The 72,089-nt window shown below is 43.9% G+C and overlaps 1 protein-coding gene across 3 annotated transcripts; it reads right to left on the reverse strand.

The window, feature by feature from the left end:
• Positions 1–1,233: 1,233 nt before the first annotated feature.
• On the reverse strand, positions 1,234–38,350 carry abhd11 (abhydrolase domain containing 11). 3 transcript variants are annotated; one of them, XM_073053617.1, is made up of 7 exons: positions 38,252–38,350; positions 32,596–32,690; positions 10,276–10,411; positions 9,911–10,084; positions 6,449–6,619; positions 5,155–5,336; positions 1,234–1,933 (listed from the first exon to the last, which is right to left on the reverse strand). In XM_073053617.1, exons 2-7 carry the CDS (start codon positions 32,688–32,690, stop codon positions 1,795–1,797), a joined length of 897 nt encoding a protein of 298 aa, XP_072909718.1. In that variant the 5' UTR covers positions 38,252–38,350; the 3' UTR covers positions 1,234–1,794. The 3 variants fall into 3 exon arrangements, with proteins under 3 accessions (XP_072909718.1, XP_072909719.1, XP_072909721.1); XM_073053618.1 differs by lacking the exons at positions 32,596–32,690; positions 38,252–38,350 and adding an exon at positions 11,541–11,691; XM_073053620.1 differs by lacking the exons at positions 32,596–32,690; positions 38,252–38,350 and adding an exon at positions 11,371–11,393.
• Between the last annotated feature and the right edge of the window lie 33,739 nt (positions 38,351–72,089).

Here is a 72,089-nt window from a genome sequence, read left to right on the forward strand (position 1 = left end):
AACCAACAGCACACTTGCTATCCCATTTCCCTTTATAAAATTCTCTCCAGATTGGTTACATTCAACTCAACTTCAGCTCCTCTGCCTTCCCTCAGTGTATTCACACCTTTCCACTCTCCTAACTTCATTTCTGCCCTCTGCACTGTCACCATCTCAGTTCATCACAACTTCCACTTTCCTGTATTCATTTGCTGACCTCCATCACCCAGATTTGCACAATCACTGGATTCCCCATAGCCATTTCACCATCTCTCCTCCTGATCTCTAAAAATCACCATTCCCGTAGTCTTCATCTGTGACTCAAAACCTCCGATTCCAGCAATCCCCGGTCTTTCTGTGAAAACCTTTGTCCCACTTTTCAATGCCTCAACTCCCTGTTATGTACCCCTTTCCAGAGTCCAACCTTCAGAATTTGCAGTATATCTCCCTTGATCTCACACAGGAGTTCCCAACCTGGGGTCTACAGACATTTTGCTTAATGGTATTAGTCCATGGCATAAAAAAAAGTTGGAAAGCCCTGAATCCAAGGCACATCTGAACATGGATACTCTAATCCTGCTACTCTTTTATTGGCATTCCACTTTACCTGCAGGCACAGCCTCCTTTCCCATAATTTGTTCAGCTTTCCAATCTTTACCATTGGGCCCTTTCTCACCTTCAAGTCCCCCTTACACTTTTTCTCTGACTATGCCCAAGACCCACTTTTCACTTTACACACTTCCTTTCTGATCATCCCCAGGCATGCCTCTCTCTAACCACTCATATCCTTCAGCAATGCCTCATTCAATCACGGCTTCCCTAATGTCTCCACACAAGATTTAATTCAGAGCTTGCTGTGTGAAAACTGACTGTTCTTTCCAATAATAATCACTGCAGTTCACAAACAAGATTTCCAGTACGCAGAATCTCATGTTTATGATTTGCACTCCATAGTTTACAAGTCTTATAATGTATTAAGAATCCTAAAAGTTACAAAAGGCATTTCACAAGTGTGTGACTTTCTTGCTCTTTTCCCTGAAACTCCAGGCTCCAGTCATCCCCAAGATCACCATTTCCAATCTCAAAAATATCATCAGCCCATTCTTCAAATCAGAAAGGTGAGGCCAAACCTGTGTTAACTCACTGGACAGGTTTCTCCAAGATTTAGTGATGAGCACTGCTCCTTCAATACTCATCAGAAGACTTGGCTTAAGGCCCAGATTTTCCCGAAAGCCTTTGTAATTAATACTTAAGAATTTTTGAATCTTTATTAACATTTGTAAATGACACATTGAGATAGTTCACAGTCTGGGGCAATGGCTTCACCAAAATCAGGACTGCAGAGAGCTTGTTCAGGTCTTTCTGCTGGATGTTACTTACAAGTGGAAGAACTTACATTGTGTGTTACCTGGCTAAGTACAATTGAGCTAGAATCTATCACTCCAGACAAGTGTACACTGAGTGGTGGGGAAGCAGCAATTTCATTGCCAGGAAATTCCAATCTGATATGTTTAAAGTACCATGGCCACTCAATGATCTTTAATGCCAAGAACCACTTCTTCAAAGGTTTTTGTGTTTAAACCTTTTAAAAAAAATATACACATACTCCTTCATGTTTAAACACATAACTTACACATAACTTATAATTACATTCACAGTATGGTCATGCAGTGATCATTTTGTTCCAAGTTAACTTATAACCAGCTTTATAGCCCGCAAAACAGACTTGACTAACATTGTCTAACAGCACAGTTGAAAGAAGTCAATCTGGTGAAGATCTCCATAGGGAGTTTTCCTTTCGTCCATTATTGTTTGCTAGCTGGTCCCCAGAAATGCACAGATGGCATTTATAAAGTCATATGGTTTTTCAGAATGGACCCAATGGCCAGCTTCAGGAACATGTTGGATAATAGAATTAGGAAACAGTCGCTTGATCTCAGGATACTCCTTGGAGCTTTGAAAAGAATATAAAGACATAATTAGTAATTAATATAGAAGCCAAAGTTAGCAATGACTATGTTCTTGCTGTGTTTTACTCAAAGTCCACCATTAACATTCTCCAAGGTACAAGAAACGCTGATTTAATGTTAGCAATTTGATTCTTATTTTAGATAGATAGATAGATAGATAGATAGATACTTTATTCATCCCCAAGGGGAAATTCAATGTTCCTCCAGTATGATATCACATAAGCACAAGACAGACCAAGACTAACTGACCAAAAAAACCACATAATTATAACATACAGTTACAACAGTGCAAAGCAATACCATAATTTGATAAGAGCAGACCATGGGCACGGTAAAAAAAAAGTCTCAAAGTCCCAGATAGCCCATCATCTCACGCAGATGGCAGAAGGAAGAAACCTCCAACGTGGCAAAACTTCCCGATGCAGCCTCTGGAAGCACCCGAGCACAGCCCAACTGTGAGTCCGTCCGAAAACTTCCGACAACTTCGTGCCTCCGACCAGCCCTCCGACACCGAGCACCGAGCACCATCTCTGCCGAGTGCTTCAACCCCGGCTCCGGCCACCAAGCAACAGGCAAAGCCGAGGATTCGGGGCCTTCCTCTCTGGAGATCTCTCCGATCGCTCAGTAGCAGCGTCAGCAGCACAGGCATGTCAGAAGTTTCGCCAGATGTTCCTCCGTGCTTCACACATCCGTCTCAATCAAATCAGGATTGTGCACGGCCCCTACTTACAGATAACGGATATTCCTTACTGGAGTGGCCGCTGCGCCCTGCGTCGTCGCGCCGCCATCTTGGTGCTGATTCAGTGTACCAACTTTTGTTCAACTGTGTTTAATACTACAGGAAATAGAAACCCAAGCAGGCCATTGACCCCACGAGCCAGCTCTGCCATTCAATCAGATATTGGTTGATCCAAATTTATCAAGTAAACTTCGAGGTGGGAAAGTAGTGACTTCCTCACTAATTAAAATCCTCTTAGATTTTAATACATACAAGTATTAAGCATTCAGAGATTTCTGGGTAAATAATTCCAAACACCCACTCCTTTGAATGAAAAAATTCTTCCCCAATCTTAAATACATGTGCTCTTGTTCTGATACTATATTCACTGACTCTAGTTTTTCTCTCACGAAGGCAAATATCCTTCCATTAAGCTGTCAAAACCCTCCAAGATCTATACATTTCAGTAAGATCGCCTTTTATTTTTCAAAATTCCTATGAATACAGACCAACTTGCTCAACCTCCCTCAAAAGAACTTCTCCACTCTCAGGATTATCCCTGTGAACCTTTCTGAATTTCTTCCAATGGCTAAGTGTTTTTCATTAAATAAGTGACCAACTAAACAGTACTTCAGATGTAGTCCCAATAGCACCATGCATATTTGTACAAGACTCTCCTAGTTTTACATTCCAATTGCCTGAAGATACAAGTCAGCATTTCAAGTTACCTAATTACCTCCTCCAAGCATGCCAGCAACCAGTATTTTGTGAAATTTTCCAAAACAACTCATTGGGCTGTAGCTTACGGCAATGCTGCTCCTTTTAAATGAGACTGCTTTACAATCATCTCTCCAAAGAGAAACGCTTCATATTTTCCCAACAGGTTCGCTATTTTTCAACTTTTTAAACCCATTCATTCACTCAATCTATCAATCTCTCTTTAAGAGTTTGTATCATCCTTACAGCTTGCTTCACAGCATATCTGATTCCTTTATCTAAAGCAGTGGTCCCCAACCACTGACTCATATCGCTTCATACCGCCAAATCATATTGTTTCCTCGCGGCCCGGTAGCACATGCTTTCCAGTAGTTGGAGACCACTGAACTAAAGTATTAACATGTACCGTAAACAATGACACTCAACACCGATGCCCTGGATATCCCATTACAGGCTGCCAACCTAGAAACAGCCCCCTAACCCTACTCACTGCAAATCAGCCATCTTTTATCCATACTAATAGATTATCTCCAACACCATGAGTTTTTATAAACAAAACGCTGCAACTTCTCTGAATGACTGGACAATTCAATAGCTCAATCTTTACTAGTATGTGCCGGCTGGTGATAAATCAAAATGTAGGTCATTGTTAAAAAGTCAAATTTTCATGATGTGAGAACATTAGAAATAAATTAGGTTCCCTGTTTATTCACATTTCATCTTACCAGTTTGTTCTTTTACAACTGGCCTCACCTCACTAAACACTGAACAGTCTCAACTTCCTAAGAATCCAGGAGAGAGATGCACTCAGAGGCCACAGGACTGGAACCCAGTGTGATCTTCTGCTGCTGTAGCCCATCCACTTCAAGGTTCAGAGATGCTCTTCTGCACACCGGTGTTGTAATGCGTGGTTATTTGAGTTACAGTAGCCTTCCTGTCAGCGAAACAGTCTGGCCATTCTCCTCTGACCGCTCTCATTAACAAGGCATTCTTGCCCACAGAAGTGCCACTCACTGGACGCTTCTTCGTTTTTCACACTGTTCTCTGTAAATCTAGATACCGTTGTGTGTGAAAATGCCAGGAGATACTCAAACCTCCCCTTCTGACACCAACAATCATGGCATGGTCAAAGTCACTTGGATTACATTCCTTCCCCATTCTGATGTTTGGTCTGAACAACAAATTGACCTCTTGATCATGACAGCATGCTTTTATGAACCGAGCTGCTGCCAACGATTGGCTGATTGAATTAATGAGCATGTCTACAGGTATACCTAATAAAGTGGCCACTGAGTATCCATGCAAACAACATGCGCATCTCCCTGGGATTCATGGAAGACTTCTCAGCACAGTGAGGCGAGAACAATTATACCATCACATTATATCAAGCAATAAAGTGTACTCCTTGCAAAGACATTGGGGAGGTAGTAACTTTTGAAAGTAAATGGAAAGAACTCATCTGACAGAACAAAACCTCAAATTCAGAGATTATAGTACTCTCTCATGTTTCTACATGAGGAAAGGTAAGAGTGTCCTGCTGTTCTTGTTTCAATTAACTGGATGGCAAATTAAAAGAAACTTAATGAGTGCTTCCTTCCTTCATTGTGAAGTGCCTTAAGTGGTGTCATACATTAAGACCACACAAAGCTTATTACTTTAACAGGCTTTATAATCCTATCTATAAAATTAGCACAGAGTACACCAGCAAGGCACTCACATAATGAAATTAACTTGGTCATTTATAAATTGTTAAGCAATTAAGATTCTTACCTAATATAGGAAGAGTTATCCCCACCCAAAAAGATGGTAGGGGCAGTAAAAGGAGTGTTGAAATCTGGGAAGCCCAGGAGGTAATCGAAACTGTTGGCTATAGCTTCCAGATTAACCCTCCAAATGTATCGACCATTGCGTTCCACCAGATTAGTCAAGATAAACTGCCGGGTACGGGCATCCTATCAACGAAAGAATAAAGTTGACAAACATGACTGAATTAGTAATCTACCCACCGTCATAGCTCTGACTACACTGAAGGATTCCAGAGCAAGTAAGATCATAAATAAAAAGCCGGTAAAGGCACCACCCAAAGTTTAATTTATAACAGTTCATAGCTTGTCTGGGATAATAAATGGTACCAGCCACCAATATGAAGCATCTTTTCCTCTTCCCATTCACATCAGAATATGATTTCTATTCTGACATGTACAACAGCCCAACCATTCAGGCATTCTTTATACACAAACATAGCAACTACTAACAAGCCATGCAAATGATCCAAAGTAAAGCCTGACTCAGTGTTAACACTAGATTTGTTAATTTTTAGATGACATATCAACTGTAACCTAGCAGGAACAAGATCAAGTCAATGCCAGTGGAATTAAAGACAATCGGCTTGTATCAATGAAGAAGACGTAGAAAAGAAAAGCAACGCCATAGGCACAAAGGCTACTGTGGTGGAAGAATGACCAGCACTGATTCAGGAAAACATAGCTGGCCAAGAAGAAACAGCCACAGAATGTCTTAATCAGTTAAAATAGCATAATAGGTCAGTACAGTGATACATCCAGTATAGAGATGGTGTCTCACATAGCTCCAACAACCCGGGTTCAAACCTGACCTTCAGCACTGCCTAGGTGAAATTTCCATGTTCTCCTATGACCATGCGAGTTTCTCCCAAAGTCCAGGCTGACAGATTAAATTGACCAGTGTAAATCGCTCCTAGTGCATAGGTAGGTGATTGGGGGTGGGGGAATTGATGGGAATGTGGGGAGAATAAAATAGGATGAGGATTACTGTAGATGACTGCTTAATTGGCTGTTACAGAACCTGTGAACTGAAGGGCCTGTTTCTGAGCTATCTAATTCTATGGCTAATCAATCTCGGGCACTGGAATAACACAATTGGTTAGTGCAAAAATTATCCAGGTCAAGGAGATACAAGAGGGTGAGAATACAGAGCACAGTGACTACATTGCTATGCTTTGAAGTATTTTCAATTCTTCTACTGTTTTATTGGTTCTCACTTAAACGTTATTTTTAATAAGTAAATGCTGGGAGGAAAGTTTTACCTCAATGCAAAGTTGCAGCTGTTTGTCAGCTTGAGTGCGTGCAGAGGATCTTGACAAAGTCTCATCCACAGTTACTGCCTTCATTGCAGCAATATAATCCGGAAAAGGTGTTTGCGAGATGGTTCGAACCGGACTGATGTCCACGACAACAAGCTTTCTCACCAGCCTCGGCTGTGCAAAGATAATAAAATATTGTTACCATCTGCGGCTTGTACCATAAAGATGAGCCACCTCTCCAATGGGTTAGTGGACTGGGGTGGTGTCACACTGAACTATACGCTACAAAATAAATTTGAAGTTTATGTTCCAGTTTAAGAACCTCAGTAGCAAAAGTGTCCTCGTGCTGATGTTACTCAGTCCTGATAGTTCAGCGATATCTGCCATGGATGTGTGCAGATATCAGGCAGGTACATCATCATACACGAGGAAGTCTGCAGATGCTGAAAATCCAGACAGACAGACACACACACACACAATGCTGGAGGAACTCCGTAGGTCAGGCAGCAACTATGAAAATGAATAGACAGTCTGACGTTTCAGGCCGAGAGCCTTCTTCAGGAGGCTAGCTGGAAGGTGATAGGTGAAGCTAGGTTGGTGGGAAAGGTAAAGAAGGAAGAATCTGATAGGAGAGAGGGAGGACCATAGCAGAAAGGGAAGGAGGGGACCCAGGGGAAGTACTAAGCAAGTGAGAAGAGGCAAAAGGTGAGAGTGGGGAATGGGGGGGGGGGGGGGGGGGGGGGTTAAATTTGTTTACCAGAAGGATAAATCAATGTCTTCTGGTTGGAGGCTATCCAGACAGAATACAAGGTGTTGCTTCTCCACCTGGACGGTGACTTCTTCTTGGCTCAAGAGGTGGCCATGGACCAACATGTCAGAACTGGGAAGTCCTGCTTATGGTGGATGGTGCAGAGGTGCTTGATGAAGTGGTCCCCCAATTTACGATGGGTACTTTATCCCCATTAAGGCAGCAGGAAGATGAGGTGAGTGCGGATGTATAGGAAACTAAGGAGATGCAGGTGAGGGCATCATCAAAAGTGAAGAGAGGAAAATCCGCTCTTTAAAGGAGGAGGATGTGACAGAGGTGAAGAAACTGAGAAAAGGGAATAGCATTTTTACAGGAGATAGGGTGGGAAGAGGTAACTGTGGGAATCAGTAGGTTTATAAAAGACATCGATCAAGAAAGGCAAGGTATGTGTCAGAAATTGACCAAGTGAATTACGGCCCAAGTGGAAGTTAGAGGCAATGTTGATAAAATTGACAAGCTCAGCATGGGTGCATGAAGCAGCACCAATGCAGTCTTCTATATAGTGAAGGCGAGTTGTGGAGAATAACTGGCTTCGAACATAGACTGATCTACATAACCAAAGAAGAGGAAGGCACAGCTGCGGCCCATGGCTACTCCTCGAGTTGGAAGAAAGTGAGAGGAACTAAAGGAAAACTTGTTCAGTGCGAGGACCAGTTCTGCCAGACAGAGGAGGGGGATGGTGGTGGTGGAGGAAGACTGGTTGGTTCTTTTGTCAAGAAAGAAGCAGAGAGTTTTGAGGTTTTCCTGATGAGGGATGGAAATGTATAGGGACTGAACATCCATGGTGAAGATGGACTGGTCAGGACTAGGGAATTGAATGTTACTAAGGAGACAGAGGTAGTGTGGCGTGTTGTCAAGTGGTTAAGGCATTGGACTAGCGATCTGAAGGTCATGAGTTCGAGCCCCAGCCGAGACAGCATGTTGTGTCCTTGAGCAAGGCATTTAACCACACTTTGCTCCAGTCCACCCAGCTGAAAATGGGTACCGGCAAAATGCCGGGGGTTAACCTCACGATAGACTGGCGTCCTATCCTGGGGGGGGGAGGGGGAGGTGTGGAAAGAGTCTCGTACTCTCAGTTGCTTCTTCACGCCACGGAAACTGGCATAAACACCAGCCTGATGTGCCTATAAGACTCGGGACAGACTAACTTTAACTAAGGAGATTGAGGGCATGAGAAGTGTTGCGGATGTAGGTGGGAAGGAACTGAACCAAGCAGGATAGAACGGAATCAAGATACGAGGACACGAGTTCAGTGGGGCAGCAGCAAGCAGGAGCGATAGACCTACCTGGACAGTCCATTTAGTGGGTCTTGGGTAGAAGCGAGCAGTATGGGTTAAGAGAACTATGAATTTGGTGGCAATGAATGGGAGTTCTCCAGAGTGGATGAGGTCAGTGATGGTGTCAGAGACGGTTTTCTGATGGTCTGGAATGGTGTCCTCTTTGAGTGGTAGGTATGAGGAAATTGTCTGAGAGTTGCACAGTGCGCCACACTACAGCACTCCCATCGTCTGCGAGTTTGATGGTCAGGTTGGGATCAGTGCAGAGACTGGAGGGCAATGTGTACAGAGCGAGTAAGGCTCAAGGTGGAGAGGGGAATGCTGCATTCGTCCAAGTTGATGTCTCATTTAATTAGAGGTGAAAAGATCCAGAGCAGATAGAGAACCAGAGCAGGGTGTCCAAGAGGAGGAGAAGAGTGGAAGACAGGAGAAGAGGCCATCAGCACAGTGTGTGGAATCCTTGTCAAAGAAGTGGACTCGGAGAGGGAGGCGATGGAAGAAGAACTCAAACTACTGACAGGTGCAGAATTCACTGATATCATCAACATCTTTCTTGATAATAAAAGTGGGCTGATTTTTCTTGTTGACCTCCTAATCTAAAGGTCAAGTATCCAACAGAAACACCCAAATACAGGTTCCCCTGCTATCCAAAGGTAGAGCGTTCCTATGAAACCGTTTGTAAGCCGAAATGTCGTAAAGCGAAGCAATTACAATTAATTTATATAGGAAAAATTTTTTGAGCGCTCCCAGACCCAAAAAATAACCTACCAAATCAAACCAAATAACACATAAAACCTAAAATAACACTAACATATAGTAAAAGTAGGAATGATTTGATAAATATACAGCTTATATAAAGTAGAAATATTGTATGTACGGTTTAGTTTCACTTATCAGATTGGGAAGACATCGAGCCAAAATTGATTTGGAGAGAGAAAAAAAAAATTGGCATGTACATGCCTACGCACATTCACACATATGTACATTCATACGTACACACATAGACGCATACACACGTACACGCATGTGCGCACAACTGCCCGCACAAGGCTTCACGGTCAGGTAATCTTTCTCGGGGTAAACACACGTTTAAAGCAGGCGTCTTTTTTTCATAAAAGCGAAAATCCTCTTTGGTTAGAGAAAACAGGTATTAATGTAGGTCTTTCGTAACAGTGAGCTGTCATAAAGCAAATGTTCGAAAAACGGGGGCCACCTGTACTAACCAAGCTCAGATCAGCTAACTCGGTAGAGATCCTTACAACGCAATGTTGCATTGATCAGTCAGCAGACAATAAACCACTGGAACAACTTGAACTCTCACCATCAAAACTAAAGATTAACAGCTCATTAATCACATTCTCTACTGATAATTAAACTTACGTTCTGCAGTGCTGTTGTCATTGCAATCTTGCCACCCATGCTGTGTCCTATCAGAATACACTCAGGTAGCTCCAACTTGCTCAGCATGTTTTGAAGATCAAGGCTCATTGCTTCATAGGTCATCACTGGACTGTGTCCACTATCACCATGGTTACGGCTATCCACCGTCACCACCTGCTTGGATAACAGAAAATGGTCAGAGTTTGACCGGATGGAATGATCCTGTTCTACAACTTTAATAGCAAACCAAAAATAAAAATCACCCAGACTACTACAAGGTCTCCATGAAGGACTGAACTATACGAGTTAACTACAGTGGAAAAATAAACTTCATGTACAAGATTCAATACTTTTGCACCACTCACCGTCCGGCCTGTTCGCTGAAATAATGCTTTAGAAATTGAATGAAAGTTTGATTTACTGCCCAAGAGTCCATGGAGAAAGACAAGGGGAGTTTCTGAGTTTCTGCCATCTATTAGGCTATAGGCGAGGTCCACAGGTCTATGAACAAGGTCAGAAGAAATAATTATACAGATAACTTGCAAGCAAATGGCTCTCAACATCAATTAATTGAGAGGACCTACAGAATGAAACAGTAATACTGCAGAAAATAGAATTCTAGTGTTAGAAAACTTCAGAAGCAAAAGAAAAAACACATTCCGCAAAAACACACCTTCAAACCCACATCAACGCCCAAGACCCTGTAACTCAACCGTCCCAACATCTTTTCATCTTAACACCACTCTCCAAATCTATCATAAATATCCCATTCAAATAGATTCTCCAAAGTTATCTTGCTAGTCAATGCAAGAACTTACGAATCATGACAAAAACAAGGTCATTCAGGTCAACAAGCCCATGCCTGCTACCAGAAGAGCCACCCCATTTATGTTTTCCCTTATTTTCCTGTATTTTCTTCCACATGCCCTCCAACTCTTTTGCTACTTCCACAGATCAAAACTAACCAGCATATGTCCATGAAGCAGGAGTGAATCACGCCCCAGGGAAATTTCTTCCACTTATGTACAAACGGTACCATGGAGCCTGCACCTAAGGTCAGGGACTGTAGGCAGGTGACTCTTAACCTCCTGTGGACCAAATCCACCCCAAAAACAAATCCCAATAAATCAAACACGAGGAAGTCTGCAGATGCTGGAAATTCAAACAACACACACAAAATGCTGGTGGAACACAGCAGGCCAGGCAGCATCTATAGGGAGAAGCACTATAGGACGAAGGGTCTCGGCCCGAAACGTCGACAGTGCTTCTCCCTATAGATGCTGCCTGGCCTGTTGTGTTTCCAGCAGCATTTTGTGTGTGTTGTCCCAATAAATCAAACCAGTACACCCACCCTCTGAATCCCAATGTATGTTTGTGAGGTGTGGGTGGTGGGGGGGTAAGAGGGTTCAGGGCAGCCCCACACCTCCATTACAGGGCCCGTTCTCGGTGCCGTGACCCACCTGCCCATCGACACTCAATCCTCACATCAAATGGGAAGTCTACAGTAAAAAGAAAGCTCGCCCGCCGCACTGACCGCTCTCAATTACTTCAATCACTCTGCACCGGGCACCTCACTCAGGCGGCCGCGGCGGCCCCACTGACCACCCTCGGCCTCGGCCACCTCACTCACCTAGCTGCGGCCGCCCTACTGACCGCCTTAGGCCACAGCTCCCCAGCCCAGCGGCAGGTCCTCAACACCGGCCGGCGCATTACTCCCCTCTCCCGGCGGCGTCTGATGTCGTCACAGGCCGGCTACCCAGTAGGAATGTTCTCCTGCTTCCGGTATCCTCCCCTTAAAGGTTACCCGAGACTCCAGTACAGGCTGCCTTCAGGGCTGCCGCGCATGGGTGCTTAATTCGTTCGAACGCGTTTGTACCCTTTTACTTCTTCTAAACACTGGCAAAGGCAGGATGTTTGCCCAAAAGTCCAAAAAATAATTGAAGAGCTTGTTGACTTTTAGACGGTTCAGGTCAATCTGTGGAAATGTCAAGTGACTAAAGGTGGGTGAATGAAACAAGTGACAACTTGTCCAAGTTCCCAACTGAACAATGTTCAACCCCTCCCTTACCTTTTCATTCTAATTTAGTGCAAAGAGGATACAGCATGGAAACAGGTCCTTAAGGTTCACTAATCAGTATAATTAACAGAAACGGTATATTAATCATTTGTCAATACCAGTTTTATTCTCCTCACTTTTCCATAAACTCGTCTAGATTCAATAACTTGGGCAATTTACCTATCAACCTGCATGTCTTTGGGATGTGGAGAAAACCAGAGCTACTGGAGGAAACCCACACAATCAAAAAGAGAGCATTTAAACTCCACACAGACGGCACCCAAGGTTAGGACTGAACCCAAGTCTCTGGTACTGTAAGGTGATGGTCTTATTAACTGTTATATCTGTTTCAGGATTCCCCTCTCCTCTTTAGACTAGTCATCTCCACTCTCAGCCCTGGTGCAAGGTTTCAGCCTGAAATGTAGGCAGTTCCCTTCCCCACTCAGATGTTGCTTATTTACACGCATTTACTATTTTGCATAAGATGATGAGAGACATTGATTGTGTGGATAGTCAGAGGCTTTTTCCGGGGCTGAAATGGCTAGCACAAGAGGGCAGAGTTTTAAGGTGCTGGGGAGTAGGTACAGAGGAGATGTCAGGGGTTAAGTTTTTTTACGCAGAATGGTGAGTGTGTGGAATGGGCTGCCGGTAACAGTAGTCGAGGTAGATACGATAGGGTCTTTTAAGAGACTCCTGGATAGGTACATGGAGCTTAGAAAATCAGAGGGCTATGGGTAACCCTAGATAATTTCGAAAGTAAGCACAATTTTGGTACAGCATTGTGGGCCGAATGGCCTGTACTGTGCTGTACATTTTCTGTGTTAACCCACTGAATTCCACAAGCAAACTGCCTGTGGCTCCAGATGCCAGCATTTGCAGTCGCTTATCCGTTGCTCTAAAAACTGTGTCACTCTGATGTCCTTGTGTTTTCTTCAGGAAAGCTATGGCGTATACAGGGCAAAGCATGCCTCTGTTTGCTTGAATTGAAAACAGCAAATGTTGGAAATAGTTGGTCAGGCAGCACCTGTGAAGTGTAAATGCCGTTAATGTTTGAGGTGCACGGCTTTTCATCAGAACTCACCACCATTGGAACATATTCTGTCAGCACAACATGCTCAATCTGCCCCCCTCACCACCATCTCAGAATCAGAATCAGGTTCATTATCACCAGCATGTGACGTGAAATTTGTTAACTTCGCTGCAGCAGTTCAATCCAATACATAATCTAGCAGAGAGAGAAAAATAAATAAAATAAAACATAATAATAAATAAACAAGTAAATCAATTACGTATATGAACAGATTATAAAAAAATGTGCAAAAACAGAAATACTGTATATTAAAATAAGTGAAGTAGTGTCTAAAGCTTCAAAGTCCATTTAGGAATTGGATGGCAGAGGGGAAGAAGCTGTTCCTGAATGTGTGCCTTCGGACATCTCCTACCTGATGGTAACAGTGAGAAAAGGGTATGCCCTGGGTGCTGGAGGTCTTTAATAATGGATGCTGCCTTTCTGAAACACCGCTCCTTGAAGATGTCCTGGGTACCATGAAAGAAATGCCGATTGTTATAAAGAGATTGCTGTATATGGTTAAGGATAAATGGAGAATGGTGGTCTGTGAACTGCAAGAAAGGCATAACTGTAAAACTAGTTTTGCTAACATAGTTGATTTTATTGAAAGGCAAGCAAAGATTGATACAGACCCGGTGTTTGGGAAGATACAGGATGCTACATCACCTGCCATAGGCAAAGTTGTGAACAAAACTAAGTCACAATTTCATTCTAAGGCTAAGGAAAGCAGCCTTGCCACTACTGTGGCCATGGTGAGAAGTAAAGCTAAATCTGACCCTGGAACTAATGGAAGGGAAATGGTCTTGTCAGCCGGAAGGGTTTGTCTTTTCTGTGAGGGTGAACACACAATGGATTCTTGCCCTCAGCTGGAGAAAAGGCTCATCATGAGAAGATTGCTTTCCTAATGGAAAATGGTGTCTACTTTGGCTGTCTGAGTACAGGACGCATCAGCAAAGATTGCAGGAAGCATCTTTCATGCAAGGTATGTGGTGGCAGGCATCCCAGCATGCTTTGTGTTCACGCTAACGAAACAGGAGTGGAATCAAAATGAACCGTGAAAGAATGAGACCAGCATTGAGTAGTGCCCTGGCCTCCAATGGCCTTACAGGAGATGGCGATCCTGATTGTAAACTTCCCATAATTCCAGTACAAGTGAAGTCTAAGAAGCGTAACAAGACTTGCGTTTTCCTAGACCAAGGAAGTACACCAGCGTTGTGCACAGTAGACCTCATGAACAATCCCAACCTCGCAGGAAAAAGGACATGCATTCTCTTATGCACCATGGATCAAGAGAAGGTTATGAGTAGCTACATTGATTCAGGATTGTAAGTGGCTGGCTAAGATGGTAAAAACTATTGTGAACTACCCAACATCTATACACAGGAAAGTATGCCTGTCTACCGAGAGAACATTCCACATTAGAGGGATCTCCAGGGATGGTCTCAACTGAGACATCTATTTGCCAAAGATAGATTTGGAATTTGAGTTGCTGATACAGATGAATGGGCCTAAAGCATTGGAGCCATTGCAAATGATTTAAAGTGACAGTAATGGACCTTATGTAATTAAAATAGTGTTGGGTTGAACTGTGAATGGACTACTCAAAGGAGACAATGGTGATGGGAGAGACTGTGCACAGCCTGGGTTGACAGATACCAGGATCTCAGTTTTGAACTTTGATGAACTTTGGCAGTGGCAGCTCAAGGCAGATTTCCCTGAATGCAGTCAAGGTGAACAACCTTGTCAAGAGAAGACCACAATTTCAAGGAGCTTGTTACAAATTCTGCTAAGTTGGTGGATGGCCACTACCAGATTAGTTTACGTTTGAGAAAGAAGAACGTAAACATGCCAAATAACAGGAAAATTGCAAAACAGCATGCTCTAGATCAGTGGTCCCCAACCGCTGGGTTGCGCACTGGTACCGGGCCGCAAAGCGTGTGGTACCGGGCCGCAAAGCGTGTGGTACCGGGCCGCAAAGCGTGTGGTACCGGGCCGCAAAGCATGAGCTACCGGGCCGCAAAGCATGTGCTACCGGGCCGCAAAGCATGAGCTACCGGGCCGCAAAGCATGTGCTACCGGGCCGCAAAGCATGTGCTACCGGGCCGCAAAGCATGTGCCACCGGGCCGCAAAGCATGAGCCACCGGGCCGCAAAGCATGTGGTACCGGGCCGCAAAGCATGAGCCACCGGGCCGCAAAGCATGAGCCACCGGGCCGCAAAGCATGTGCTACCGGGCCGCAAAGCATGTGGTACCGGGCCGCAAAGCATGAGCTACCGGGCCGCAAAGCATGTGGTACCGGGCCGCAAAGCATGAGCTACCGGGCCGCAAAGCATGTGGTACCGGGCCGCAAAGCATGAGCTACCGGGCCGCAAAGCATGTGGTACCGGGCCGCAAAGCATGAGCTACCGGGCCGCAAAGCATGTGGTACCGGGCCGCAAAGCATGAGCTACCGGGCCGCAAAGCATGTGGTACCGGGCCGCAAAGCATGAGCTACCGGGCCGCAAAGCATGTGCTACCGGGCCGCAAAGCATGTGGTACCGGGCCGCAAAGCATGTGCTACCGGGCCGCAAAGCATGAGCTACCGGGCCGCAAAGCATGAGCTACCGGGCCGCAAAGCATGTGGTACCGGGCCGCAAAGCATGAGCTACCGGGCCGCAAAGCATGTGGTACCGGGCCGCAAAGCATGAGCTACCGGGCCGCAAAGCATGTGGTACCGGGCCGCAAAGCATGAGCTACCGGGCCGCAAAGCATGTGGTACCGGGCCGCAAAGCATGAGCTACCGGGCCGCAAAGCATGTGGTACCGGGCCGCAAAGCATGAGCTACCGGGCCGCAAAGCATGTGCTACCGGGCCGCAAAGCATGTGGTACCGGGCCGCAAAGCATGTGCTACCGGGCCGCAAAGCATGAGCTACCGGGCCGCAAAGCATGAGCTACCGGGCCGCAAAGCATGTGGTACCGGGCCGCAAAGCATGTGCCACCGGGCCGCAAAGCATGTGCCACCGGGCCGCAAAGCATGAGCCACCGGGCCGCAAAGCATGTGGTACCGGGCCGCAAAGCATGAGCCACCGGGCCGCAAAGCATGAGCCACCGGGCCGCAAAGCATGTGCTACCGGGCCGCAAAGCATGAGCCACCGGGCCGCAAAGCATGTGGTACCGGGCCGCAAAGCATGAGCTACCGGGCCGCAAAGCATGTGGTACCGGGCCGCAAAGCATGAGCTACCGGGCCGCAAAGCATGTGGTACCGGGCCGCAAAGCATGAGCTACCGGGCCGCAAAGCATGTGGTACCGGGCCGCAAAGCATGAGCTACCGGGCCGCAAAGCATGTGCTACCGGGCCGCAAAGCATGTGCTACCGGGCCGCAAAGCATGAGCTACCGGGCCGCAAAGCATGTGGTACCGGGCCGCAAAGCATGAGCTACCGGGCCGCAAAGCATGTGGTACCGGGCCGCAAAGCATGTGGTACCGGGCCGCAAAGCATGAGCTACCGGGCCGCAAAGCATGTGGTACCGGGCCGCAAAGCATGAGCTACCGGGCCGCAAAGCATGTGGTACCGGGCCGCAAAGCATGAGCTACCGGGCCGCAAAGCATGTGCTACCGGGCCGCAAAGCATGTGGTACCGGGCCGCAAAGCATGAGCTACCGGGCCGCAAAGCATGAGCTACCGGGCCGCAAAGCATGTGGTACCGGGCCGCAAAGCATGAGCTACCGGGCCGCAAAGCATGTGCTACCGGGCCGCAAAGCATGAGCTACCGGGCCGCAAAGCATGTGCTACCGGGCCGCAAAGCATGTGCTACCGGGCCGCAAAGCATGAGCCACCGGGCCGCAAAGCATGTGGTACCGGGCCGCAAAGCATGTGCTACCGGGCCGCAAAGCATGTGGTACCGGGCCGCAAAGCATGTGGTACCGGGCCGCAAAGCATGTGCTACCGGGCCGCAAAGCATGTGGTACCGGGCCGCAAAGCATGAGCTACCGGGCCGCAAAGCATGTGCTACCGGGCCGCAAAGCATGTGGTACCGGGCCGCAAAGCATGAGCTACCGGGCCGCAAAGCATGAGCTACCGGGCCGCAAAGCATGTGGTACCGGGCCGCAAAGCATGAGCTACCGGGCCGCAAAGCATGTGGTACCGGGCCGCAAAGCATGAGCTACCGGGCCGCAAAGCATGTGGTACCGGGCCGCAAAGCATGAGCTACCGGGCCGCAAAGCATGTGCTACCGGGCCGCAAAGCATGTGGTACCGGGCCGCAAAGCATGAGCTACCGGGCCGCAAAGCATGAGCTACCGGGCCGCAAAGCATGTGGTACCGGGCCGCAAAGCATGAGCTACCGGGCCGCAAAGCATGTGGTACCGGGCCGCAAAGCATGAGCTACCGGGCCGCAAAGCATGTGGTACCGGGCCGCAAAGCATGAGCTACCGGGCCGCAAAGCATGTGCTACCGGGCCGCAAAGCATGTGGTACCGGGCCGCAAAGCATGAGCTACCGGGCCGCAAAGCATGAGCTACCGGGCCGCAAAGCATGTGGTACCGGGCCGCAAAGCATGAGCTACCGGGCCGCAAAGCATGTGCTACCGGGCCGCAAAGCATGAGCTACCGGGCCGCAAAGCATGTGCTACCGGGCCGCAAAGCATGTGCTACCGGGCCGCAAAGCATGAGCCACCGGGCCGCAAAGCATGAGCCACCGGGCCGCAAAGCATGTGGTACCGGGCCGCAAAGCATGTGCTACCGGGCCGCAAAGCATGTGGTACCGGGCCGCAAAGCATGTGGTACCGGGCCGCAAAGCATGTGCTACCGGGCCGCAAAGCATGTGGTACCGGGCCGCAAAGCATGTGCTACCGGGCCGCAAAGCATGTGGTACCGGGCCGCAAAGCATGTGGTACCGGGCCGCAAAGCATGTGCTACCGGGCACGAGGAAACGATATGAGTCAGCTGCAGTAAGACTGACTCATATCGTTTCACACTGCCAAATCATATCTTTTCCTTGCGGCCCGGTAGCACATGCTTTGTGGCCCGGTACCGGTCAGTGGCCCGCTGGTTGACTAGATCAATGGAAGGGGTTTAAGAGGGATTTGTCATTTCATGCTGACTACACAGCTTTCATGAAGAAAGTTATCTCCAAAGGTTATGCCAAAAGAGTGTCAGCAGAGGATCTGGAATGCAGAGATGGGAAAGTCTGGTATATTCCACATCATGCTGTTTATCACCCCAGAAGAGAGAACGTTCGTGTTGTGTTTGACTGTGGCGGGAATATCATTTAATGCTTAGCTTTTACAGGGACCAGATCTTACCGGCTCATTAGTTGGAAAGATGCAGATTCAGTGAAGAACCAGTGGTAATCATGGCAAATACTGAAGAAGATTGGCAAATATTGGAGAAGAGGGATGCTTATGTGAGAATGCTGTTCTTGGGCTATAGTTCAGCATTGAACACCATAATTCCCTCCAGGTTCGACAAGAAGTTCAGAGACCTTGGCCTTCACCCTGCCTTGTGTAGCTGGATCCTGGACTTCCTGTCAGATCGCTGGCAGGTGGTAAGAGTGGGCTCCCTCACCTCTGCTCCTCTGACCCTCAACACAGGAGCCACCCCAGGGTTGTGTCCTAAACCCCTTCTTTACTCACTGTACACCCATGACTTTGTTGCCTCTCACATCTCCAATCTGCTAATTAAAGTTGCAGATGCCACTACATTGATTGGCCTTATCTGCAGAGAAGAAGTCATCACCCTGACCTCTCCCTCAATGTCGCAAAAGACAAAGAAGCTGGTTGTGGACTACAGGAGGAATGGAGATAGGCTAACCCCTACTTACATCAATGGATCTGGGGTTGAGAGGGTGAACAGCTTTAAGTTCCTTGGTATACACATTACCAAGGACCTCACTTTGTCTGTGCACGACAGCGCCTCTTTCACCTTAGATGGTTGAAAAAGTTCGGCATGTGTCCCCGAAATCCTAAAGACTTTCTACAGGGGCACAATTGAGAGCATTCTGACTGGCTGTATCACTGCCTGGTATGGGACTGTACCTCCCTCAAATGCAGGACTCTGCAGAGAGTGGTGCGGACAGCCCAGCGGATCTGTGGATGTGAACTTCCCACTATTCGGGACATTTACAGCGACAGGTGTGTTTAAAGGGCCTGGTGGATCACTGGGGACCTGAGCCACCCCAACCACAATCTATTCCAGCTGATACCATCCGGGAAGTGGTACCGCAGCATAAAAGCCAGGACCAACAGACTCCGGGGCAGCTTCTTCCACCAGGCCATCAGACTGATTATTTCAGACTGACACCATTGTATTTCTAAATTATATTGACTGTTCTGTGGTATGTCTTACTGTACATACTATTTATTACAAATTACTATAATTTGTACATTGCACATTCAGACGAAGATATAATGGAAAGATTTTTACTCATTTATTTGAAGGATGTAAGAAATAAAGTCAGTTCAATGGTTCATCAGGTTAAAGTATCAGAAGATGAAGATCTACTGAGGTTTCTCTGCTGGCCTCATGGTGACCTCAGCCAAGATATGATGGACTTTAGAGTGACGATACATCTCTTTGGAGTAATTTCTTCACCAAGCCATTCAAAAATGCACAGAAGGTAACGTAGATCAGTTCAACTGCAAGGCGGTGGATAATGTTTTGCATCGCTCTTTGTTGATGACCACCTTGTGTCAGTGTCCTCTGAGGAAGAAGCGGTATCTTGCTATCATACACTCGTGCTAAAGGTGGCTTTCGACTCACAAAGTGGCGAAGCAACTGACACAGTGTGCTATCTGTGATACCAGAAGAAGAGAGAGCAATAGACATGAGGATCTGGATTTAAATCAAGATGGAGAGAGCACCGAGTGTGGGATGGTGTATTCAGTCTGATACTTGAAGATCACGATCCAAGATAGACCACTCACCAGAAGGGGATTCCTTCCACAGTTAGTTCCATTTATGATACTTTAGAAATCCTGAGTCCAATGGTTCTATCTGCTAAGAAGATCCTACGAGATCTCTAAGAAAGAACTTGGCTGGGATGACACTATACCGAATTCAAGGCTGTTAAATGTTGAAACTCCTGGATTTTGAAGAAGTTACTGCTGCACAGTTACAACACTTTACTTGCAAGTGAAAATGGCTATGGAGCAGCAACCTACCTCTTGTTGCACAACACACGTTCTCAAGTGTACAGTGCTTTTATCATGGGAAAATCAGGGTTAGCTCTGTTGAAGTCAGTTTCCTTCCCTTATTGCTGCTATGATAGGAAGCCGTATGGACACATTGTGGAAGAAGGAGTTGCACATGCAGTACTTCTGTGCTGAAGTAGTTTCAGAAATTCTTAAGGTCTCACAGGCATCTCAATGGAGCTATGTAAACACGTCAAGCAACCCGACGGATGTTGCCTCCTTAGATTTGAAGATGAAAACATTCCTGAAGAATGAAATATGGATGTCAGGGCCTCATGATCTTCTTGAGCCTGAAAGGGAATGGCCTGTGAATCCTGATTGTTCTGGAGAACTCCTGCTAGATGATCCAGAAGTCAAGCTGAGTGTTACAATAAATGCTATGCAGATAGAAGAGAAGGTGGATGCGGCAACGCATATAATCCATCACTTCTCATCTTGGACCCATTTGAGGAAGACAGTGGCCTGGATTTTTAGATTTAAGAAACTGCTTTTGTTTCTTATTTGGGAGAGGAAGCAATTGAACATAGCTCTTGCTCATTTTGACTTGGATGAAGAACAACAAGGATCTTCTTTGAAGAGAGAGATTGAGAAGGCCAAAGGTTGTCTCTCAGTGAAAGAGCTCAGAAAGGCTGAAATGGAGATCATTGGGTCTTGCCAAAGAAATAGATTTTCAGATGAAGCTCTGTTTACATGTGTAAGAGTGGACTACTTTGGACCTTCTGAGGTGAAGAGCAGAAGGAGTGCTGTGAAGAGGTATGGGGTCATATTTACCTGTCCAGCTATACAAGCTGTTCACATTGAAGTGCTATTTTTTTGGACACAGATTCCTCTGTTAATGTACTTCAAACCTTTAGAGCAAGATGAAAGCAGTTTCATGAACTGTGCTCTGACAATGCGGCAAACTTTGTTGGAGCTGAGTGTGAGTGGAGAGGAGCCATTGAGAAGTGGAATCATTCACAGATTAGTGATGTCCTTCTTCGGAAAGAAATTAAGTGGATTTTAAACACCTTCCCCCCCCCCCCCCCCCCCCCCACTCCCTACTGTTTCACATTATGGAGGAACATGGGAGAGATTGATCAGGTCTGTGCGAAAGATTTTGTCTTGTTGCCTGGATTGGGGGGCATGTGTTATGAGAAAAGGTTGAGTGAACTCGGCCTTTTCTCCTTGGAGTGAAGGAAGATGAGAAGTGACCTGACAGAGGTGTATAAGATGATGTGAGGCATTGATTGTGTGGATAGTCAGAGGCTTTTTCTCAGGGCTGAAATGGTTGCCACAAGAGGACACAGGTTTAAGGTGCTGGGGAGTAGGTACAGAGGAGATGTCAGGGGTAAGTTTTTTCACTCAGAGAGTGGTGAGTGCATAGAATGGGCTACCGGCAATGGTGGTGGAGGCGGAAACGATAGGGTCTTTTAAGAGGCTTTTAGATAGGTACATGGAGCTTAGTAAAATAGAGGGCTATAGGTAAGTCTAGTAATTTCTGAGGTAGGGACATGTTCGGCACAACTTTGTGGGTCAAAGGGCCTGTATTGTGCTGTCGATTTTCCATGTGTCTATGTTTCTATGAAAGGTCCTTAGATGCACCATGAAGATACAGAATCTTGACGAAGAAGGTTTCCCCACAGTCCTTTGTGAAGTAGAGACTATTACCAATGGTCATCCAATTATCAAAGCATCTTCCAATCCCAATGATTTGGAAGTACTAACACCCAATCGTCTGTTGCTTCTGAAAACCTCACCATACTTACACCAGGAAAGTTTCAAAAGGAAGATATTTATGCTGTTGTAGATGGAAGCAGGTCCAATACACGTCAAACTTGTTTTGGGAATGGTGAGTCAAAGAAAACCTCACCATACCTACCACCAGGAAAGTTTCAAAAGGAAGACATTTATGCTGTCGTAGATGGAAGCAGGTCCAATACACGTCAAACTTGTTTTGGGAATGGTGAGTCAAAGAGTACATTCCAGAGCTGCAGGAAAGTCAGGCATAAAACTCAATTTCCTCCCAGGAGATGTTATGCTTATAGATGACAACTCAGCGCTACGAAACTCATGGATCGTGGCAAGAGTCATTCAAGTCATTCCGGACAGAAGAGGATTTATGAGGCAGGTGCACACCAAAACCAAGACCAGTTGTCCAGATAGCCAAGATCTGTCTTCTTCAGGATGCAGAGGTTTGAGGCGCTACAGCTCCTGAAGCTTCAAGCATTTTGCAGTCATGCTTCTTGCATTCCTTGAAATTAACTGGTTCCTCAGTTTCTGTGCTCCCTTTAAACTCGCTGGGCCTCAGTTTCTGTGCTCCCTTTAAACTCACTGGTTCCTCAGTTTCTGTGCTCCCTTTAAACTCGCTGGGCCTCAGTTTCTGTGCTCCCTTTAAACTCACTGGTTCCTCAGTTTCTGTGCTCCCTTTAAATTCACTGGTTCCTCAGTTTCTGTGCTCCCTTTAAACTCGCTGGGCCTCAGTTTCTGTGCTCCCTTTAAACTCGCTGGGCCTCAGTTTCTGTGCTCCCTTTAAACTCGCTGGGCCTCAGTTTCTGTGCTCCCTTTAAACTCGCTGGGCCTCAGTTTCTGTGCTCCCTTTAAACTCGCTGGGCCTCAGTTTCTGTGCTCCCTTTAAACTCGCTGGGCCTCAGTTTCTAAGTCAAAGTCAAAATCAAGTTCAGTGCAATATGCATAAGTACAGGTTAATGGAAAACACACTTTCAGCAGCTTCACAGACACATGACATTAGATACACAACATTCACAAGAGAAAAACATCAGTTAAGCATAATTATACACTATTTTTCCAACACCAAGAACACCGTGAGAACAAAAAACAAAACTAAATCCATTGTAGTCTGAAGAGTTCTTAGTGTTTTCAGTCTCTCATTGCTACAGTTGGAAGTTCCCACCTGTTTCAAAAGGGCAACAATTATACCAATAGGCAATTGGTATCTGTTAGTCTCGTGAGACCATGGGTTTGCGCCTTGGGAAGGTTTCCAGGGCGCAGGCAGGGTTGTATGGGAGACCGGCAGTTGCCCAAGCTGCAAGCCTTCCTCTCTCCACGCCACTGATGTTGTCCAAGGTAAGAGCACTAGGACACCAGTGTCGTCGCAGAGCAATGTGTGGTTAAGTGCCTTGCTCAAGGACACAACGCGCTACCTCAGCTGAGGCTCGAACCAGTGACCTTCAGATCACTAGACCTGATGCCTTACCCACTAGGCCATGCGCCAACACAACAATTATACCAGTGCCGAAGAAAAGCAGTGTGAACTGTCTTAACAAGTATCGTACAGTAGCACTCACATCTGTGATGATGAAGTGCTTTGAGAGGTTGGTCATGGCTAGAATCAACACCTGTCCTATTCTGGCTGGCTGCCAGTTACCAGTGGAGTTCCACGGGGGTCGATGTTGGGACCACTGCTTTTTTATGACGTATGTCAATGACTTGGACTGCGGGATTAATTTTGGGACTATGGGACTATGGCTAAATTTGCCGATGATACAAAGGTAGGTGGGGAAGTGAGTAGTGTTGAGGAAACAGAGAGCCTGCAGAGAGACTTAGATAGTTTAGGGGAAATGGGTAAAGAAGTGGCAAAAGAAATACAATGTTGGAAAGTGTTTGGTCGAGCACTTTGGTGGAAGAAATAAATGGGCAGACTATTATTTAGATGAGGAGAGAATTCAAAATGCAGAGATGCAAAGGGACTTGGAAGTCCTTGTGCAGGATACCCAAAAGGTTAACCTCCAGGTTGAGTCTGTGGTGAAGAAGGTGAATGCAAAGGTGACATTCATTTCTAGAAATATAGAATATAAGAGCAGATATGTGATGTTGAGGCTCTATAAGGCACTTGTGGGACCATACTCGGAGCACTGGGTGCACTTTTGGTTTCCTTATTTTAGAAAGGATATACTGACATTGGAGAGAGTTCAGAGAAGCTTCACAAGAATGATTCCTGCAATGAAAGGGTTACTGTATGAGGAACATCTGGCAGCTCTTGGGTTGTATTCGCTGGAGTTCAGGAGAAAGAGGGGGGGATCTCATAGAAACATTCCAAATGTTAAAAGGCCTGAACAGATTAGGTATGGCAAAGTTATTTCCCATGGTAGGTGAGCCTAGGACAGGAGAGCATGAATTCAGGATTGAAGGACGTCCATTTAGAACAGAGATGCAGAGCAATTGTCAGAGGCTGGTAAATCTGTGGAATTTGTTGCCACAAGCAACTGTGGAGGCCAAGTCATTGGGTGTAATTAAGGCAGAGATAGATAGGTTCTTGATTAGCCTGGGCATCAAAAGGTATGGGGGGAAGGCAGGGGAGTGGGGATGACTGGAAGAATTGGATCTGCCCTGATTGAATGGTGAAACAGTCTTGATGGGCTGAATGGCTTACTTCTGCTCCTATATCTTATGGTCTCAGTAAGGACCTGGATCCACTGCAATTTGCCTATCGCTATAATAGGTCTATGGCAAACGAGATCACAATGGCTCTCCATGCAGCCTTGGATCACCTGGACAATACAGATACCAACATCAGGATGCTGTTTATTGACTATAGCTCAACGTTCAACATCGTCATTCCTAAAGTCTTGATTGAAAAGCTACAGAACCTGGGCCTCTGTACCTCTCGCTGCAACTGGATTTTCAACTTCCTAACTGGAAGACCACAATCTGTACCGATTGGAAATAACATCTCCACCTTGCTGACAATGAACACTGGTGCTCTACAGGGAGGTGTGGGTTAGCCCACTGCTCTACTCTTGTTACACCCATGACTGTGACTAGGCATAGCTCAAATGCCTTCTATAAATTTGCCGATAATACAATCATTGCTGGCAGAATCTCAGATAGTGACAAGAGGGCATATAGGAGTGAGATATACCAGCTAGTTGAGTGGTGTCATAGCAACAACCTTGCAGTCAATGTTAGCAAGACCAAGAGCTAATTGTGGACTTCAGAAAGAGTAGGAAGAGGGAATATAAACCAATCCTCATAGAGGGATCAGAAGTGGAGAGAGTGATCAATTTCAAGTTCCTGGGTGACAGTATCTCTGAGGAACTAGCCTGGTTGCAACATATTGATGCAGCTATAAAGAAGGCAAAACAACAGCTATATTTCATTAGGAGTTTGAGGAGATTTGGTTTGTCACTTAAAACTCTCTAAAACTTTTACAGATGTACCGTGAAGAACATTCTGACTGGCTGCATCATTGTCTGATATGGGTGGGGGGGGGGGGGGGGGGGCGGTGGTAAGATTGAAGTAAGCTGCAGAGAGTTGTAAAATTAGTCAGTTCCATCATGGGTACAAGCTTCCATAGTATCCAAGACATTGTCAAGGAGCGGTGCCTCAGGAAGTCACCGTCCATCATTAAGGACCCCCACCCCACAGGACATGCACTCTTCTAATTGTTACTATCAGATAGGAGATACAGAAGCCTGAAGGCACACACTCAGCAACTCAGGAACAGCTCCTTCCCCTCTACCATCCAATTTCTAAATGGACATTGAACCCAAATATCTCACTACTTTCTCAATACTCAATACTCGTAACTTCCGCCACCTCCAACAGGATTCCACTACCAATCACATCTTTCCCTCCTGCCCCCTTTCTGCTTTCCGCAGGGATCGCTCCCTACGCGACTCCCTTGTCCACTCGTCCCCCCCCCCCCCCATCCCTTCCCACCAATCTCCCTCCTGGCACTTATCCTTGTAAGCGGAACAAATGCTACACCTGCCCTTACACTTCCTCCCTCACTGCCATTCAGGGCCCCAGATAGTCCTTCCAGGTGAGGCGACACTTCACCTGTGAGTTGGCTGGTGTGGTATACTGTGTCCGGTGCTTCCGGTGTGGCCTTTTATATATTGGTGAGACCCAACGCAGACTGGGAGACTGTTTCGCTGAACACCTACGCTTGGTCCGCCAGAGAAAGTAGGATCTCCCAGTGGCCACACATTTTAATTCCACGTCTCATTCCCATTCTGATATGTCTATCCATGGCCTCCTGTACTGTCAAAATGAATCCAAACTCAGGTTGGAGGAACATCACCTTATATACCGGCTGGGTAGCCTCCAACCTGATGGCATGAACATTGACTTCTCTAACTTCTGTTAATGCCCCTCCTCCCCTTCTTACCCCATCCCTGACATATTTAGTTGTTTGTTTTTTTTCTCTCTCTCTGCCCATCACTCTGCCTGTTCTCCATCTCCCTCTGGTGCTTCCCCCTCCCCACTTTCTTTCTCCCGAGGCCTCCCGTCCCATGATCCTTTCCCTTCTCCAGCTCTGTATCACTTTCGCCAATCACCTTTCCAGCTCTTAGCTTCATCCCACCCCCTCCGGTCTTCTCCTATCGTTTCACATTTCCCCCTCCCCCAACTACTTTCAAATCTCTTACTATCTTTCCTTTCAGTTAGTCCTGACGAAGGGTCTCGGCCTGAAACGTCGACAGTGCTTCTCCCTATAGATGCTGCCTGGCCTGCTGTGTTCCACCAGCATTTTGTGTGTGTTGTTTTTATCTCACTACTTTTTCTTTATTTCCATTTTTCTGCTGCTTATTTTAACCTAACTATTTAATATACATGTATATGCTTCCTTGATTCATTTTTTTCTGTATTTCATGTTTTGCATTGTACCACTGCTCCAAAGTTAACAAATTTCACAACATTTGCTGGTGACACTAAACCAAACCTGATTCTGATTCTGTTGTTATACCGAGGTACTGATTGGGATGGTGCAGGTTGCTTCCTTTGCATATTTGAAGGGAAGTACAGTTGGCCCTCCTTATCCGTGGGGGATTGGTTCAGGGACCCCCTGCAGATACCAAAATTCACGGATGCTCAAGTCCCTTATTTAACCTGTCTTGGTGCGGTGGTCTTTAGGACCCAGCGGAACCCCGGACCTTATTTAACCTGTCTCAGTGTGGTGGACTTTAGGACCCAGTGCAGCTCTGAACCTGCAGTGTTTCTGTTCGGGAAAATAATCACGATCATGATTGAAAATAAAGTGGAAGCAGTAAAGTGATTGGAAAGAGGTGAAACACCATTGGTCATTGGAAAAGCGTTAGGCTACAGTCAGTCAATGATTGGAACAATTTTAATTGAGCATGTGAAAAGCCCTGCCCCGATGAAAGCTACAATTATTACTAAGCAACACAGTGGTTTAATTATTGAAATACGTATGTTTCTTAAGTGTTTTATATGCATAGAAAGGTAAAATAGATTCTATATACTAAAACAAACGTTTGACTAATTGATGCTAATTACCTGTACCTGTTCCGACTAAAGACGGACTCAGGAACGGAACTCATTTATAACCCGGGGACTGCCTGTACTTTTAAATCATCTCTAGATTACTTATAATACCTAATACAATGTAAATGCTATGTAAATAGGTGTTATACTGTATTGTTTAGGGAATAATGACAGGAAAAAATATTCTGTACATGCTAAACGATGAGTGCTGGAAAGAGAACTTCTGGATTTTCCCAATCTGTGGTCGGTTGAATCTGTTAACTCCAGTGTTTTCTTGAAAGTCACTTTGTTGTATTCCCTGTGCTTCCTTTAAGCTTATCAAGTGCCTGGAAAATCCATTATAATACCTGTTCAACTTCAAGTTATATTGTTGTGATAAGCAAGCATACACATGATATGATTTGGTATGAAAATCAGCTTTTTGAAGCAGCAACACAGCACATTGCAAGATGAAGGCAAACATAAATTAACATTAATGATATTAGGTACAACTGTACACCTGCTTGTTAATGCAAACATCTAATCAGCCAAACACGTGGCAGCAATTTGGTGCATAAAAGCGTGCAGAATAATCAAGAGGTTCTGTTGTTGTTCAAGCCAAACATCAGAATGGGAAAGAACTGTCATCTAGGTGACGATGTCAGTGGAATGATTGGTGGTGTCAGTCAGGGTAGATTGAGTATCTCAGATACTGCTGATCTGGAATTCTCATGCTCATGGTTTCTATGTTTATAGAAAATGGTGCAAAAAAAACCCCAAATAAAACATCCAGTGAGCGGCAGTTCCGTTGGTAAAAAATGCCTTGTTAATGAGCGAGGTCAGAGGAGAATGACAAGACTGGTTCAAGCTGACAGGAAGGTGACAGTAACTCAAATAATTGCGTGTTACCACAGTGGTGTGTAGAAGAGCATCTCAGAATGCGCAACACATCAAACCTGGAAGTGGATGGGCTACAGCAGCGGAAGCCCACCCTCAGTTCCACTCCTATATCTAAGAAAGCAGCCAAAGGGTGTCTGACAATAGACAATAGGTGCAGAAGTAGACCATTTGGCCCTTCGAGTCTGCTCATGGATTTCCCAATGGTTCATGAACAGTACCTCACTATTCTTGGCTTGTGCTATTTATTTACTTTTTTTTTAATAACAGTGATTTTTATGCATTTGTACTACACTGCTGCCGCAAAACAGCTAATTTCACTCCATATGTCAGTAATAATATACCTGATTCTGCATGTCCAACACAACACAGTTGCATAGTGACTTTCATAACACTTTACAGCGGCAGCGATTGGGGCTCAATTCCCACCGCATTTGGTGAGGAATTTGTACATTCTCCCCACGGCAGTATGGGTTTCCTCCAGGTGCTCCAGTTTCCTTCCACACTCCAAAGATGTATGGGTTAGTAAAGCATGGAAGCATGGCGATCCTTGGACCATGTTGGTCATTGACACAAAATGATGCATTTCACTGTATGTTTTGGGTGTGCATGTGACAAATAAAGCTAATCTTTATCTTTTACCATTGAACTCTGGACGGTGTTGGATTAATGGTATCAACAAATATTGCCACTAGATGGCACTACCTTCAACAAAGTCATCATGTCAGTGCTGAAGTGGCCTACAATCAACAGCTGCGAAATGGGATCAAGTATTATATGTTTTCAGGCCAATGTTACCTATGTGTATTGATTGTCATTAATTTTTTTCAGGATGTGTGTGTCAGTATTTAATCTTCATCTCGTATTGCTCATTGAGAATATGGTGGTGAGTCGCCTTCTTGAAGTTCTCCAGTGAGGTTATTCCCACTATGCCTCCACCTATTTTTGTCTCATCTGCAAACTTGGCCACAAAGCCATCAATTCTGTCATGCAGATCATTAACATATAACATGAAAAGAAGCAGACCCAGGACTGAGCCCTACGGAACACCATTAGCAACCAGCAGCCAACCAGGAAAGGCTCCCTTTATTCCCACTTCTTGATAGGCTATTCAGATAGATAGATAGATAGATAGATACTTTATTCATTCCCATGGGGAAATTCAACTTTTTTTCAGCCAATCTTATGTCCATGCTAGTATCTTTCCTGTGACACCATGGGCTCTTACCTTATTTACCAGCCTCACGTGTGGCACCTTGTCAGAGGCCTTCTGAAAAACCAAGTAAATAATATCCACTGACCGCCAGGAGTAAGATATGTTAAAGTGCTGGGGTTAGGACTCAATATATTTAAGTAAACTACTTAAGAACTTTTTAAAAGCTATTATTAATGCTTTTTGAGAGGGTGATTTTAGATGCATATCATATTTTTACTGAGTTAAGTATTGTATGTAATTAGTTTTGCTACAATAAGTGTATGGGACATTGGAAAAAATGTTGAATTTCCCCATGGGGATGAATAAACTATCTATCTATCTATCTACCTTAAGGAAACCATGCTGACTTTGGCCTATTTTAACATGTGTCTCCAAGTACCACCAAAACATTCTTCATAATGGACTCTAACATCTTGCAACCCACAGAAGTCAGGCTAACTGGCTTAATATTTCCCATCTTTTGCCTCCTTCCCTTTTTAGAGTGGAGTGCCATTTACAATTTTCCAGTCTTCCGGAACCATTTCAGAATTTAGTGATCCTTGAAAGATTGCTACTAATGCTTTCACAATCTCTTCAGCTACTTCTTTCAAAACCTTGGTGTGTTGTCCATTTGGTCCAGGTGACTTATCCACCTTCAGATCTTTCAGCTTCCCGAGCACCTTCTCCTCAGTAAAACTGTGTGTGTTTTGAATATAATACCTTCAGTCCTATATTTACCATTCTTCTTTTCAATTTTGTCACCGATTCGCCTGGTGAAATTCTTATCCCTTTCTGAACTTTTTATCTTATTCTTTATTCTGGAGACTTCAGTAACACCTCCTGCACTCTCCCTCAATTTTCCTTTATCCATACTTTTCCAAGCTGTTGAACCTAACTGCTATTATTTAGTTTAAATCCTATCACAGCCCTGGTTATGCAATTCACCAGGCCGCTGGTCCCAGCATGGTTCATACTATGGACCCTGGGCTTTTGGAATAGCCCTTCCTTTCCCAATACTGGTGCTAATGTCCCTCAAACTCAGACCCTCTTCTCCTACACCAAGCTCTGAGCTCCTTCATCATCAGATATCTGAACAATGAACCAACCCATGAACACTCCCTCACTATTTTTACTCTCTTTTTGCGTACTTGTTTATTTGTTATATATGTCTTATAGTTTTTTAATGTACTGCTGCCGAAAACAACATATTTCACAACATCAGTGATACTAAACCTGATTCTGATTCATTCTCTGATCGTATGAACCCTGTGCTAATTTGCTCATGAATCAGGTAACAATCTGGAGATCATTATTTTTTTGGTTTTATGATTTAATTTAATCTCTAGCTGCTCAAATTCCCTTGGCAGAATTTCTTTCCTTGTTCTTCTAATGCCATTGGTACCTATATGGATGACAACTGGATCATTCCTCTCCCACTCCAAATTCCTTTGCAGGACACACGAGATGTCCTGAACATCAGCACTACGTAGGCAACACAGTCTTGATCTTTACAACAGCTAATTGTCTCTATTCCCCTAACTGTACTGTTTCCTATTACAACTACATTTCTCTCCACACACCTGCCCCCACCGCTGCTCTTGAATGGCTCCCTGAACTATAGTTTTATGATTCTGTTGCTCATCCCTCCTGTAGGCTCCACTTCCATCCTTACAGGGAACACCAATCTCAGACCTATTGGGCAGGTTCAAGGGCTGAGGCTCTTCGATCACTACCTCTTGGATCCCTTTTGTCACTGATCACAGACTGAAATTGAAGTGTTTAATCTAACGGGTGTGACTACTGCCTGAAACTGATGCATCTCAGTGTTGGAGGGTCTGCTGGAAGCTCAGATTCCAGGTCATCAACTTTGAGCTCGAGTTCCTCAAGCAACTAACGCTTGCTGCAGATGTGCTCACCAGAGACCACAATGGGCTCCACCAGCTCTCACATCATGCAACTACAACACATCATTTGCTTCTCTACCTTATGTAATTAGTTGTAATGTGGTATTTTTAGGTAACAACTATATTAAAAATATTTCAACTTTACCTGCTACTTTTCTGGGTCTCCTTGCCAAAGCCCCAGACCCCTCAGACTCCTACACTGGCCCACTCACTGGCTACTTCAAAAATGGCATCTGGGACCTCAGGTCCTCACTCCTAACTCTGCCCCACTCATACAATGGCCAATCCCACAATGATCACTCTATTTATATCTATCTTTCTTTTTGGCCCTTGCCAATTGCCCAGTAACCCAACTGAACTCATATTGACCAGAACGTCCTGGTAGGCCCTGCTCACTTATTTAAATCTGGTACTTTTCACCACAAGTAACAGCTCTTTCGATCTCAGCTGAGCTGAAAGTCTCAACAGGCCCTGCTTGCATTTTAAATCTAGCACTACTCACCCGCAATCTCACAACTGTTTGGACCCTTGGTCCCCTGGAGGCAAGTGGTCCTGGGAAATTCTGTATACACTATGAACACCCTTGCCATTCTGGAACAGCTTCTTCCACCATCAGACGTCTGAATAGACAATGAACTCATGAACTCTTCCTCAGTATTTTTTTCTTGTGTTTTTACATGAATTATTTAATTTATTTTTAATATATACTTTTTGTAATTCACAGTTTTTATTACTATGTATTGCAATGTTGTACAACAAATTTCATGATATATGTTGGCGATATTAAGCCTCATTCAGATTCTGGAAGATGTCCCTGAAATGAGGACAGGACTGTTTCTGAGGACTGCACAGAGGTCCTTTCTATAAATATATGCATTTGCAGGAGGTTTATCGATTGTGTTGGTTTGCCCATGACCTGCTAGAGAGCCAGTCGAGCAGCTATGAGCTCTTACTATGGAAATAATACTCGACCTGGGGCGTCTCCTGAATTATCCGGAATCCATGGTCATTTATGTAAATGACTAGGACACTATGATGTTGGAGGCAGCCTGGTCAGTAAGTCAAAAAGCCTTCTCCCATTGCCTCCCACCAACCCGGAGCTGGAGATATACACCCATTGAGGTGACTGAATATGCACACCCATGGTTGCTGTTGCCACATGCACATGCACCTTGTTTGAGACTGGAAGGACCTACCTGAAGCATCGCAAGATCTGTGAAGCACTGAAGTTCCCGGGGCACCAAAAAGCAGAAACAATGACACTGATATTGCTCAGCACATCAAGCTGCATCTGTGGAGAGAATAAAGATTTAAATCAAATTTCCATCTACAGTGCTCTGCATTTGATCTTTAATTTGAAGTTGCAAATACCATTTACCAGAGAATGAAGAATGAAGAACCAAAGAAGATTATAAAACTCCATCTAACAATGGGAGAGCTGGACTTCAAGACAAATTAAAACATCCCAACTCTTGTCAGCTTATTGGATTCTTCCTCTTCTGTTTGTGAAAAGCCCAATACGTTTCTAATGTACACATTTAGAAACATGCTTGTTATGACTAAGATGACCTAACAAATTCTGTTATTTATGATACAGAATGACTTTGTAGCCAAGGCCATTAGAAATTCAGGGATGGGATCATTTCTGGAAGGATCCATTTTGCTGGGTTGATCCATTCTAAATAGAAAGTACACTTCAAAAGTACCTTTGACTGCAAAGCACTTAAAACCTGAGATAACTTTAAGGTGTTTTATTAATACAACTCTTTTATTCATTCTCCTTTACATAGTCTATTCAGTAAAGGTACTTGTAACAATAACTCTGTTTCTCTCTCCACAGGCACTGAGTCACTGTGTTTTTCCAAATGTCCTTGTTTATAATTTCAGATTTTGAACATCTACAGTACTTTTGTTGCTTTTGAATTAATTAAGACATCTTCTGATACAGATTTTGCTAGATAATTTAACTTTTTAATCCCTTTTGCTAATCTGCCAAATGCTGAATATGCTAAGACTCCAACAGTTTTTTCTTAATTATTTCAACATTTTTTGTGGTGGGTGTGTATCACATTTTTATTGCAATTGCTATAATTTAGACATGCCTGCATTGAACATCAATGTCATTATTTTGCCCACATATAAGGTATAATATGTTCAGATCGTCTGTAGTTTCTGAGCTGGCTGCTGTAGTCCTATTGCCCCTCCTAGTTTGGTGCCATTTCCAAATGTAATTACCTTGCCCCGAAAGAGAGAAATTCAATATGAAGTTACCCAGCTTTCCAGTGCAATGTCTTGCAGGATCTCTTTATGATCTGCTGTGCTGGAACTATGTCAAATTATGCATGTTGACTTGGGAGAAAACTAATCAACTAGAGAACTTGCCAAAAACCTGCTCAGTAAGACCCCAATAAATACAGTATATGTGCCTCTATTAGGACCCTTCAACTAAATTGCACTTCTTGGAATACCCTGTTCACTCATTCTAAAAGCTGCCGACATTTGACTGTTTTTAATTGAACATCAGCCTAACTACAACTCTCTTCACTTATGGTTAAACAAGCACCATTGCAAATAATCAGTGGTCACTAAAAAAAACCTTACCAAGAGCTTTATATTTCAATTATGAATAAAGGAGATTGAATACTAATGGTCACAGTGGCGTATGATTAATAGAACCAAGGTAAGACAGGGGTTCAATCCCTGCCGCTGTCTGTAATGTGTTTGTACATTCTTCCTGTGATCCCATGGGTTTCCTCTGGAGGCTCCAGTTTCCTCCCATGTTCCAAAGACGTATGATTAAGATTAGTGTGTTGTGTGCATGCTATGTTGGTTTTGAATGTGTGGTGACACTTGCTTGCCCATCACAACCCTCGCTGATTTGATTTGACAAGAATGACGTATTCCACTGTATATCTTGATGTAGATGTGACAAATAAAAAAAGCTAGTCTGATCTTTAATCTGGAAGCAAACCTTGGGGTTCCTGTCTTCACCCTAAGAGGTGAGTTGCAGGATGTTGATCATCTGCTGAAGGTCCTTAAGGTATGGACAAACTTGAGTTCTCTCAATGGGCTGAGATGCAGATTGGAACTTGTTTTTGGAACGAGAGGTTGTGACATTGATAGTAAATTATTATCCCCTGGTCAGGTACCACTTCCATTTGCCGCACATCAAAACCTGGACTAATAAGCACAAATAAAGGAAAAAACACTGGATATCTCTTTCCTCCATACTTAAGAACTAAAAGTGATCAAATCTAAGAACTCACTGTTGAGCTGGCAACGTAAACTCTGCAAATTGGATCCACTGCATTGTCCACAGAACTGACTGTATCTTCTCACTTCATTCTGACATTGTCCATTGCTTTTATGCCTTGACAATGGTCTGACAGAAGTACCGGGGAGTCCTGCACTACAGATCCCATGAAGGGGGAGGAATTCTCTGAGTATTGGTGGTACTTACCAGTTTGCACTCTCAGGACTGTACCTTGTGTAGCAGAATTTCTGGGATGATTGCCCAGCTTTTGTGCTCATCGGTTCCTTGTATTGAGCTAAAACCTGTCTTGAAGAAAGGAAGAATATTCCTGTGTGAACTGCCAGGAAGTTGCAAAGGTTTGTGTACAGGGATAGAAAAGTGTGATTGTGGAGGGAAAAGGACGTGAACCAATGGGATTATCTGTTGGAAGACGTGCAGTTACAGTAGAGAAGATTCAGTGATTGGAGAAGGATGTTGGAAAGCAATGGAGATTGGAGTTGTGATGATCCAAAGACTTGGAAAGATTTGAGGTTAAGTCTTACTGATCAACTGTGATCAGGTCAATAAATTTATTATAGAATTGCAACTAGGTCTTGTTTTCAATGGCCAACCTGTTCACCTGCTCAGCACTGACCTTTGCTACCTACAGTCTGGCCTGGTATTCTTGCCCTTCCCAGTAGTGGGAGAAGCTACCCCCTTCTTGTCACCTCCATGTAAGAGAACTTCCAGTGTGGTGTCTACAAACCTTGATGTATATCTTGTATTTTTCTTCATACAGCAGGGTAATGCAATTAGTTCCACTCCCCAGCTCTATTCTCCAATTCTCGAAATTTTATTTCTAGTTTTGACTCCCCAGATCTTTATGAAAATGCAAGTTCTCTGTTTCCAACACTTATTAATGATATCTAGATCTTGTCACTACCTGTTCAAAAATGTTTGTCCTCATATTCCCCTTGCCCCTCAACTAAATGTTTTAAAGAAAAGCATAAAGATTAGTCTCATTTTTCACATGTATATTGAAGCATCCAGTGAAAAGCATCCTTTGTGTTAAAGGCCAACACAGCCCGAAGATGTGCTGGGGCCAGCCCACAGGCGTTGCCATGCCCGCAACTTATTAACCCCAACATCTTTGGAATGTGAGAGGTAACTGGGGTATCTGGAGGAAATCCACGCAGCCAAGGGAAGAATGTACAAGCTTCTTACAGACAGTGGTGAGAATTGAACCCTGATCACTGATTGCTCACACTGTAATAGCATTATGCTAACTGCTACATTATTCTGCCTCCCTCTGCCATCACTTTCATTCTGCATCTCCCTGATCATATATCTGTTAATGAGAAAGGCGCTTTTTATAAAATAAAACACATTTGATATAAATCGATCCCAGTTTTGCTCACATCTAACAAGGCTAGCTGATTTTGTTTATACTTGGCCAAAGCTCACCTTGCCTTCAGGAGGAGGGGTATTATTAAAGAACATAATTTTACCTTGATGTCTGTGAGATGCCATAAACTCATCTTGTGAGTCATTTTAGCATCAAGCCCATCAAAATCATGAATTTTGTGCCCTTCAGTCTCTCTAGAATTATACATGGAAACAGGTCCATAATGTCTATACTGACCAAGGTCATCCCATTTGCCTTTGTATGACCTATAACCTAAATCTTTCCTATCTATGCAACTGTCTAATTGTTTTTTTAAAGTTGTTATTGTACCTGCCTCAGCCTCTTCCATCTGTTAGCTCATTCCACATATGTACCACCCTCTGTGTTTAAAAAAACGTTGCCCCTCAAGTTCCTGGTAAATCTTTTCCTTCTGTCAGGGCGCTGGAGCAGGGATCCGATCGCAGACCCAGTACTGTGCACACAGTGATATTAATCGAGTAACAAACCCCAAGGCGCAAACAAAGTCAGTGTCAAAGTTCAGGCAGAGATCAAAACATCTGGAGAAATCCAAAAATTAGAATTGGGAAACAGGCAGAGTCGATATTCAGATAGACAGAGTACAAATACAAATGCTGGAAAGGCTTAGGGGAAACTGGCACTATCTAGCAACAAACAGGTGAAAATACAGGACTGAAATACACTGATCAATAAACAGAGAGGCAGATGATAGGTGGAGCACAATGAGACAGAAGTGGCAGCAAAACAGGTAATAATGAGAACAGGAGAGAGGCGGAGTACTCAGTGATACAGGGGCCGGAGTAGAGCAGGAACGGAGACAGGAGCCCATGGCAATACAAAACCACAGACTGACGGCTAGGAGGAAACACAACAAAAAGACAGAGTTCAACTGGAGGTACTGACACCTTCTCATCTTAACCCCATACCTTCGCGTTCTTGATTCCCCAAACCTGGAAAACAAATTGTGCACTCCCCCTATCCATGCATGCTATTGTTTTATGCATTCCTATAAGATAATCTCTCAGTGTCTTGCTCCAAGAAAAATAATCCTAACCTGTCCAACCTCTTCTTATAACTGGGTCCAGAGTTCTGGTAACATCCTCGCAAATATTTCTGCACTCTTTCCAGTTTGATAATGTATTTTCTGTAGCAGAGTGGCCAAAACTGAAGATAATATTCCAAGCCTCGCTATGGTCTAGTACAACCACGCCATGACTTTCCAACTTTTATATTCAGTACCTGATTGATTATGATCAATTGATGCTTGTTTTCATTGCAAGTGTTATGTCTCCATAAACCAGCAGTTCCCAACCTTTTTTAAGTCATGGATCTCTACCATTAACCGAGGGGTCTGTGGACCCCAGGGTGGGACCTGCTGCATCTGGCTGTGTCCTTAAAGAAAAAGTCATGATCCCATTATTGATAACTGGGCCATCGTGTTCACAATCCACCATGCCCCAACATAATCTTTCGCACAGTTTATTAGGGTTTGTCGTATTTCTCTTCCCATGCTGCCAAACACTTTGACGCCTATTTTACCTGAGATCCACATCTAAGGGGCTCCTGAGTCCAGAGGAGCAGTGATCTACAGCAGCATCCTTATACCTTCATTAGGTACGCCTGCAATTTGAGCTGGTCCTAAAGCTCAGATTACATCAGTCAAAGCTGACGTCAGCAATAATATTAATATATTTTTTCATGAGGAATAGGAGACATTGGAGGTCTTACATGAATACCTTAAACCTCCTCTGCCCATCCTTCGGAGACTTTTTAACCTTCATCCACCCTTTCAAATATTTACTTGCACCCTATGCATGACTCGCTTAAAGCTCCCTGTACACGAATGGCCTTTGCCTAATATACTGTATATGGCTCTAATATACTCAAGTTGACTTTGTGAGCTGGAGTTTCAAGGTATTTAAACAACACTCAAAGGATTAAAATGCCCTGGATGTGAGGGCAGATTGTTCACTGCATCGTTTGAATACTCCCACAAGTTAAAATTTACAGCTATGTTTATTTTTGTGAATCTGCAGTTAATCATTACACCCAATTTCACAATTTTTCAGTTCAGAACGTATCATTTAAATTTTTTTCATTAAAATATTTGATTTAACAGTCTGGGAGATGATTGTACGATGCAATGAACTGGAGAAGCCTGATATAATGGAATACACAAATATCTTTATGAGTTTACCTGTGACAGTCATAATTTCAGAAATATAAACTCCAACGTAAGCTTTTAACCATCCTGTTCATGCATTGTTTCTCTTGCCTCAAGGCATTCCACAGAAATCCGTCTAATTTGTGTTTTTTTTTAAAAACCTGGCTGCCCTGCCCTTCGTCCCAAGGTTTGTTTTCCTCAAGGCTAAATTGCAGCACTGCGCCACGACCCTGCTTTCGACACCGTCCAATCAGAATCCTGGTTTATATTTGAAAGAGCCACAGGTGACATCACAAGAGTGAAGCAATTGTCTCAGAATACGCAAGGGTATTTGCAGTGTCAGATGCCAAATTAGATTGGATCAGAAGGAATGGGGGAGCTGGAGTAAATTCAAGCTTCTACCATGAGAGGGCAATAAGGTCAAGTTCCAGCAATAGGTGTGCAGCAGACTGAGCAAGGCCTGGACCTACCTACCTGTTAGAGTGCCCCCAGGTTTAAAATAATGCAATTATAGCAGTCAGGTTTATAATCAAAAAGAGTAACACAGACTGGGAGCAGCTTTGAATTCAGTGATTATGTTTAAGTAAGCGTTGTACTGAGTGGTAGAATTGCACAGTAAGTAGAGCTGCTACTTCACATTATTTATTTAAGCAGCCTAGGTTCAATTCAAAATCCGAGCAGAAAGTGCGGGTGAGGCTGCTTCTGTGAAAAGAGAGAGTGTTAATGTTTCAGGTCCGAGACCCTTGGCCAGAACTGGGAAACAGAGAACACGTTTTCGGCAGCAGAGCGAGTGAAGGAGTGATGGGTAGAGCAAAGGGAATATCCTTGAAAGGGAGCAGTCAGGCTCTCTGGAGTCTGTATGCACCCCATATGAACTTTTCCCAAATAGTAAAGATGGTTGGTTGGTTAGTTAGTTGACCATCGTAAATTGCTTCTGGCGTGTCGATGAAAAGTAGGGTGAACACACAGAGTCCTTTGCCCAGGCTAGGGGACCTTAAAACTAGAGACACACACACAGAGTGCTGGAAGAACTTAGCAGGTCAGGCAGCATCTATGGAAAAGAATACAGTTAATGTTTTGGGCCAAAACAGCGACTCTTTTCCATAGATGCTGCCTGGCCTGCTAATGCCCTTCAGCATTCTGTGTATGTTGCTCGGATTTCCAGCATCTGCAGATTTTCCCTTGTTTGTGATTATAACTGCAGGGCATAAGATTAAGGTGAGAGGTGAATGATTTATAAAGAACCAGAGGGGCAACTTCTTCGTGCAGAGAATGGTGTGTATAAGCAATGAGTAGCCAGAGAACGTGGTTGAGGCAAGTAAAAATAACAATATTCAAAACACATTTGTATAAGTACATAGGAGAGGTTTAGAGTTATGAGTCAAATGTGAGCAAATAGGGCTAGCCTGTGGGCATAGTGGCTGGCGTGGGCGAGTTGGGATGTACTGAGTTAGTGTGATTTGGTGTTTGATGGCTTGTGCACTCAGTAGGATGGATGGCCTATTTCTGTGCAGCATGACTTACTTACAAAATGGTTGTCGAATTAAGATGCTCACATCCTTGCAAATTGTCATTGTGATTTTGGAGCTAATGCTGTTGCACCTTGTGAATTGGTACAAATGCAAGACAATCTAGGAAAAAGGAAAGAGAACAAGCGATGAAGAATCTCCTATTTGACACACTCTGTGGCGGCTTTATGGATTTGTGCAACTAAAAAGAAACTAGATACATGTATTCATATTACCAAAAAGCAAGACAGATGCTTTTCTAATGCTGACTCTACTTTCCACCTGCATCATTAAAAAGTGCCATCTACAAGATACATTGGAGACAAACAATGACCCACGAGGGCAAGCAATAATGGAGGATTTTTAAACTATAGGAACCAGGAAGTTTGATTCATTGATTCTGTTATGGCTATTATTCTATAGATTTATTGAGTATGCCCACAATAAAATGAATCTCAGGATTGTATATGGTGACATATATGTACCTTGATAATAAAATTTGCTTTGAACTTTGAAGTTGAATGGGCCGTGTAAGACCCTATCCATGTTGCCAGGAGAACTTCAAACTACTACAGCTGAGTTGCAAATGAGACAGTCAAAATTGTTGTAGAGCAATACTGATGTTTTATTAATAGTGATTCATTTGTGTCAAGTTGGGAGTGGTGGGAGGAATCTGTCTATATATGTAAGTACATCTGCTCTGGCTCCTGTGGAGAGGCTGCAGCCTTAAGCTGTCGTACATCAGTGAGGACCAGGAGTGAGCGGGGAGTCACTCGATCCTGATGATGTTGTGGTTGGGGGAGGTAGGCCATTTTGTTTCCACTCACATCTGGGCTGGAAAAGACCCTTCCCTACACTCAACCCAATCCAGCCACAGGAGCTAGTCTAACCTGCCTACTATTGTTCCACCCCATGCCCCCACCCCAACTAGCTGACTTTTGACCTCACTGAAAGTAGCAATTATGGCCACCATTTTACCTTATCGTTGGCTTAAGGCCCAGGCCTGTGATGTCAATTCATCGGTGTGTCTCTGTCTTCATCTCTGCTGCTCTTCTCTCTCTCTCTCTTCTCTCTCTCCTCTCTCTCCCTCTCTCTCTCTCTCACACACACTCTCACTCTCTCTCTCCCTACTTTGGTACCAGTTTACACAGACTCAGGATAGAAAGTAGGGGAGAGAGTGCTCAGCACTGTTAGCCCAGACCAAAATTGTACTGGAAGCCTAATATTACAGAATCCATGATGCCCACAATTTCACAATTCAAGCAGTGTGTAAGCCCCTTGGTATTCACCAGTTGAAACGTGGTCTGGATCCCATAGTTTGCAGTTTTGATGGATGCTTCGATGAGCTGCGGGCAGCATTCCAAAGCTAAAGGCCTAAATGGTGAGGCAAGGATTCCATTGTCAGATCGGGGATTTTCTACAACACAACCCAGCCAAAGTATCACTCATCATTAGTTGACATATTCTGAATAACTTCATTGAATAAGAGAGTATCTTTACCTGTTTATTCAACTATTTCAAGGAGACTTTGACTGCTGTTCATTTTCAGCTTTTACCAATTCTTAATTCTGCTTATGTTTGACTTCTGTGAACAGGGTTGGTGAGTTTGTAATCACTCTGCCAAGTGAAATGCACAATTATACTTACATAACAGCACTAGTGGTAGCAAGTAGTGATAAGAAGGAACAAAATTAAATTTTATTTAGCTTTTTACTTCCCCCAACTCATTTCCACTGCAATCTTTCACCCCTCCCTGCCCCACACCCGGACTTGATAAGCCCAGTCAAGTGCTGAAAGAGAATAAACTCATGCGGATCTAGCCCTATGCATTCTCTTCCTCTTGGTATACAACTTATTCCCTGAATAGCCTATGGGATGCAATTACTTAAACTTCACCCAGGACATGCCCTCTTCTCAATGCTACCATCAAGGAGAAGCTACAGGAGCCTGAAGACACACAGTCAATGTTTCAGGAACAGCTTCTTTCCCTCCATGGCAACACGAGTGAATCTGCAAATGCTGGAAATAAATAAAAACGCAAAATGCTGGCAGAACTCAGCAGGCCAGACAGCATCTATGGGAGGAGGTAGTGACGACGTTTCTTTCCCTCCATCATCAGATTTCTGAATGGACAATGAGCCCATGAACACAACCTCAGTATCTATAAATTAATTATATATAAAGCTATTAATTGCAATAAGTATATTATTATTTTATATATTGTTTTATTATTATATTCTAAAGTACTGCTGCCCCAAAACAACAAGTTTCATGACATTTGCCAGTGACATGAAACCTGATTCTGATTCAGGTGAAAGGATGCAAATAGTAGAAGGGTTCCCAAGAGCACATCCTCTTTCCTAAGACACCCAGATGCTAGAATCTGGAGCAACACACAAAGCACTGGAGGAACTCAGCAAGTCAGGCATCATCTAAGGAAGGAAATAGACAGTCAACTTTTCGAGTTGAGACCCATCTGAACTCAAATCCAGATGAAGAGTCTTGATTTGATTTGTCGAGTGTTCATTTCCCTCCATAGATGCAGTCTGACCCATTGATGTTCCTAGCACTTTCTCAGTACCTGAAGTGTCCTGGCATATCCAGAAAAGAAAGATTGTATAACACACAAGATACTATCTTCATACACGAAAACAATTAAATTCAAACAAGAGAAAATCTGCAGATGCTGGAAATCCAAGCAACACACAAAATGCTGGAGGAACTCAGCAGGCCAGGCAGCACCTATGGAAAAGAGTACAGTCGACGTTTCGGTCTGAAACCCTTTCAGCAGGAATGGAGAAAAAAAGCTGAGGGGTAGATTTAAAAGGTGGGGGGGAGGGGAGAAAAAAGCACAAGGTGATGGGTGAAACCTGAAAGGGGAGGGATGAAGTAAAGAGCTGGGAAGTAAATTGGTGAGAGAGACAGAAAGCCATGCAAGAAAGAAAAAGGGGGAGGAGCACCAGAAGGAGATGGTGGACGGGCAAAGAGATAAAGCGAGAGAGGGAAAAGGGGGTGGGAAATGGTGAAGGAGAGGGGGTGTGTAGGGCATTACTGGAAGCTCGAGAAATCAATGTTCACGCCATCAGGTTGGAGGCTACCCAAATGGAATATAAGGTGTTGTTCCTCCAGCCTAAGTGTGGCCTCATCACGACAGTGGAAGAGGTCTTGGATAGACATAATGGAATGGGAAGTGGAATTAAAATGGGTGGCCACTGGGAGATCCCGCTTTTTCTGGCGGAATTAAATCCAGTCATATTGCAGTGACTTGTATTGGGGGGCTGGTAGTATAGAAAAATTGTCAAATGTATTCAGATAAAAATCCGATGCAGGATTTTTAATGTGGAACATTCACTTTGTTTTTCCAAGATGTGGCCTGACCTGTTGAATATTTCCAGTATTTCATGTTTTTATGCCAGAAAGTTTGCTTGAAAAGAGGTATTCTTGAAAGCATTTCAGGGAAAGCTGCTGTCACTGAGAGGGTATGGTTGTAAATGGTTACCAGAATTACTATGAAAGATCCCTGACCCTGACTGACCTGGTGAGGCAATTCAACTTCTTCCACTGTTGCATCATGGGGGGGAGGGCTTGCATCCTCCACAACCATCTAGGCAAATACTTTGTCCCACTAATGTAACAGCAGGAAAATCACCTGCAAACCTGTTCTGTTAGGATACAAGAAAGCCTCTGTGTATCTTTAACCACTCTGTGTTCTTTCAGCTACATAACTTTTTAAGTCATGAACATAAAACGTTTGAGGGAAAATAAGATTGTAAAATGTCTTTCTGAAGCCTGCACTTTTATTTCTAGGAGGCTGTAGAGACTCATATCACAAAGTACATATATCACCTTCCTCTTTTTTTTACATACTGATTTACTTTGAAATCGTTTGAAGATAACCAGCAAACTGCTGAAAGCCTAAGTGAATTATGCTCCCTGTTATCTGGTTTATGTTTCCATCCATCTCTTAGGAAATACATTTATATGGGATAGCTTTTGCAGTAATTCCATGGAAACACCACATACGCTTTGGGTTTCTAGAAGCAGAACATGAAAAGCTGTGAAGAAATTCTCCACATATTTCACACTGACATATTCAAGTTCACTCACTCTATCTAGATAATATAGTAATAAATTACTGGTGAAGTATCTGTTACATTACTTTAATACTACACCATGGAAAGAACAGGAAGTACTTGATGAGGTGAACAGATGGGGAACTTTTGCTGGGCTTCAGTGTTTCCACATGAAACAAGGATCTCAGTGCCATTCTGTTTGCTTCTTCTCCATTGTGAGTGGTCAGGGGCTTGGGGATGTTGCATGTTCCCAAGGAGGCCTTGAGAAAAACCTTTTGTCCATCTAATAACCTTTAGTCGCAATGGAGCTTGGAACCAAGTATTGGGAGTCTGGTCTTGGGCATGTGAATGACACAGCTGTGCATCTGATTGCAATAAGGACTTCAATGCCAATGTCAAGGGTGCCGGAAAGGACACAGGATGGCACAGTAAGCAGATGGTACAGCTCCAGAGGGCAGGTTCAAACCTGATCTCTGGTGCCACCTGTGTGGAGTTTGCACATGTTCTCCAGCTTCTCCATTTCCATCCCCTATGTGGGTTGGTAGGTTAATTGGCCACTGTAAATCACCCCTTGTGCAGTCATTGTAGATGGTGGAATTGATGGGAATGTGGGGTGAATGGGCTATATGGAAAATTATCTAGGGAAGTGGATTGTCCTGAGAATTGCTGTGGTCTCAATGGGCTAATAGACCTTTCTCTATACCATAAGCAAATAAGAGAGCCATGACCATGCTTTGCTTATCTTGTCAATGGATTTGGAAGATTTTGTTGAGACAGGATTATAGATACTTTATCAGTGTCTGTTCCTACAACATATGGATTCACTCTTCATCTCATGTTCCGCATATTTATTGCTTATTTATTTATTCTCCTTATTATGTTCTCTCTTTTGTATTTGTACAATTGTTCTCTTTTGCACAATGGTTTTTCATCCTGTTGGGTGCCGTCTTTCGTTGATTCTATTATGGCTCTTGTAATTACTGAGTATGCGCACAAGAAGTTGAATCTCAGAGTTGTATATGGTGACATATGGGTACTTTGATAATAAATTTACTTTGAACTTTGCCCTAGTCAGTCAATAACTCAGAAACATACTGTCATGGTCCGGTCCGTGAAATAGCATTCCAGTTCATGGTCCGGTCCATGGTTCCTTATTCCAGGTTTTCTGGTTTTCCCTTGTTCTATTGGGTACTCTAATTGAGGCACCTGATTCTCATTTTGGGCTGGCTACATAAATCGCTCCCCTTCCCCTTCCCCTTCCCCTTATCGCTGTCAAGTTCTACCGCTGGAGCAAGACCGGATCTTGCTGTGTCTAGATAAGGAATTGTCTATCATTATCTGGAACTGTCTCTGTGTCCGTGCCTTCGCTAGGTAGGTCCGGCCATTTACCGCTACCTTGTGTTTGGAACTGTCTCTCTGTGTTCTGTATATGAGTCCTGGCCCTACGTCCTGCTCCCTAGGAGGGGTCCCGGCTCTGTGTTCCATGTCCCTGTGTCGCAGTCCCTCCCCAGACCACGGCTCTGTGTCGCTGTCCCTCCCCAGACCAAGTCTCTGAGTCCCTGTTCTGCCAAGACCAAGTCAAGGTTTCAGGGTCTCATCCTGTCCTTGTGCCTCACCCAGCCCAAGAGTATCGCTTCCTGCCCAGGAAAGCCTCGAAGAATCCAAGCCTCATCCAATCCAGTAACCACGTCATGTCTTCACCTAGTTCTGGAGTCCAAGCCCGAGTCAAGACCCAGGTTTTGGTCCTTGCCCAGTCTCTGGCTTGGAGCCCATACCCAAGCCTTGAAGAACCCAAGCCTTGAAGAACCCAAGCCTTGTCGTGTCCTTGCCTAGTTCTGGGGTCCAAGCCCGAGTCAAGATCCAGGTCCTGGGTCCTTGTCCAGTCTCTGGATCGGAGTCCAAGCCCAGGCTTCTAGTTCCCATTTCCTTGTCCTGGTCCCGCTTTCCTAGCCCAAGTCTGTGTTCCTGTCCCAGCTCCTAGTCTGCATCCAGTCATGTCCCTAACTCTAGTCTAGACCAGTTCCTAGTACTTCAGTGTCTGTGTCTTGCATTTGGGTCTGCCCCCAGCGCATCTGTTATGACACATACAGAAGAGCAGGGATCACTGTTTAACTGGTCTGAGGAGTTGATCTTCTTTTCCTCAGACATCCAAAGGTTGTGCTAACATGCTAAAGGCAGAGGCAAATTCTACCATCAATATCTCCCCTTATTGTGCTGGCTACCAAGACATGGTAGTTGCTCATTTTTTTCCAGGACCTTGATTGGCAGGGTGTAGGGAAATGCTAGAATTGTCCTCCCTGACTTTTTGTATGGAATGACCACTTCAGAGATCTCATATTAAATCACCTTGTAATGGTCCTTTCTGGAATTTGTGGAGTTGTCTACACTAAGTGATATCCTCAATGATCAAACAACCTTTGGCTGCCATTTATGTAACCAGTGCAGGTAAGTAATATCTTTTCTTGCAAAGTTTGGAGAATGAGCACCACCAGATATGCCCTACACAAACAGGCAAGAGTCATTTGCAGCCACAAAAACTGTAATGCTGCCGCAAAACAACAAATTTCACGTCACCAAAGTCGGAGACAATAAATCTGGCTCTGATTCTGAAGGAAAGGATTAATAAAAGTCAATATTATCAAAACACTGAAGACATTGTGATGTTGGATGCACTGTTGCACTTCATCTGCATTGTTATTGTTTTACCTTTTTCCACCTCACTGCGCTGTGTAATGATTTTGATCTGTATGAGCTTTTCACTTCATCTTGGTACATTTGACAATAATAAACCAGTATGAGCCAATAATTCAAAATGAGATTGCCCTCTTCTCCCTGTGACAGGAATTTGTAGATGATGTCTCATTTGACAAGAGCTCACTTTACAGCAAGCCCATGACAAAAGAGGGGTCAGGAAGGAGTCATATGGAGATACAGCATGGAAATCGGCCCCTCAGCCTAGCAAGTCTGTGCAGACTATCCATCACCTAGTTTTACGCTGAAGTTCAAAGATCAAAGTAAGTTTCTTATCAAAGTACGCGTATGTTACCCATATACTACCTTGAGTTTCATTTCTTGCTAGCATTTACAAGAAAATAAAGAAATACAATAGAATTTATGAAAACTATGCATAAACAAAGACTGACAAGCAACCAATGTGCAAAAGACAGATTGTGAAATAGACATAAGTAAGTAAATAATATCAAGAACATGAGTTGTAGATTCCTTGAAAGTAAGTCCATAAATTGTGGAATCAGTACAGTATGGAGATAAGTGATGTTATCCACGCTGGTTCATGATCCTGGTAGTTAATGGGTGATAGCTGGTGGTTTGTGACCTAAGGCTTCTGTACTTCCTGTCCGATGGCAAAAAGAAGAGAGCATGGCCAGGTCTACAATAATGCAATTTTATGACCGAGTAACCTGCCCTCCTTTTACAATTCCTACCACAGAAAAATGAAGGTTACATTAAGCACTCCAAATATTGACCTGGGAAATAAAAACTGGGGATGTGCTGAAAGAGTTAAATGTTGTGTTTTTCAGTGCCTGGTATTTTGCAGCTGCTATAGGCCCTGGGAGTTGTGTGCCTGTAACAGTGCTGTGGGAGGGCTCTGAATACCAGTGGTATCAAGTTGCATCCCTCACACTTGTCTACCTGAGTTTCAGTCACGTGTCAAGCTGGTTTCAGGGTGGAGGTTTACAAAGAGCAGCTTTTATTGACAGAGATCCTTCACTGTGTGGGGGTAGCAGAGAGGAGCCCGGGTCAATTCAGACATAAAGCAAACAGGCAAGAATGCAAATTTACTTTTCTATGTGAGGGCACATTTCAGAGAAGGATGGGGGTGGGGGGGGAGGAGAGAGAGAGAGAGAGAGGATAATAATCTTTAATTATGGCTGGGATGTTGAATTTTTGTCAAAAGCAATAGTTCAATGGAGTTGCATAAAACATCGCAAGAGGAATTGATATACAAACTTGGGAGAAAGGGGAAAAACAAGAGAAAATCTGCAGATGCTGGAAATCCAAGCAGCGTACACAAAATGCTGGAGGAACTCAGCAGGCCAGGCGGCATCTACGGAAAAGAGTACAGTCGACATTTTGGGCCAAGACCCTTCGGCAGGACTGGAGAAAAAATGCTGAGGAGTAGATTTAAAAGGTGGGGGGAGGGGAGAGAGAAACACAAGGTGATAGGTGAAATCTGAAGGGGGAGGGATGAAGTAAAGAGCTGGGAAGTTGGTGAAAGAGATACAGGGCTGGAGAAAGGGGAATCTGATAGAAGAGGATAGAAGGTCTTGGAAGAAAGAAAAAGGGGAAGGAGTACCAAAGGGAGGTGATAAGGAGATAAGGGGAATGGGGAATGGCGAAGGGGGGACAATTACCGGAGGTTCGAGAAATTGGTGTTCATGCCATCAGGTTGGAGTCTACCTAAACAGTATATACAGTGCTGCTCCTCCACTTGAGTGTGGCCACTTTGCAGCAGTAGAGGAGGCCATGGATGAACATATCGAAATGGGAATGGGAAGTGGAATTAAAATGGGTAGCCACGAGGTCTCGGCCCGAAATGTCGACAGTGCTTCTCCCTATAGATGCTGCCTGGCCTGCTGTGTTGGCCACGAGGAAATACTGCTTTTTCTGGCGGATGGAGCATAGGTGCTCGGCAAAGCAGCCTCCCAATCTACATCGGGTCTCACCGATATACAGAAGGCCACACCAGAAGCACCAGACACAATATATGACCCCAGCAGCCTCACAAATGAAGTGTCACCTCACATGGAAGGACTGTTTGGGGCCCCGAATGGTAGTGAGGGAGGAGGTGCAGGGGCAGGTGTAGCACTTGCTCCGCTTCCAAGGGTAAGTGCCAGGAGGGAGATCAGTGAGGAGGTTCGAATGGACAAGGGAATTGCGTAGGGAGCGATCCCTGTGGAAAGCAGAAAGTGGGGTGAGGGAGAGATGTGCTTGGTGGTGGGATCCCAGTGGAGATGGCAGAAGTTGCATAGAATTATGTGCTGGATGCGGAGGTTGGTGGGGTGGTTGATGAGGACAAGAGGAACTCTAACCCTGGTAGAGTAGCGGGAGGATGGGGTGAGAGCAGACGTGCCTGAAATGGAAGAGATGTGGTTGAGGACAGCATGGATGGGGGAAGGGAAGCCCCTTTCTTTGAAGAAGGAAGACAGCTCCTTTGTTCTGGAATGAAAAGCCTCATCCTGAGAGCAAATGTGGCGGAGACAGAGGAATTGAGAGAAGTGGGTGGCGTTTTTACAAGTAACAGGGCAGGAGGAGGTATAGTTCAGGTAGCTGTGAGAGTCCGTGGGTTTGTAATAGACATCAGTAGATAAGCTGTTTCCAGAGATAGAGACAGAGAGATCGAGAAAGGAGAGGGAGGTGTCAAAAATGGGCCAGGTAAATTTGAAGGCAGGTGGAAGTTGGAGGCAAAGTGGATGAAGTTGACAAATTCAGCATGGGTGCAGAAATACAGCTGTTGATCTAGTATAGGAAAAGTGCCGGACAGTCACCGGTATAGGCTTGGAACATAGTCTGTTCCACGTAGCCAATAAACAGGCAGGCATAGCTGGGACCCATACGAATGCCCATAACTACACTTTTTGTTTGAAGGAAGTGGGAGGAGTCAAAGGAGAAATCATTGAGAGGAGAGTGGTGGTGGAGGGGAACTGGTTAGGTCTGGTGTCCAGAAAAAACATGGAGAGCTTTGAGGCCTACCTGGTGGGGGATGGAGGTGTAGAGGGTGTGGACATCTATGGTAAAAATAAGATGATGTGGGGGCCAGGGAACCTGAAAAGATCCAGACTGTGTGAAGTGTCATGGATGTAGTAAGGAAGGGACTGAACGAGGGGGGATAAAACAGAGTTGAGATATGCAGGTAGGAGTTCAGTGGGACAGGAACAAGCTAAACAATGGGTCTACCTGGACAAGCAGGTTGCTGGCGGTGGATGGGAGATCCCCAGAGTCAGTAAGGTTAGTGATGGTGTGGGAGACAATGGCCTGGTGTTCCTTTGTGTGGTCCTGTTCAAGGGGTAAGTAAGAGGAGGTGTCTGAGAGTTGGCTCTGGGTCTCAGCAAGGCAGAGGTCAGTACGCCAGACTACTACAGCACCTCACTTATCTGTGGGTTTGATGGTGAGGTTAGGATTAGTGTGGAGGGAGTGGAACGAGAGCATTCGGAAGGAGTGAGGTTGGAAATCTAGAGAGGAGTGTTGAAGTCTAGACGGTTGATGTCCCATTGGCAGTTGGCAATGAAAAGGTCCAGAGCAGGCAGTCCAGGAAGAGGAGGAGGGTTGGAGACAGGAGAAGGGGTCATCAGTGCAGGGTGGAAATTCCTTGCCAAAGGAAAAGGATCGGAGTCGGAGGCGGTGGAAGAAGAGCTCAGTATCGTGGTGAGCGTGGAATTCACTGAGGTGTGGGCACAGGGAGACAGATGAGGCCCTTACTGAGGACAGAATGTTCTGCCTCAGAGAGGGGAAGGTAGGAGGGGTGGTGAAGACCCAGCATGAATGAGAGCTGAGATCAGAAGGGGGAAAGGGGTTAGCAGTGTCTGTGGGGAAGGGAGGTTTGGGGTGTTCAGAGATGGTGGGATGAAAGGAAGATGGAGTCTCCGAGGATCCAAGAGCTGGTGTTGGGACCTGAGAGAGACGGGATTGCAGAGTAGTGGGGGCTGAAAGGGAAATGGGGGTTCCCACGGCAGCACATGAAGACCCAGCCTGGAGGTCAAGGCTGGAGTCAAGAGTTGGAAGTTGTGCAATCGGCACTTTGGAGGTGTCTGAGGTTGTTGGAACCCACATTGATGGCGGTGAAGTCCAGGTTTTGAATCTGCTCTGGATCATTAGAGCCATTGAGGTCCGCAGCAGGGATCATGGTCTGGAGATGTCCAGGCCAGCCAGTGTTGGACACGGCAGGGAGAAAAGAAATGCAGGACGGTAATTCAGATTGGACAGAGAGGAGGCTCATAAAAAGCATAAACAGTAGCACATAGAAACAAAGAAAACCTACAGCACAATACAGGCCCTTCGGCCCACAGAGCTGTGCCAAACATGTCCTTAACTAAGAAATTACCTAGGGTTGCCCATAGCCCTCTATTTTTCTAAGCTCCATATACCTATCCAGGAGTCTCTTAAAAGACCCTATAGTATCTGCCTCCACCATTGTCACTGGCAGCCCATTCCATGCTCTGCATAAAAAAACATACCCCTGACATCTCCTCTGTACCTACTTCCAAGCACCTTAAAACTGTGCCCTCTCGTGCCAGTCGTTTCAGCCCTGGGAAAAAGCCTCTGACTATCCACGTGAACAATGCCTCTCATCATTTTATACACTTCTATCAGGTCACCTCTCATCCTCCGTTGCTCCAAGGAGGAAAGGCTGAGTTCACTCATGCTATTCTCATAAGGCATACCCCCCCCAATCCAGGCAACATCCTTGTAAATCTCCTCTGCACCCTTTCTATGGTTTCCACATCCTTCCTGTAGTGAAGTGACCAGAACTGAGCACAGTACTCCAAGTGGGGTCTGACCAGGGTCCTATATAGCTGCAACATTACCTCTCAGCTCCTAAACTCAGTCCCATGATTGATGAAGGCCGATGCACCGTTTGCCTTCTTAACCACAGAGTCAACCTGCACAGCAGCTTTGAATGTCCTATGGGCTTGGACCCCAATGTCCCTCTGATCCTCCACACTGCCAAGAGTCTTACCATTAATACTATATTCTGTTATCATATTTGACCTACCAAAATGAACCACCTCATACTTATCTGGGTTGAACTCCATCTGCCACTTCTCAGCCTAGTTTTGCATCTTATCAATGTCCCGCTGTAACCTCTGACACTCCTCCACACTGTCCACAAAACCCCCGACTTTTGTGTCATCAGCAAATTTGCTAACCCATCCCTCCACTCCCTCATTCAGGTCATTTATAAGATTAACGAAGAGTAGGGGTTTCAGTTCCTCATGCTACAGCATACCTGAATGGCCATTTTGAGTGATGTAACTTCGGGTCCTTGTTCGTGAGATCCCACCTAGCATGTGACACTGTAAACCACAAGCTCCAGAAAGTCTGCAGATGCTGGAAATCCACAAGCAACACACACAAAATGCTCCGAGAAACTCAGCAGGCCAGGCTGCCCTGATTAAGGGTCTCAGCCTGAAACATCGAATGTTTACTGTTTTCCATAGATGCTTCTTGGCCCGCTGAGTTCCTCCAGTATTTTGTGTGTGCTGCATGTAACAATGTAATGTACTTATTGGGTATGTATCTTATGATGGGTGGTCTGCATAGACTTGGTGGACTGAAGGGCCTGTTCCATGCTGTATCTCTCTGTCACTCATTTTCTATTTTGCTGCAAAGTGAGAAAACATGTGAGGTCAGCTGCAAACCCTCCTGTCACAGGGAGAAGGCAGCAATCTGATTACGAATTAATAGTTTGATGATCTTTCATTGAGCTTGTTGTAGTTTCTATTCTATAGATTTGCTGAGCATGCCCACAGGAAAATGAATCTCAGGGTTGTATATGGTGACATATATATATATTTTGATAATAAACTTTCTTTGAACTTAAGTGCAGGGAGTTGAGTAGGGAAGTGGGGGCATGAGTAGGCTGAAAGGGGGCAGAAAATGAAGGGAGGGAGCAGGGTAGAGTGAGTGATAAAGGGTGTCACTTTTGCTACGCTATTGGGTAAAAAGATGAATGAAGGAAGAGGCTGTTGAAAGGGAGGTGTGCTGAGGAGATGAAAGTCAAACAGGAAGAGTCAGTGGCTAGGGTGAGTCATTTGGGGGATGCTAGGAAGAATGGATTAAGGAGAAGGGCCTGTAATGTGCTGCAGATGTCTATGTTCCATGTTCTATGTAAGAAGGGCAAAGTTAACAGACTGTGAGAGCAGGATGTGAAAGGAGCACTTTATCCTTTGGAGACTCAGGGATGATCTGGCAGAACAGTATAAAATTATTAGAGGCATTAATAGGGTGAAAGCACACAGACTTTGTCTCAGGCAAAGGGAATCAAAACCAGAGGGCATAGGTTTAAGGTGGGAGAGGGAACTGAATGGAAACTTCTTCACATCGAGAAAAATGCATTTAGGGAACGAGCTGCCGGAGGAAATGGCCCGGGCAGGTACAATAACATCATTTAAAATACTTTTGGACAGTTACATGGATAGGAAAGGTTTGGATGGGGAATAAATGCAGACAAATGGGCCTAGATGGCAAAGATGGAAACAAAACAGGTTGCGGATGTTAGTATTTGCAGCAACACTCAAAACACTGGAGGTTCTCAGCAGGTCAGGCAGCATCTATGGAGGGAAATGGACAGTCGATATTTTGGGTTCAGACCATTCATCTGGACTGGTCTTTTAGTGCTTCAACCTGAAATGTCAGCTGTCTATTTCCCTTGATAGATGCTGCCTGACCTGCTAAGTTCCTTTAATGGTTTGCAGATCAGATGGGCATCATAGATGAGTCAGGCCAAAGGACCCATTCCCGTGCTGTATAACTTTGAGAGGATGTTGATGGAAAGGTGTGACTAAAGCGGGAGAGAACGGAGAGGGCAAGGATGCTGGAAAAAGATGTGAGTGAGACAGGGAGGGGCTGAGAGGGAAGGCAGGCTGAAGAAGAATTACACACAGGATATGAAAGTCAATAAAATGAGGGAGAAGTATTTGAAAAGGAGGGAGAGTGTGGGGAGGGAGAATTTTATGATGGACAGTGTCAGGGAGAAGGCTCAAAGAAGAGGTCTGGACAAGAGCACTTGTATGCATTTGTATCCAATTGTGAGTGTATGCAAGCCAAATTCCTATAGCAAAGCCTGCTTTCCATGGACTCATATCTGTTGGACCAAGGTCTCATTTGTTCAAATCCAAGTCAAAGTCAAAAGTCTGTTACGAACCCCGCAACTGGGTCACTTGCCAGCAAAGATGGAGACGTCCGTTGAAGTCTGATGATACTATTTTTAACAGTATTTATTAGTAAAAATACACAAAAATAATAGCAATGCAAATATACAGATAATATATGTCGTCAATACTAAATCTAAAAGTGCGGGTATAATTATAATCAATAAGAAATAAGCTCTATCGTTGTCTAGGGGATAATGAATTGTCCGATGGAAATATAAAGTTCACTCAGTTCATGCAGGCTGCAGCCGTTGGGGACCGCTGTGTTACAATGGTGAGAGAGAGAGAGAGAGATTTGGAGAAAAACTTGCCGGCTTTCCTTTTATGATTTCGATCCGTCAGGAGTCTCGTTGTTGTGGCCTTTCACTTGTGGCCTCTCCTTTAGCTAAACCGTTCTTCCATGGTGAGCCCGCCACCCCAGGCAAGGGAGGACGCACACGAGCCCCCACCGGCTTTCGCTATAAAACGCTATCACGGGATTTCTAGCGTTTCTCCTGGTGCGTCTAAAGGGGTTGTTCCCCAGACCCCTCTTTTATCCTTACTCACGGGGTCTCAGATGTCAATCAGGTTGGGATGATGCAATCCCTCAACCAGCCCACTCTGGTTGTCCCCTGAGGGTTTTCAATGAATAGTACAGTACTCAATACACAATTCCGTCTCCAAGAGACAATGGCCGTTATCAGTGGTTCCGTTCCACTGAGGCCAGGACACATTCCAAACCTTGTGTATTCTGCGTGTCTCCCTCTCATTTCCTGGGTCCCAGACCCGAATTAATAGCGATCTTGCGATTCTCAAAAAGGAGGGGGCGACTTTGTACCCTTCGGCCCCTCAGAGTTGCTTCACATTCATAACAAGTCAAACTAAATTTATTATTGAAATATGCATATGTCACCATACACTACTATCTTGGGATTCATTTCTTTGCAGACATTTAATGAAAAGATACAATAGAATTTATCACAACTATACATAAACAAAGACTGAGAAACAACCAATGTGCAAAAATAAATAAGGAAATGATAGAAAGATAATACTGAGAACACAGGTTGTAGAGTTCTTGAAAGTGAGTCTGTTGGTTGTGGAATCAGTTCAGAGTTGAGGTGAGTGAAGTTATTCATGTTGGCTTCAAACCCTGATGGTTGAACGGTAATAACTATTGCTGAACCTGGTGCTGTGAGACCTAAGGTTCCTATACCTCCTGCCCAATGATAGTAGTGTGAAGAAGCATGACAGGAGATGTAAGGTGGTGCTGGTGAACTACAGCAATATGTTACAGGCAGTAAATTTACAAAACTTCTAAATACACTTCTTCTGAACTACTCTCACTGCAGTCTGTAACCTATAGTTTCCCATTAAGTAACATACTTTTGTACTGTCGATTCACGATTTGAATTGAATTGAATCGTCTTTATTTCTTACATCCTTCACATACATAAGGAGTAAAAGTCTTTATGTCTCCATCTAAATGTGCAATTATAGTAATTTATAATAAATAGAGCAGTTAATGTAATGTAGAATACACTCAAATCAGCGTGAGTTCATCAGTCTGAGGGCCTGGTAGAAGAAGCTGTCTCGGAGCCTGTTGGTCCTGGCTTTTATGCTGCGGTACCATTTCCCGAATGCTAGCAGCTGGAATAGATTGTGGTTAGGGTGACGGGTCCCCAATGATCCTTCGGGCCCTTTTTACATACCTGTCTTTGTAAATGTCCTGAATCATGGGAAGTTCACAACTACAGATGCACTGGGCTGTCCACACCACTCTCTGCAGAGTCCTGCGATTAAGGGAGGTACAGCTTCCATACCAGGCAGTGATACAACCAGTCAGGATGCTCTCAGTCGTGCACCTATAGAAAGTTCTTAGGATTTGGGACACATACCAAACTTCCTCAACTGTGTGAGGTGAAAGAGGCGCTGTTGTGCCTTTTACACCACACAGCTGGTGTTCATGGATCATGTGAGGTCCTCGGTGATGTGGATGCTGAGGAACTTGAAACTGTTCACCCTCTCAACCCTGCCACCTCGTTATTATTTGAGATAAGGCCAATCAATGTAGTGTCATTGGCAAATTTAATTAGCAGATTGGAGCTGTGGGTTACGATACAGTCATGGGTGTACAGGGAGTGAAGGAGGGGACTCAGTACGTAGCGCTGAGGGGCTCCTGTATTGAGAGTCAGAGGGTTGGAGGTGAGGATTTCCTGAAGGATTTGGCAGGCTTAACTCCCAAACATGTTAGTGTGGCACCTTTAAGCAGCGGAAGATACATCGCCATGGCCAAATGAGAGGGAGGAGGGGAGGACCCCAAGCCAGGCTAAAACGCGGGGACATAAAATTTCCCTTAACCAGCATCATGTCCTGAAGATCAAGATTGAGGACCTAAGGGCAAGATCATTGTTTTGGAAAGAAATGAGGAATTAGTGCACTCTCCATTTCATGGAGACATGGCTCACTCCAGACATGTCGGATATGTTGTCAAGACCCGAGGGCTTCTTGATACACAGGGTGGACTAGACTGCAGATTCAGAGAAGGCAAAAGGTGATTGTCTATGTTTCATGTTAAACTCTTTGTGCTGCTTGGATGCAGTGGTCTTGTTGCACTCTTGTTTGGACCATATAATTAACTGCCAAGCATTCTATTTACCAAGGGAGTTCTCCTTCATAATCCTGACTACAGGAACTTCAATCAGGCTTGCTTGAAGAAATCACTGACCAGTTACAATCAACATATTGATAACCCCTTATCCAAAATGCTTGGGACTGGTAGTGTTTTGGATGTGGATATTTTTGGATTTTGAAATATATATTGAGACATCTTGGGATTACCATAATTTCTGACTCTGAATTTATGTGCTACCAGTAAGCAGTCTTTGTCTTACACTTGTTTATCACACATACTTATTACTTAAATTAAAAATTATTACATACCATTAACATAACGAAAATATAACGTGAGCAGGGTAACAGAAGCAGCACAGCAGCATCGGGAGAATGCCTGAATCAGCTGTTGAATAACAACAAACAACAGCAGACTTTCAGTCTCCACCTACAATGCTGTGTTTTGATTAAAAGATTATAGTACACTTTATGTGTATTTTACTTTTTCTTTAGGTTTTACATAAGGTATAAAAACAAACAGCATTGTAGACTTGTTCAAGTGTTAGATTTTCGTGATCAGCCGATGCTTTAAGAATTTAATGCCGTGCCTTTTCTTAAATTTCTGCAACCAACCTGCTGAATATTCACAATTACCTTCAGTTTATCGTGCATTGTGATAGATCTTCACTTGTTTCATGATCAGCATACAGTAAGTAGCACATGTTCTGTCTGATGCTGATAATACATGATTGAGATCTTCATTTTTCACTTTCTGCAGTGTTTTTTCTATTTTTTATTAACTTTTGTTCATTACATATGTGAGGTGACAGCCCAGAACTGTGTGTGGAGCACAGAGTTCTCAACATCACCTGCAACCTTCCCAGCGTCTTGTGGGATTTTCCATTTGTGACATCATGTCAGCATTGAATTTTATTCTACGTCCACAATACACCTGATAAATCTGTAACCGAAGCTTTTTCTCTTCATTTTTGCCCTCCGTCCACACTAAATCGGCGTTTTCGTCCCCCGAAACCGGAGCTTTTCAGAAACACTCTGCAGACTGTGTAATTTTGAAAACGCCAGTTTGGCCGGAGCAGTGTGGACTGGGTAACCGGAGAAATCTGAAAACACTGTCATGACGCGCCGGAACAGATTGTGACGGCAGCGCGCCATTTCATTGTTTTCCTGAATGCAACCTAACAATTTCAGAACAGACGGCAATGAGACTGAAGCCAGAAGAGTTAGAAATGTACTCACCAAATACTTTGACACATAACTTACTGAATAAATAAGTATACTCACTTTGCCCTGTTTTCTGTCCTTGCTCGTATGAAGGTGTTTTACCTATTTATGCAAATACTTCTCTGACAATAGATGTGTAACAGCCTAATGTAACATTGTATGGAAATACAAGATAATACTGATGCAGACATGTTTTATACATTTAACAAGGGGCTTTATTAATTCAACAGAGTTCGTCAGTTTTTCTTTCTTTTTAAATCTTTTTATTAATTCTTAAGCAAACATAAATGAAACATGAATACAAAGTGTTTGAGAGTACATAGTTAATAGTTTAAGTAGACATTCAAATATATAATAATCAATATATATAGCCTCCCAAACTCATAGTATTTATGAACAAAAGAAATAAAAAGAAAAAAAAACCCAAAAAAGAGGGGGAAAAAACACTAACCAACATGGGCATTGCATAATGTTAGATATATACAGTAGTGCCAATAACTCCGAACCTCCATCCAAATAATTAAGGATAATAAAAGTGAGGTTTAGGAAAAGACAATTTAACTCATATGAAAATGTTGAATAAATCGTCTCCAAGTTTCTTCAAATTTAACTGAAGGATCAAAAATAACACTTCTAATTTTTTCTAAGCTCAAACAAGAGATAGTTTGAGAAAACCACTGAAATATAGTTGGAGGATTAATTTCTTTCCAATTCAATAAAATAGATCTTCTAGCCATTAATGTAACAAATGCAATCATTCGTCGAGATGAAAAGGATAAATGACTATTATCCACCATTGGTAAACCAAAAATTGCAGTAATAGGATGCGGTTGAAAATTGATATTCAAAACTCTTGAAATAATACTGAAAATATCTTTCCAGTAATTTTGCAAACAAGGGCAAGACCAAAACATGTGGGTCAATGAAGCAACATCAGAATGACATCTGTCACAGGTTGGATTAACATGAGAATAAAATCGAGCAAGTTTATCCTTAGACATATGAGCTCTATGTACAACTCGTCAGTTTTTCAATGCTCGTGTCAGTTGGGTCATACTGTCGGTGAACTCCCTGTTGGTTGCCTCCATATGCTCCAATATTTGTTTTTTTTTAGTTTTAAGTCCTCCTGCACGAGAGCCAACAGCTGTCCGTCGTTTAAGTTTTTCTAGTCTGTAACTGAACAAACGCGCACCAAGTCTTTCACAGTGAGATTCAACACCAAACATGTCACTTGTTTTTGGCAGATGTGTCCTGCGCATGCGCAGTAGGAGATTTGCCAAAATATCCATTTTAATGTGCACAGAGATATTTTTTAAAATGCCTAGTGTGGACGCCTATAATTTTTACACAAAACCAGCGTATTCAAACGCGTTTCAGAGTGTTATTATTTAAGAAGAACTGCCTTGGGTCCAGCATGTAAGTATTATTATGAAGAAAGCACAGCAGTGCCTCCACTTGCTTAGGAGTTTGCAAAGATTTGGCATATCATCAAAAGCTTCAACAAATTTCTATGGATATGTGGTGGAGAGTATAATACTAGATATAATGGTTGCATCACAGCCTGGTATGGAAACACCAAAGCCCTTGATTGCAAAATCCTACAAAGAGTAGTGGACATGGCCCAGTCCATCATGGATAATGCCTTCCACACCACTGAACACATCTACATGGAGCGCTATTGCAGGAAAGCAGCATCCATCATCAAGATCCTCCACCATTCCAGGCCATGCTCTCTTCTCGCCGCCGCCATCAGGAAGGAGGTACAGGAGCCTCAGGACCCACACTAGGTTCAGGAACAGTTATTAACCCTCAACCATCAGGCTCTTGAACCAAAGGGGATAATTTCACTCAACTTCACTCACCCCATCATTGAAAAGTTCCTACAACCCACGGACTCACTTTCAAGGACTCTTCATCTCATGTTCTCGATATTTATTGCTTATTTATTATTATTAGTTTTTTTTGTATTTGCACAGTCTGTTGTCTTTTGCACATTGGTCATTCATTCTGTTGGATGCCATCCTTCATTGATTCTACTCTTTTCTTGTACTTACTGTGAATGCCGATAAGAAAACGAACCTCAGGGTTGGATATGGTGACGTATATGTATTTTGATAATACATTTACTTTGGGCTTTGAACTTTTGATATTTGGCCTGTATTGTGGGTGTTCAAGATGATGAATATTGTTTTCTTCTAGCAGTGCTTCTTGTAAATGAGATCGGTTTTGGGAAGGGCTTTGCCTGTGATGGACTGGGCTGTACCCATCACTATCTGTAGCTTGTTTGCAATGACTGCCACATGCTAAAGTTTATGCACGGGGATCGTTTGTTTCTCAGAGCTGAGGTGGAAACAGGTCATCCTTGCCCCCGAAGGAATGCTAGGGAAAAACAACAACCACCACTACAGCACTGTGGAAGCTGGAGTTAGTTCCCCGATGAGAGGGAGAGAAAACTGATACAACTATGAACAGTTGAAATACTGGCAGGGAACTTCTTTGATGCTTATGTTAAATGCACTATGCAATGCAGTGCCGACCCGTGTACTGTAAATACTAGAAAAATCCAGACTGTTGTCACTCTTGATTTGACTCAAGCATTGGTGGTGTAAGTATTAATACTGCCTTCAAGTCCTGAGCACAAAATCTGCAAAACTTTCCTTGGGTTCTCATCACTTTTAAGTAATTTCAACTAAGAATTGTATGTTTGTGTGAAACAAGATGCCATTTCCCCCCCTTTGTTAGTCTATCAACCAAATGGTTTCAACAACAACTTATCACCACAGCGACCCTGTGAGCACTTTATAAGAGACCTCATTTTTGTTTCATCCATTCTTCCCCTGCCCTTTCCAATTTAAAAGCAAAGTCTCTCTTTCCCAGCTCTGACAGAAGATCTCAAACCTGAGATTTTGTCCAGTTCCCTTTCCACAGATGCTGTCTGACTTGCTGGCTGTTCCAGCATGTTCTGTTTTTATTTTAAATCTTCAAATAATCAGAAAGAGATAGAGCACAAAACCAGCCCCTTCAATCCGCAAAGCCCATGCCAACTATCAACCAACCCATTTAACTAGTGCGACCATTCTCCCCACATTCTGTCCACTCCCCACAGATTCTATTGTTTACCTACACACTAGGGCATATATGTCAAACTCAAGGCCCACGGGCCAAATCCGGCCCGCGGTGGAATTATCTTTGGCCCGCGAGATAATATCTAATTACTATTAAAGCTGGCCCCAGTAATCGAAGCGCCTATGGCGTATGATATGGCTAATGCTGAGTTTATTCAGGTACCAGGTTTTCAGGGTTTTTAGTGTTTATTCGGCAGTCTTCTTCATAAGAAACGGAATTTGTAAAGTGAAACACTTTGTAGTTATAGCAGAGACTGAGACACATGAGAGCAGGCTGAAAAAACGGAGGCAACGAAAGCTGCGTTCACACGCGTCTGACTGATCCGGCCCGCATGAAGCTGCATTTTGCTCAATCCGGCCCGTGACCTAAAATGAGTTTGACACCCCTGCACTAGGGGCAAGCTGGAGTGGCCAATCAATCTACTGAAATGTGAGGAAACTGGAGTAATCAGGAGGAAATCCATGTGATCACAGGGAGAAAATGGTAACTCCACCCAGATAGCACCCACGATCAGGACTGAAACGAACTGCTATCTCCCACATGTAAAATTGGTTGCTGCATTTATTACGCAAAGTGAGTTACACTTCAAAACATTATTTGGCTGTACAGTCCATTGGAGGTGCTCAGTAACATTGTCTGTAGGCATAAGGTACACCTCATTTACATGTAACTGATAACATGTATCTGTATCTGTACCTGCACCACCACCCCAGCACCTCCCCCATGTTACTTCATACAGGCATTACATTACATAGCAAACTATTCGATCAGGACTTGGCTGCACCCTAGACCAAAGATGAACTGAAAAGGCCATATGTTAATTGAAAAACCTCATGCCTACAATTATTAATATCCTTGAAGCTCTGAATCTTGGTGGAGAGGAATTACAAATGAATGCACAGCCTCATCTCTGATCCTTAGGAAGAGTTCAGTTCAGTTTATTGTCATTTAGAAACCAATAATGCAATACAGTTAAAAAATGAGACAATGTTCCTCCAGAATGATATCACAAAAGCACACGACAAAACAGACTACACCAGAAAGTCCACATAATGTTTGGTAATCCCCAAATCCAGAGTCCAGAGAGGCTGCTGTGTATTAATATTGTGCTACCATCTTAGCGCGTTCCCCGGAAAGGAGCTCCAAATCCACCAGACAAAACAAGACTACCCAGACACACCAAGTCAGGAGACCAACTCTACCACCCAACAAACCAAAAACTAAAGCTACAAGATCTACACAAAACCACATAGTTACATATAGTTATAGTTAACAAATAGTTACAACAGTGTAGACAATACCATAATTGATAAAAAACAGACCATGGGCACAGTAAAAATAGTCCAAAGATGTTAAAAGACTATAAGTTCGAAAGAAACCACCACACAGTTTCCACAAGACCACAAGAGGAGCAAAATGTTAAGAAGCAGCAGATACTTAATGCAACCACCGTCATGAGAGGAGGCAAATATGAGTGTGGTCTCTGCAACAGGTCTTTCCGCTGCCTGACACGGAGAATGTTACCAGCAGGATTGTCCTGAACTGCTTCCTACCTGTGACCAGAGTAGTTTTCCTTGAATCATATCCTGGACTCCATCCATCTTTCTAGAGAAATGATGGGCAGGATCTTCACAGTATGTCCGCTCCAAAGTGCAGGCACTGGAATTCATAACCTTCCTCAATCTCACAAAAGCCTTTGCTTTTCAACCAGGCTGATTCCCAGGATGGCGGGACTGTCATATGTTGAAAGATTGGAGCGACTGGGCTTGTATACACTGGAATTTGGAAGGATGAGAGGGGATCTGATTGAAACATTTAAGATTATTAAGGGATTGGACACGCTAGAGGCAGGAAACATGTTCCCGATGTTGGGGGAGTCCAGAACCAGAGGCCACAGTTTAAGAATAAGGGGTAGGCCATTTAGAACAGAGTTCAGGAAAAACTTTTTCCCCCAGAGAGTTGTGGATCTATGGAATGCTCTGCCTCAGAAGGCAGTGGAGGCCAATTCTCTGGATGCTTTCAAGAAAGAGTTAGATAGAGCTCTTAAAGATAGCGGAGTCAAGGGATATGGGGAGAAGGCAGGAATGGGGTACTGATTGTGGATGATCAGCCATGATCACATTGAATGGCAGTGTTGGCTCGAAGGACCGAATGGCCTACTCCTGCACCTATTGTCTATTGTCTTCCATCAGTCGAGATGAACAGTGGGGTATGCTTAGTGAGTTTGACAGCCTTCACAAACTGTTTCTGAACTGCATGTGTTACACAGTGAGGTGCAAGCTTTGATTTTAATTAATGTCTGCAACATATCCAGACTCATTACCTACAGTACTGTGCAAAAGTCTTGGGCATGTACACATAGTTACGGTGCTCAAGGCTTTGCACAGCGCTGTGTTTGTCAATGTGGAGCGGAGAGCAGGTTTGTAAATCTGTCAGGAGCACAGGCACAGAATATTGGGAGTGGTGAGGGTGGAGCACCACAAGAGGGGTTTGGCATGGGTGGCAGAGAGGAAATGCCGGGGTGGGGTTGGCGTGAGGGCTGACACACCCAGCCCAGGCACCAGGCAAGATAATTCAATTCCAAACAATTGGTTTATTGATCATTACAGAATGTCTCTCTGGTGCTTCCCACTCTCTCCCCTCTCCCTTCCCCTTTTTTCAACCATGATTCCCCTCTCCCTGTCCCCTTCCCACTCTCAGTCCACAATAGAGACCCATATCAGAATCAGGTATATCATCACTCACATATGTCATGAAATTTGTTTTTTTTTGTGGCAGCAGTACAGTGCAATACATAAAATTACTACAGTACTGAAGTGTAGAAGGTTGAGGGTGGAATTGATAGAGGTATTTAAAATTATGAGGGGGATAGACAGAGTTGACGTGGATAGGCTTTTTCCATTGAGAGTAGGGGAGATTCAAACAAGAGGACATGAGTTGAGAGTTAGGGGGCAAAAGTTTAGGGGTAACATGAGGGGGAACTTCTTTACTCAGAGAGTGGTAGCTGTGTGGAACGAGCTTCCAGTAGAAGTGGTAGAGGCATTGTCATTTAAAGTAAAATTGGATAGGTATATGGACAGGAAAGGAACGGAGGGTTATGGGCTGAGTGCAGGTCGGTGGGACTAGGTGAGAGTAAACGTTGGGCACGGACTAGAAGGGCTGAGATGGGCTGTTTCCGTGCTGTAATTGTTATATGGTTATATGGTTAAAAGTCCTGGGCACCCCAGCTAAATACAGTATATACGTCTAAGACTTTTGCACAGCATTGTACTAGTGACAAGCAAGACTGGATCATCACCTCCAACACTCTTCTCAGTCTCTCTTGCTTCAATACCATAGCCTGTTTCCAACAAGATAGAGTGGAGTGAATCTACAGGGCAAATGAAGTATGTCACCTCCACAGGACAAATGAAGTATGTCATCTCCACTCCAGGACGAAGGTCATTGCACTGAGCAACAGGACACATACAAAATTCAGAGGGAGAGCTCCAAGTTACTAACAATTCATTGTCCGAAGAGATGAGTGTCCTTGGCCAATCTTGTTTCCCTGCACAATACTACTCCTCAACATTAGAGGTCCCTGGAAATCAGACATTCTATATTTTGGGAGCATCTCTCACCGTCACCTTCAGTGTCCAGTCTGAGGAAATTAGTTCTGTTCGTCAAATATAGAGTGAAAGCTTCAAACCCTGGTCTCTATGCTTCAAGATGTGGACTTATGGGAGGCATCTCAGAACGGTGAATTGATACATTGTCTCTGCAAAATCTTCTAAAAGCAGCAGACCAAAGCCAGTATCCTTTCCTACACCAGCATTTTTACCATTGAGAGTCTCATTACATTGTGCCATCTCCAATGGACATATCACATTTTTGCTAAGCCCGTACTGGACCCCTGAAGTTGGCGCTGTTATAAATTTCATCATGCAAGACATTACTAGGTGGACAGAAGAAATAATTCAAGGATATCTGAGTCTCCGTAAAAGCATATAACAATTTTTGGCCCTGATGAATAGGAATAATAAAGAACCACTCACTACATCATTGAGAACTATGTGTGCCTTCTCATGAGCACATATAAGCCCAGTGCAAAAGAGTTGAAAGAATGTACCAATTCCAGAACTGTGTTCTGTCAATTATCACCAGCCCCAACTCTGCCAGAGTCTGTAGACGCCTGAGAACCCACAGATTCTGACAAACCTGGTTCTGAATTAGTGGAAGCATCCTCAAAGCCCAGGGAGCATTCGGGCACACCGTCAGACTATCCCTCATCAAATCTTACATAGACATAATCTCTATTTTAATATCTGAAAAACCTCCCAGCCTATTTACTCTGACTAACTAAACAAGGTGAAACCTCACTCCACGTCTGATCCAGACTCTGGTTTCAGAAACCACTGACCGCAGCGTCTGCCTGTCTTAATCTGGGCAACAATACGGAACTCTGCTTCTGTTTTCAGGTCCTGTTTGTCAGACCACTTGGACTTGGTTTTAACACTTCTGTATTTAAATGTTATGAGGCCATTTTTGATTTCCTGTTCTTCACCACTACAATTTTGATCATTTCTCATTATCTCCATCCTTTTGGTCCCTCCTGCATCAGCCATCTACCTCCCAAAATATTACTAACTTCTTGTCTTGAAACCTGATTTTTCATGAACTATCTTGCCATATCAATATTCTCCTGTTTATATTATCTCCTTTCTCATGCTTCCAACTCTTCAATGCATTGACTGGTGTACTTCACTTTCGTGGGATTTTTGTAAAAACCACCACCTCATTATCTATAACCGTACATGCAATTCTGATGAAAGAATCTGAATCAGGATCAAGTTTAATATCACCAGCATATGTTGTGAAATTTGTTAACTTTGTGGCAGCAGTACAATGGTACACATGATAAATAAACTTAATAGTTCATGTAACTTTAGTTAAGTTAAAATAAGTAGTGCAAAAACAGAAATTTTAAAAAGGTATTGAGATAGCGTTCATGATTTCAATGTTCATTTAGAAATCAGTTGGCAGAGGGGAAGAAGCTGTTCCTGAATCACTAAGTGTGTGCCTTCAGGCTTCTGTACCTCCTTCCGGAAGGTAACAATGAGAAGAGGACATGTCCTGATGGATGTCACATTCCTGAGGCACCGCTCATTAAAGATGTTTTATGGCTTAAGTAAGTATGGCGTAGCGTGGTAAGGGTCTAGTGGAACGACTCCCAAACTATTGTTTCTTTAATGTCTAACACAGGTCTATCCAAAAGCAGCCTATGGAATCAGGCAAGTCTGCTCTCCATGTCCCTGTTCACTAAATAAATAATGAGCAAATGAAAAAAGGGAGCTGGATTCTCTAGAACAGTTTCCTGGCAAGGAGTTAACATGACTAAGAATAGGAGGGGTAAAAGTGTCCAGGAAGAATGATGCTGTTTACAGTTGAATGCATGTAAATATATTGCTTAATTGTGGTTTACATTTCAATTCTCACCTGATGAACTTGTTTTCATTGAACAAAACTGCAGTCTGGTGATACACCTATGCTATTGTTCCTCTGCGGTTGTATACACTATCCTCAATCAGCTGTGTTATATACTGAAAAACCAACTTCTTAAGCTCTAACTACACTTTCGGTTTCTCCTCTTGGCTCTTCATATGAAACCTTCACTTCACTTAGATGTTGTGTATTTCCTCATTTTAAATTGTTTGGTAGTTCTTTGTTGGTGTCGATGAGGAATTACTGTCTGGTGAGTTTTTCAAGTATCTGCTTTAAAACAGCCAAGAAGAAACATAGACACATAGAAAACCTACAGCACAATACAGGCCTTACAAAGCTATGCCAAACACGTCCTTACCTGAGAAATTACCTAGGGTTACCCATAGCCCTCTATTTTTCTGAGCTCCATATACCTGTCCAGGAGTCTCTTAAAAGACCCTATTGTATCCGCCTCCACCATTGTCGCCGGCAGCCCATTCCACGCATTCACCACTCACTGCGTAAAAAAACTTACCACTGACATCTCCTCTGTATCTACTTCCAAGCACCTTAAAACTGTGCCCTCTTGTGCTAGCCATTTCAGTCCTGGGAAAAAGCCTCTGACTATCCACAAAATCAATGCCTCTCATCATCTTATACACCTCTATCAGGTCACCTCTCATCCTCCGTCGCTCCAAGGAAAAAAAGGCCAAGTTCACTCAACCTATTTTCATAAGGCATGCCTCCCAATCCAGGCAGCATCCTTGTAAATCTCCTCTGCACCCTTTCTATGGTTTCCACATCCTTCCTGTAGTAAGGCGACCAGAACTGAGCACAGTACTCCAAGTGGGGTCTGACCAGAGTCCTATATAGCTGCAACATTACCTCTCAGCTCCTAAACTCAGTCCCACGATTGATGAAGGCCGATGCACCGTATGCCTTCTTAACCACAGAGTCAACCTGCACAGCAGCTTTGTGTGTCCTATAGACTTGGACCCCAAGATCCCTCTGATCCTCCACACTGCCAAGAGTCTTACCATTAATACTATATTCTGTTATCATATTTGACCTACCAAAATGAACCACCTCACACTTATCTGGTTTGACTACTGATCAAACCATTGCTGGATCTTTTTCATTAATATTTTCCCAACTGCTTCAAGTTCAGTTTATTGTTATTCAATCATACACACAAATGAAACAACGTTCCTCCAGACCAAGGTGCACAACACAGTACATATAACTCACACGGAACACATAACTAATATTACTATTAATAAATTAACAAATAATAAGTTCAAAGATCAAAATACATTTATTAACAAAGTATGTATGCTATATACAACCTTGAGATTTGTCTTCTTGCAGGTAGCCACCAAAGAAACGTGATAGAACCCATTAAAAAAACATAGAACAAAGACCATCAAACACCCAATGTGAGAAAAGAAGAACAAATTGTGCAACCATGTAGACAAATAACACATGGAGCATAAACCACAGTCCCCGAAAGTGAGTCCACAGCCACAGAACCAGTTCAGTGCTGAGGCAAGTGCGATGGTTGCAGGCCATAGCTGCAGAGTCGGTTCAGTGCTGAGGAGAGTAAATCTCCTGGAGCAGTGAGCTGAACACCAGTTTGTCCTTTGCCCTTGGCCTTGATGCCTCAGTCTTTTTAATCTGGCTCAGTGCTTAAGTTGGCCAAACATCATTTCATTCCTTGCTCTCAGCTCCGGCCTGGCCGCTTTGATCCAACCCCAAGTCCACTACAGCAATGGCCAAACACTGGTTCGTTTTTCAATCTTGGACCCAGGCCCTGCCAATTCAATCTGGCCCTAAGTCCACTCCAGTGATGGCCACAGTGGCCGTACCTGCATTCTTGAGAGTCTAGTTCACTAAATCCTTCAGGATACCGCAAATACACCAGGTTGTACAGACTGTTCAAAGGCACAACTCCCAAAAAGAAATTAGAGACTGCAGATTGCAGTGATTGTAGTCTAGAAAAAATGTAATTAATAGAACAGTTAATAGTTCTGTTTGCTGCCTGTAAAGCATCACCTTGTCTTGTCAATGCCATTTTTAACAGGAATAAGGTGCATTTATGACACAAATTTTAAAAAGTAAACAGCATAACACCACTGGCACTTCATACGTGATGAACCTAGGTGATGGCAGGGAGTTCGTTAGTCCTACAACCTGGGGGAAGAAGCAATTTCTCATCCTAATTGTTCTTGTCCTAATTGCCTCCTGCCTGATGGTAGGGGGTCAAAGAGATGGTTGGATGGATGGGAGCAATCATTGAAAATACTAAGGGCTCTGCGTACACTGTGCTCCAGATAAATATCCCTGATGGGTGGAAGAGATACCCCAACTCAGCAATCCTCACAATACTTTGCTTGTTACAGACTTCACAGGAGAAAGAATTAATTATGCCCATCTTCACACTGTACTGATGGAAACCACTTTTTCACTAACCTTGCCAATAAATTTTGAAGTTATTGCAGAGATAATGTTGATGATGGTCCAGTGCTTTGAGGTGGCTGCTATAGGTAGTCCTTGTCTCAGAAACATAATGGGCAGCAGGCATAATTTCTACCAGGTAGACCTGGATAAATTTCAAACTCTTTTCCTTAGAAGTCCAAAGGCTCTGATGGTGTATTGAAAGTCATCACTGAAGTCTCATTTAGCTGAGAGGTGACTTGTGTGATTTGAAAGTGGTCCACATTTTCCAGATTCTCTTTGAAAGTTGAGGGATTGTATGGTGCAACAGAGGCAGGTTCATGGAAGAATTATGTTTTACAGATGTTTTGTGTAAAGCCCATTACCTGTTCTGCCTCAATGAGTGAGCTGGTGACTTGGAAGGCAATCTCCAGAAATGCATTCACAAGCATTATCTGTGTACTATAGCTCAGCCGGAACTTCAGTCAAAGATTCCCCAAATGGGAAAAGGAAGACACACCAAAGGACCTCAGACTCTGGTTATGACCAAAAAGGAGACAAAGGAAAGGGTGAGCAGTTTCAAATTCCTTGGTATCAACATTGCCGAGGATCTATTCTGAGCACAAAAGCAACTATATTTCATTAGGAGCTTGAGGAGAATTGGTATGTCACCAAAGACACCAGCAAATTTCTACAGATGTACCATGGAGAGCATTCTAACTGGTTGCATCACTGTCTGATATGGAGGGGCCACTGCACAGGATAGAAATAAGCTGCAGAAAATTGTAAACTCAGCCAGCTTCATCATGGGCACTAACCTCCACAGCATCCAGGACACCTTCAAAAGGTGATGCCTCATAAGGGCTCCCATCACCCACAATATGGCCTCTTCTCATTGTTACCATCAAGGAGGAGGCATAGGAGCCTAAAAGACACACGCTCAACATTTCAGGAATAGCTTCTTCTGCTCCACCATCAGATTTCTGAATAGGCAATGAACCCATGAACTCTTCCTAATATTATTTTCCCTTCTTCTTGCATTCCTTATTTAATCTATTTTTATATATAGTTACGTAACTTATAGTTTTTATTACCATGTATTGCAATGTACTGCTGCCGCAAAACAACAAATTTCATGACATATGCCAGTGACATTAAACCTGATTCTGATTATAATTCAAATCCATTTGTGATCACTACTGAGGGCTCTATCTGCTACACAAAAGTATTTAACTTTCTTCTGACTCCATAGAAGTCTCACTCCAATCTGAAACACTATAAGAGACAACCATAGAAACATGTGGCTGCTTCAAAGTTGACCATAACAGGACGAGTCATAGAACACTATAGCACAGAAAAAGGCCTTTTGGCCCATCTAGTCTGCACCAAATCATTAATCTGCCTAGTCCCCTTGACTAGTACCCAGACCATAGTCCTCCATACCTCTTCCATCCATATACCTATCTAAAATTCTCTTAAATTTGAAAATCTAACCTGCATCCTCACTTGTGCTGGCAGCTCATTCCACACTCTCACCGCCCTCTGAGTGAAGAAGTTCACCCTCCTGTTCCCCTCAACCAATTTCACCTTTCCCCCTTAACCCATGATCTCCAGTTGAACTCTCACCCAACCTCAGCAGAAAAAGCCTGCTTGCATTTACCCTGTCTATACCTCTCAAAATTTAGCATATCTCTATCAAATCTCCCCTCAATCTTTTACATTCTAGGGAAAGAAGTCCTGGCCTATTCAACCTTTTCCTATAACTCAAGTCCTGGCAACATCCATGTAAATTTTATCTGCACTCTTTCAGTCTTATTTACATCTTTCCTGTAGGAAGGTGATGAAAACTGTACACAAAACTTCAAATCAGGCCTCACCAATGACTTAAACAATTTCAGCAAAGCATCCTAACTCCTGAATTCAATACATTGATTTATTGAGGCCAATATGCTAAAAGTTTCCCTTAATACCTGTGATGCCACTTTCAAGGAATTATGGGTCTGTATTCCCAGATTCCTCTGTTCTACCACACTCCTCAGTGCCTTACCGCTCACCGTGTAAGACCTATTCTGCTTGGTCCACCCAAAGTGCAACACCTCACACTTGTCTGCATTAAATTCCATCTGCTATTTTCAGCCCATATTTCCAGCTGAATCAGATCCCACTGCAAGCTGTGATAGTCTTGCTCACAGTCCACTACACCCCAGTCTTGGTATCATCCACAAATTTGCTAATACAGTTTATCACATTATCATTCAGATCATTGATATTAATGACAAACAACAATGGACCCAGCACCGACCCCTATGGCACACCACCAGTCACCGGCAGAAAAGCAACTATCTGCTTCCACTCACAAAATGCTGTAGGAACTCAGCAGGTCAAGTAGCACCTGTGGGAATGAATAAACAGTAATGTTTCAGGCCAAGACCCTTCTTCAGGACTACTGCTCCATGGCTTTTCCTGCAAAGCCAATGTCTAATCCAATTTAATACCTCATCTTGAATGCCAAGCAACTGAACCTTCTTGACCAACTGCCCATACCGGACCTTTACAAAGACCTTGCTAAAGTCCATGTAGACAACATCCAATCTTTCCTGGTAACTTACATGAAAAATTCTATGAAATTGGTTATGCACAAACTACCATGCACAAAGTCATGTTGACAATCCCTAATGTCCTTTTCTATCCAAATACTTTTTTTATCCAGTCACTTAGAAAACATTCACCAGCCTATAATTTCCTGGCTTATTCTTAGAGCCTTTCTTAAACAACAGAACAACATTATTTATCCTCCAATCCTCTTCCAAATCACCCGTGGCTAAGGATGTTTTAAATATCTCTGCTAGACCCTTGCAATTTCTGCACTAGACTCCCCAGGGACCAAGGGAACACCTTCCTGGGGATTTGTCCACCTAATTCGCCTCAAGGCAGCAAACACCTCCTCCTCTGTAATCTATAAAGGGTCCATGACCTCAATGTTGCTTTGCCTCATTTCTGTAAAATCTGTACCTGTCTCCTGAGTAAATCCATTTAAGATCTCTGCCATCTCCTTCAGCTCCGCACATAGATTGCCACGCTGATCTTTCAAAGGACCAATTTTATCCCTTGCTCTCCTTTTGCTCTTAACATATCTGTACAAGCCCTTATGATTCTCCTTCCTTCACCTTGTCTACTAGAGCCTTCCTTTAGCCCTCTTGATATTCTTAAGTGTTCTCTTGCATTTCTTATACTCCTCAAATACTTCATTTGTCACTACCTACCTAAACATGCTACACACTTCCTGCTTTTTCTTAACCACGGCCTCTATAATATCTGGAAAACCAAGGTTCCCTAAACCTGCTATTGTATTTTATTTTTACAGGAACATACAAAGTCTATACCCTCAAATTTTCACTCCCACTTGCCTCCCACTTACCAAATGAACTTTTGCCACAAAACAATCTGTCCCTACCCACACATGCCATATCCTTTCTGATACCTTCAAAATTGACTTTTCTCCAATTTAGAATCTCAACGAGGACCAGTCCTCTCTTTTTCCACAATT

The sequence above is a fragment of the Hemitrygon akajei genome, chromosome 8 (assembly GCF_048418815.1).
Source record: "Hemitrygon akajei chromosome 8, sHemAka1.3, whole genome shotgun sequence".
Taxonomy (NCBI): Eukaryota; Metazoa; Chordata; class Chondrichthyes; order Myliobatiformes; family Dasyatidae; genus Hemitrygon; species Hemitrygon akajei.

Bases quoted from the DNA above. Each gene is read 5' to 3' on its own strand.
- abhd11 (XM_073053617.1), bottom strand. From the start codon at position 32,690: ATGCAGCTTGATGTGCTGAGCAATATCAGTGTCATTGTTTCTGCTTTT. The intron at 10,085-10,275 runs GTGAGTGGTGCA...TTATCCAAGCAG, and splicing joins TTCAGCGAACAGGCCGGACG to GTGGTGACGGTGGATAGCCG. The intron at 1,934-5,154 runs GTAAGAATCTTA...TTCTTTTCAAAG, and splicing joins GATAACTCTTCCTATATTAG to CTCCAAGGAGTATCCTGAGA.